The sequence below is a fragment of the Zootoca vivipara genome, chromosome 3 (assembly GCF_965207765.1).
Source record: "Zootoca vivipara chromosome 3, rZooViv2.hap1.1, whole genome shotgun sequence".
NCBI classification, from domain to species: domain Eukaryota; kingdom Metazoa; phylum Chordata; class Lepidosauria; order Squamata; family Lacertidae; genus Zootoca; species Zootoca vivipara.
Window position 1 is genome coordinate 113,577,552 of NC_142586.1, and position 71,668 is coordinate 113,649,219.

Genomic DNA, 71,668 nt, shown 5'->3' on the forward strand with positions numbered 1-71,668 from the left:
GAGTAAAAAACTCTGATTGGCATTAATGAGCAAAGAATTGGACCCGGTGGGAGATTCCAAAATTTGGAAGTCGGTCTCCTACATTGCTTTGTAACGACGCAGTAATCTGATCCCTAACAGGGGAACGAGAAGAAGCAACCAATTTGCCAGAAAGTAGATGTTTAAACCCCCCCTCCCAGGAGACTGGATCTCAGTTCCTGGAGTGATCTGTAAATGGATTTAGAATTTTTATTGGAAACATGATGGGACTATGTTATTTAGTTGGATTAACAGTATAACCAGAACTGGACTTAAAATGGCTCTCACTATGGAAATTGACTCCTGCTACATCCAGTCTTCTTATCTTTTGCTTTCCCACGGGATTTGAGAGGCAAAGACGATGGCAGTCCCTGCATTAAGACAAGACTTTTATTATCAAAAGATCTATTTGGAACTCTTGAATATTAAAGATGGGCTGGCTAAGAATAATATGCAATGGAAACAAATCAATAAAAGACTTGATGAACTAAGCAACAACACGAATAATGATGAGGGAAGAGAAGAATACAACTTTAAGGACTTAGAGGAAGAATCACAAACGCTAGACAATATGGATAATTCAGAAGAATTTCAAAACTGCAAAGAAGAGGAAAAAGAAGGATGGCAAAATGCTCGACAAGTGGGAGATGTGGGGCAACTTCAGGACTGGAAAAAATAACTCCTCAATGGTGAACCAGGGGGGGGGGGTTCCTGCACACCCAGTGAGAGAGGGAGGGCAGGGAAACTGCTGGGGGAAAAAGATGGAAGGAGGGTGTTGGGAAACAGCAAGAAAAGTGGGGAAACAACAGGTTGGTTTTAAAAGGTATGGTTGGAAGTTTGCGGAAAGGGTAGGAGTGGGATGAAAAGTTATAATTAGGTGTTTTAAGGCTGGATTGACTGGAAGTCCGACACTGGTATGACTTAAGGAACTTGCTGAAATATCTGGGTAAACTGAGTCCAGGGGAAGGGGGGGGACAAATGATTTTTAAGATAGTATTTCATTTCTGGTAAAAATTTAAGTTGGGGAAATATTAATTAGAATGTATATATATTAAAAATTAGGTTTTTTAGAAAAAAATGAAAGGTGGTAATTTGAGAGGAAATGTTAATTGATTTTAAAATAATTGGTATTTTGTGAAAACTGCTCTATAAGGATTGAAATAAGAAACCAATGAGGGGGGAACCGGGGGAGTCCAAATGAATTAAGAATGATATAAGATTATTAGATATTTTTATTCTTTTTGTAGCTGTTTCTTTTTGTATTTTTGTATTTTTTTCTTGTTTTTTTCTCTTTTTTTCTTTTTTCTTCTTTTTTGTGCTTATTTTTCTTTCTTGTATTTTATGTGTAAAATGAATAAAGATGATTAAAAAAAAACCATTTAGTAACACACAGCACTGCAAAAACCTCCCGCTGGGCAAAATCTCTGGCTTAGGTTAGTATGCACTTTGGGATAATGGGCAGGTCGGTTTCCTGGCAGTCCTCAGTGTCAGGAGCCCAGCACACAAGTCATAATAAACTTGACAATTTATTGCAATACAAACATAAAAGTCTCAGATGTCTAACCGAATATCCGTGCCTTATGAATCAGTTGACCCTTCTGAAGAATGCTTCCTGGTTCTGCAGAATATCCTGAACCTATGACCCTTAAATTTCTGGGTTTGCTTCCTGTCTAATACCTTTGCCATACATCTCATAGGTCTGCAAATGGCACTTGCACATCAGCCCTCAGATTTAATATTCTCAAAGTAATGGATGTGATAGCAGGAAGCCTAGGTCCAGTGGTCCTCATTAAGTCTTGGCACAATGAAAAGAAGTAAAATACAGTAGCTAGTACATTCAGAGTCCAGCCAGCTCGAAACATGATTTTTATTGTTTTAAATGTCTTTTAAAAATTAAATTGCCTGTAATTTCCCCTGTTTCTGGATGCTATAGTCCATGACTAAAACTAATGAACTGAATGGAACTGAACAGTGCATGCAAATTAGTACATTGAGCACTTTGTGCCTCTTTGTCTTAAAACAAGTTGTTTTTCTTTCTTTTCTTTTCTTTAAATACGTATAAGGCCACATTTACGAAAATGCAGCAGTTTATTTGTTTTTTTAATAATTTTTATTAGGTTTTTAAACAAATTTTAACACATTCAAAAAACCCTCAAATTACATTTTACATACTCAATATACACGCCCCACGCCCCCGCGTGACTTCCCCCAACTTCCCTTTCTGGTTTGGAATGTATTCTTTTTGTTCTGCATATAGTTTTATATCCCTTCTGTAATAAAATAAACTTATTTCTTAATCAGTACTTAGTCTCTTAGTCCTTATTTATATTTACTATTTGTATTTGTCCATTGTAAGTGTATTACTCAAATCTTACAAATGAGTTCATTTCAATATATTGTTTCTGTTCCCAATCATTTTTGAAGTCATTTTTGTCTTTGTCTTTAAGTCTTTCAGTTAGCTTCGTCATTTCCACGTATTCCATTAACTTTTCTTGGCATTGTTCTTTCGTTGGTATTTCATCGCTTTTCCATCTTTGAGCTAATAACATCCTCGCCACTATTGTCACATATATAAATAAATTCTTCTTGTCTTTTGGTATATCTTGTCCTGTAATACCCAATTAAAAGGCTTCTGGATTTGTAACAAAGGTTATCTTAAACATTTTTTTCATTTCATTATAAATCATGTCCCAATAATTTTTTTTAATATTAAAATTTAACTTTATTGGAATTTAAATTAAAATACATTCACAAACACACTAAAAAACCAAACATATAGAAATAATAACATACAAAAAACCAATAATATAGAAATGATAATATACAATATCATATATAAATAATAACAATAATATAACATATAAAAAATACCATGTAGCTTCGACTACAAATAATAATAATCGTAATGTAAATGATAATAATCATAATAATCATAAAAATACAAAATAAAGAAAATACAAACAATCAACCAAAACAAACAAACATTTATTCAATTATTAAGTCATGTCCAAAATCACAAGATCAGCATATGCTTCAGCTATATTCCTAGTTCCTTATTTACCATACACCTTTATTTTAATCTTTCCCCTATATCTCCTCCTCCCATATTAGACTTCCACTTATCTCCATCGCAGATTCTTTAATTACTATTCTCTAATACTGCTACCCCTCAATTCTATATAATTATTATTTGTTGTTGTTGTTTAGTCGTTTAGTCGTGTCCGACTCTTCGTGACCCCATGGGAATATATAAATATATCCTATAATCCTCAAATAATATCTAGATTCAAATAACATCAAAACTCAGAAAAAAGAAAAAAATTCACCATCATTCAACTATATCCATTTAAATTGACTCAAATTGGCTCAATATGAGGTATTAGAAATAAACCCAAGATTTTACCGTGGGACACTGTCCCTTCATGTACTCTCCAAACATTTCCCAATTCTGATGAATTTTTTATTAGTATACCCTCTAATTGAATTGGTCAGGTTATCCAAATCTAAATAGCTAACTAGCATCTCCTGCCATTCCAAAATATTGGGTATTTCTTTCTTTTTCCAATAGGATGTCCCAATAATTTTAATTAATTTGCAATACCACCACATGTGATAAAAAGTACCCCCCTTTTCTTTGCATTTCAAACACTTGTTAGAGCTCATTTTGTACATTTTTGCCATTTTCACCGGTGTAATATACCATCTATACATTTGTTTGTTTTATCTATGGTGACATTTTATTTATTTATTGGTGCTTATATGCCACTGTTCACACACAGAAGCACACGAATCCTCCCTACTTCTGCTCATAGCTGCCAAGTTATCCCTTTTTAAAAGGGATTTTCCCTTATGCTGAATAGGCTTCCTCGCGAGAAAAGGGAAAACTTGGCAGCTATGCTTCTGCTTTTCATTTTAAAAAACAGTGGGAAATACAGTGGTACCTCTGGTTACAAATGATTCAGGTTACAAACGCTTCAGGTTACAAACTCCGCTAACTCAGAAATAGTACCTCAGGTTAAGAACTTTGCTTCAGGGTGAGAACAGAAATCATGCTCCGGCGGCACAGCAGCAGCAGGAGGCCCCATTAGCTAAAGTGGTGCTTCAGGTTAAGAACAGTTTCAGGTTATGAACGGACCTCCAGAACAAATTAAGTTCTTAACTAGAGGTACCACTGTAACATAATGTTAAATCAAAGGGTTCATTTGTTTGCTTGACTTAACAGGACTTTTTAAATCTCTTAATCATTCATACTCTCTAAGAAGTTGACACTGAATGGAAAATATTCCTTGAACTATTAATAAAAACAAATGTTTAAAGCAAGTTAACCTCAAGATAAGAAAGATTTTCTCTCTTTGTGCCTTTCTCTCTTCTTCTGTTCTTACCAGTCATGAAGCTGGTGATCATTTGTTTACCAAGTGCTTAACTTTTTTTTACTATTATTACAACCTAGCTTCCTGCTGAGTCAAGCAATGGACTTTCTGGATCCTCATGACCTCCCTGACATGAAGGCAAAGCAAAGCAAAATCCACTACAAGATGGCACATAAGCATACATGGTTATTTGGTTTAGCCCAACCCGTATTTGGTTCACTTCCTGAACACAAAATAGAAGCTAAAGCTTCTTGGGGAAACACACTGTTCTGGTCATGCCCTGCTGGTGGATTCCCATATGCATCTGTCTGGCCACCAACAGAAAAAGCTTCTGGGTGAGATGAGCTTCTGGTCTGATCTAGGAAAATCTCCTTCTGTTCTTACCAGTCATGTAAACAGTGCTGCCAGAAAACATGAGAACTACCAGGAAACCATCAAGACCCATTAACCCAAAGTGCATATGAACTTAAGCCAGAACAGTTCCAACAGTTCTGCATATACTAAATCAGGCACCCCCAAACTTCGGCCCTCCAGATGTTTTGGACAACAATTCCCATCTTCCCCGACCACTGGTCCTGTTAGCTGGGGATCATGGGGGTTGAAAGCCAAAACATCTGGAGGGCCGCATCTTGGGGATGCCTGTACTAAATGTTACAATGTTCCTTAAAAAAAACAAACACCTTTTCAGGGGACAGGTAAGTAGCCGTGTTGGTCTGAGTCGAAGCAAAAATTAAAAAAATTCCTGCAGTAGCACCTTAAAGACCAACTAAGTTTTTATTTTGGTATGAGCTTTCGTGTGCATGCACACTTCCTCAGATACTCTTGAAACAGAAGCGTCAGACCCTTATGTATATACAGAGGGTGGGGGTGGGTGGGGGAGAATGGGTGATGGGCTGATGGGAGTGGTAAACCTGTAGATGGCTGTTAACGACTGCTGATGGCTGCAATTGGTCCTGCGGGGAAAAAGCAAGGGCTGAGGCGCTAAAGAAAGCTTGATCATGCATAATGAGAAAAGAATCCAATGTCTTTATTCATCCCAGGTGGCTCCATGGTTTTAAGCTTGGTAATGAGTCCCAATTCAGCAACTTCTCTTTCCAGTCTGTTCCTGAAATTTTTCTGTAATAAAACAGCTGCTTTGACAATATAGACATTATAGAATGTCCTGGGAGATTGAAGTGTTCTCCTACTGGTTTCTCTGTCTTGTGGTTCCTGATGTCAGATTTATGTCCATTTATCCTTTGGCGTAGGGTTTGGCCTGTTTGTCCAATATAGAGAGCTGAAGGGTACTGTTGGCATTTGATGGCATACACAATGTTGGATGATGAGCAATTAAATAGTCCTGAGATGGTATGTTGGATGTTGTTGGGGCCAGTAATGATGTTGTCCCGGTGTATGTGGCAGCAAAGTTGGCATCTGGGTTTATTGCAGGCTCTGGTACCAGTGTCCATGTTAAGTCTGGTGGTTGTATTATTGTGGGTGAGGAGTTGTTTAAGATTGGGTGGCTGTCTGTAGGCAATGAAAGGTCTTCCTCCCAGAGCTTGAGAAAGGGAGCTGTCATTGTCCAGGAGAGGCTGTAGATCTCTGATGATGCGTTGTACTGTTTTAACTTGGGAGCTGTATGTGATGACTAGTGGTGTTCTGTTATTTTCTTTTTTGGGTCTGTCTTGCAGCAGGTTCTCTCTAGGTATCAGTCTGGCTCTGTTGATCTGTTGTTTAACTTCATCAGGTGGATATTTTAGTTCTAAAAAGGTTTGCTGTAGATCTCTTAGGTGAGATTCTCTGTCTGTAGAGCTGGAACAGATGCGGTTGTAACATAGGGCCTGGCTGTATACGATGGATTGTTTGGTATGTTTGGTATGGTAGCTAGAAGCATGTAGATATGTTTGTCGGTCAGTTGGTTTTCTGTATAAGGTGGTGTCTATACGTCCATCCTGTATTTTTATAGTAGTGTCCAAAAAATGTATTTCTTGCATGGATTGGTTCATTGTTAGGTTGATGGTGGGGTGAAAGTCATTGAATGTCTGGTGGAAGGTTTCCAGGGTCTGTTGTCCATGTGTCCAGATAATAAAAAATATCGTCAATGTATCATAGGTACAAGAGAGGTTTGAGTGGGTAGGAGTCTAGGAAACATTGTTCTAAATCTGCCATGAAGATGTTGGCATACTGTGGGGTCATGCGGGTGCCCATGGCTGTGCCGCTGATCTGGAGGAACAGGTCATCACCAAATTTGAAGTGGTTGTGGGTAAGGACAAAGTGGCAGAGTTTGGTAGGAAAGTCCGCTGTGGTTTTATCTGAAATGGTGTTCCTTATGGCTTGTAAACCATCATTGTGTGGGATGTTGGTGTATAGAGATTCCACATCCATAGTGACTAGTATAGTATTGTTAGGAAGATTGTTCAAAGATTGTATTTTCCTCAGAAAATCTGTGGTGTCACGTACGTAGCTGGGAGCACTGATAGCATATGGTTTCAGAACAGAGTCCATATAGCCGGAAACACCCACTGTAATGGTACCAATACCTGAGATGATGGGGCGTCCTGGATTTCCTGGTTTGTGTATTTTAGGTAGAAGATAGAAAGTTCCTGGTCAAGGTTCCGCTGGTGTGTTTGTGAGGATCTGTTCTTGGATGTGTAGGGGTAGCTCCTTGACAATCTTGTTCAGTTCTTTTTTGTATGCTTGTGTGGGGTCTGAGTCCAATTTCATGTAAAAGGCGGTATTGGAAAGTTGTCTGTGGGCCTCTTGGATGTAATCAGTTTTGTTCATGATGACGACAGCTCCACCCTTGTCCGCCTCTTTAATTATAATGTCTGGGTTGTTCCTGAGATTTTCTATGGCTCTCCTTTCAGCATGGCTTAGATTTTGTTGTAAGTGATGGTGTTTTCTGGTCACATCCGTTTGGATTCTGTGGCGGAAGCAGTCGATGTACAGATCTAGTGTGGTATTGCGTCCATCAGGAGGGGTCCACGTGGAGTCCCTTTTTGTGTAACATCTTTTTGGTGGTAGTTGGTGGTCAATGTTCTGTTCATTAATGCGTTTGGAGGGTGGTGGTTGTTCCCCAGTAAGTTGAGAGGTTTTGTGTTGTGGGGATGGAGCCACCTGGGATGAATAAAGACATAGGATTCTCATCTCATTATGCATGATCAAGCTTTCTTTCCCATCAGCCCATCACTCATTCCCCACCCACCCACCCCCACCCCATAAGGGTTTGGTGGATTCTGTTTCAGTGTATCTGACGAAGTGTGCACGCACACGAAAGCTCATACCAAAATAAAAACTTAGTTGGTCTTTAAGGTGCTACTGAAGGAATTTTTAAAAAATATTTGTGAGTGTCTATGTAATGTGTGAGGTGGCCACGCCTGAGCATGTACAGCCTATTGATCACCATTGAAAACATTGCCATCAGTGCATGATCCAGCCATGATCTAATTGAGTCCAATGTAAGAGTGAACACCTCCTAAAGAAATGCAGTCCTGCCCACCATGTATGTTGCAACTGTTAGCATAAATCCTATACATGGCACAGATACTGCATGTGGCTGAATGTTTACTTTATATGATTGCTGTAACTTTCCCACACAGGAGCTCAAGCTGTAACCTGATCTCCTGTCATGTGATGTTCTTTGTTCTGTTTCTACTTTCATTTTCTTCTGAACTGGAGAGTGATGGCTGAACACACTCTCTCTGAATAAACGTAGATTAGCACCTACGATTGTTTGCTGTCTTCTTTACCGAAGCCAGTGGCAGTAGTAAGAATATTGATGATTTACACCCCAATATTATAACAGTGGTAGCAGAGTTCTGGCAGGGCTCTGGTTCCGATCTTCGGACCTCTGAAAAGCGTGAAAACAGGCACGTAAACAGGCCTCAATCTGCAGCAGCTGATCCTGAGGAATTTTGCCTGCTTGGGATTCTGCGTTCTTTATCAATGGAGCAGTGAGTAACCGGGACTGATTTATAGCGGCAATAAAACCTCTAAAGCGGCAGCTTAATTGCAGATGCCTGCCGAAAGCCTAATTTGCAGCTTCTTTGTACTTTGAAGTCAGAAGCTAGCAGCACACTTACAGTAGCAAGATGGCTAAAGCCGGGGATTCAGATCAATCACCCAAGAGTTTGTGTCCTCTGTTAAATGATTCAAATTACGCAACGTGGAGTGTTAAAATGGAATGTGTTCTTATCCGGCAAGGACTTATTGAGTTGATTCAGAACGCACCGCCCGTTTTGCCAGGCCAAAGGTGGTTGAATCGCAACGCACAGGCAAGGGCAACAATAGTTCTGCATTTGGACCCATCACAGCTGGTTCATATTCGGAATATTGATAATGCTTATGATGTTTGGACTCATCTTCGGGACGAGCACCTTAGGTTGCGCGCCGGATCAACAATGTTATTCTTTCAGAGATTAATTAATTTGCGTCTGAAGGAGGGAGGCGACCTGAGAGCCCATTTGCATCAGATGCGTCAACTACGCCAGGAGCTAGTTGACAGAAACGTCAATTTGGATGACGACATTTATTGCTTTACAGTGCTAAATAGCCTTCCCAAGTCCTATAATGCTATTGCAGCCCAGCTGGGGGCTCAAGACCCTCAGCAAATGACTGCAGCAGGAATTTATGCTTCATTGCTTAATGAGGAGGACAGGACCCGCGCACAGACGGAGGCCAACGGGGAGCGCTACTCACCCTCACCTGGTGCATCTGCAGAGACTGCACAAGCCCTTAAAACTGTGGTCAGATGCCAGTTATGCAATATTCCTGGGCACACAGCCAAGACATGCAGACGACCCCAGAAGGACTCAGGAAGTCAACAACAGGCTTCTGGGCCTAAGGGGCGAGGCAGCGGCGGTAGCGGCAGCAGCAGCAGCAGTGGCAGCAGCAAGGGCCCTACAGCACGCAAAATGCTTGTAATGCTCACTCAGCTTGATGACCAAGACGACGACGGGTCTTATCTGATCATAGATTCGGGATCTTCGCACCATCTGGTGAACAACAAGAGAATGTTCCAGACTTTTGAAAAGCTGGACTCCATCGTGTCACAGGCAGATGGCAATTCCTTGAAATCCATTGGAAAGGGAACTATTTTTCTGAAATCTCTAAATTTGAGTATCAGTAATGTGTATCTTGTTCCAGAGCTGAAGCAAAACCTTTTCAGTGTTTCTCAAATTGATGAGAAGGGGTTTGAGCTGTGTTTTCACAGGGGCACCTGTGTGATTTCTAAAGATGGAGAAGTTCTTTTGACGGGACACAGAGACAAAGATAACCTTTTCAGATTATCTTATGATAAAAGTGATGCATGTTTTAATGTTGTTGATGATTGTTTAACAGGTCCAGAGGAGCCTAAGGTGGCAAAGAAGCAACCAAGCAAGAAAGGTCTAACACGTTGTTTCCAGATCGTTTCTGCTCATGTTTTTGGTCCTATGCCGAAGTACCTTGGCAAGGCCAAATATTATCTTCTGATAACTGACCACTTCTCTAAATATACGTGGTTTTATCCTCTGCAAAAGCCTCAGCAGGCTATTGTGAAATTTTCTGAATTTCATGCTAAGGTTGAACTGAAGCATGGTTGTAAAATTGAATGTTTGTTAACCAATGACATTCCTCTTTTTACTTCACAGGAGTTTCAAGTTTTTTTTGATGACAAAGGCATTCACCACAAGTTTGCCAAGACCCAGGCAGCTTGGGACAAAAGCTTATGTGTTAAGGTTAACACTGAGTTAGAAGCAGGCATGCAAGCGCAACTGCTGAGTTCAGGATTGTCTGAACAACTGTGGGCTGAAAGCATCTCATTTTTCCTTTACCAGTGGCTCAGACAGGTTCCTAAAGGACAGAAGCGTTCTCCTTATGAGATTCTGTTCCAACATAAGCCTGATGTGAGCAACACTAAGGTTTTTGGAACCAAAATGTGGGTGGCTTCGCTTGAGGGCAAGCCAGTCCAAGGCATTCTATTGGGTTTTGAGGAAGGTCAATACAGAGTTATGTTGTCTTCTTCCAATGAGGTGATTCTTACTCAAGAGGTAGAACACACTCCTACGCCACAAGAAACACATGTTCTTGATGAATTTCCCATAGGTGCCAATGATTTTGATGCTTCCTACACTGACACAAGTGGTAGTGAAGATGATTCCTTTGCTGATGGCTCCACCCCGAGTAGCTCTGACACAGGGGAGACAGTCATACACAAAGGAACTCATGCTGTTTTTAACAGACCTTCATCGGATGATGAAAAAGTGCTAGAAGCACTTGACCCACTGTTTACCATTGGTAAGAGTTCTCCCAAAAGTCCTGAAGGGGAGAATCTCAGTAAACAGGATTTGCACCTCTCACGCAGGTCTGAGAGGATTAGAAGAGGACCCAAGAGGTATTCTCAGGAGTTTGCCAACACAGCAATTGCAAATTTAGCTGTGCTTAGAACTCCAAAACAGGCAGCAGTCACACAGGCTAAGCCACAACAACAGGTTGTCAAACGCGACACTGTTTCTGTCAACAGAGCAACTGCTCTGGTCCCCTGGAAGCCAAAGCTGGTTAATCCAGTCTCAGAGAGTTCCACAGCAGGAAAGTCCTACTTTGTTTATGACAACTGTCTGTTCACTTCTCTTAATGATGCTCTCACATTTGCATCTTTTTCCATTTCAGGATTCAGGGGAGATGTTAGCATAAATCCTATACATGGCACAGATACTGCATGTGGCTGAATGTTTACTTTATATGATTGCTGTAACTTTCCCACACAGGAGCTCAAGCTGTAACCTGATCTCCTGTCATGTGATGTTCTTTGTTCTGTTTCTACTTTCATTTTCTTCTGAACTGGAGAGTGATGGCTGAACACACACTCTCTGAATAAACGTAGATTAGCACCTACAATTGTTTGCTGTCTTCTTTACCGAAGCCAGTGGCAGTAGTAAGAATATTGGTGATTTACACCCCAATATTCTAACAGCAACCTCCTATTTATGCTACAATTACCTTCATTCTTCAAAGCTTCATCATAACCAGCTGGCAAAGCTGGGTTTTGGTCCTGAGGACCACTCAAGTCTTCCAAGGGTTCTCCCTCTTGCTCTTCCCCCTGATCCACATCGGCTTCACAAGCCTGGGCTCTGCCAAGGAAGACCATGGCAAAGAAAAGACAGGTGACACCTGGCTTGAGAGCAGTGCATCTGAAAAGGATCTAGGAGTCTTGGTAGACCACAAACTTGACATGAGTCAGCAGTGTGATGCAGCAGCTAAAAAAGCCAATGCAATTCTGGGCTGCATCAATAGGAGTACAGCATCTAGATCTAGGGAAGTAATAGTACCACTGTATTCTGCTCTGGTCAGACCTCACCTGGAGTACTGTGTCCGGTTCTGGGCACCACAGTTCAAGAAGGATACAGACAAGCTGGAACGTGTCCAGAGGAGGGCAACCAAAATGGTCAAAGGCCTGGAAATGATGCCTTATGAGGAACAGCTTAGGGAGCTGGGTATGTTTAGCCTGGAGAAGGGAAAGTTAAGGGGTGATATGATAGCCATGTTCAAATATATGAAAGGATGTCATATGGGGGAGGGAGAAAGATTGTTTTCTGCTGCTCCAGAGAAGTGGACACGGAGCAATGGATTCAAACTACAAGAATAAAGATTCCACCTAAACATTAGGAAGAACTTCCTGACAGCAAGAGCTGTTCGGCAGTGGAATTTGCTACCAAGGAGTGTGGTGGAGTCTCCATCTTTGGAGGTCTTTAAGCAGAGGCTTGACAGGCATATGTTATGAATGCTTTGATGGTGTTTCCTGCTTGGCAGGGGGTTGGACTGGATGGCCCTTGTGGTCTCTTCCAACTCTATGATTCTATGATTCTAGGTGAACTTCATGGTTCTTCTAAGACTTGCTTTGTGCTGCTGCAAAGAGTCACAAGGATGAACTAGCAATGGTGATGCCTTCACAGAGTTCATGCCTATATATGCAGGTGGGAAGCCAAGATGACTGCCCTAATGGGACAGGTTTCATTGTCTTTGAAGTAGCTCTCTAGATAAGGGTGTGAGATAAGGGTAAATATGGCATTTGGGATTACTTCATCCTTAGCAACACAGTTCTCTTTGATGTTGCACCCAACCTGTTGGCCAATCTGTTCATTGTTGAATCTTCCTATTTGCACTATTGCTATTGCGAAAATCCCCTTTGCTCTCCATATTTTTGTTCATCTCTCCATCAGTCAGCTGACACATCCTTGCGATAATCTGCAAAGCAATATTTATTGTGATTGTTCTGGGCTCTGGGAAAGAGAGTAGGGGGAAAGACTGGCATTGGGTGCTTCAACAGGAGCTGCCACACGTGTGGAATCAAGGCCACTGAGCAACATTCATAAAGAGAAGAAGAAATGCACTGCTTATAGTATCAGTCTGATCTACACAGCTTGGGTATTGTAGCTGGTTGTGGACAACACGCTGAAAAGGAAGCTGGCTAGAGTAGGATGGCGAACAGAAGAAGAAGAGTTTGGATTTAATACCCCGCTTTATCACTACCTGAAGGAGTCTCAAAGCGGCTAACATTCTCCTTTCCCTTCCTCCCCCACAACAAACACTCTGCGAGGTGAGTGGGGCTGAGAGACTTCAGAGAAGTGTGACTAGCTCAAGGTCACCCAGCAGCTGCATGTGGAGGAGCGGAGATGCGAGCCCGGTTCCCCAGATTACAAGTCTACCGCTCTTAACCACTACACCACACTGGCTCTCGAGAAGGTGCTTTTTATAACATTGTGACAAGGTGATCTCCCTTTATGGAGTTTACAACACATTTAACTGAAACGCTTCTTTGACATGCCTAGATCCAGCCAAGGAGAAATGTTAAAAGCCTACTTTTAAGTACAAAGGGGGGGGGTAAGATCGTGAAAACTTGCATTAGCAGCAGTTCAGGGGAGAATTTTTAGTTGTCTTAGCTCATTAGAAGCTAAACAGGTGCCAGCAATTGCCGGCTAAAACAGTCTAATCTTAGGCTGCAGTAACAGAAGCATAGTATCCAAATCATGAATGATTTATATAGATTCACTTTATTCTACACAAATTGTACACTTTTTTCCCTACATAACCTGGGTACTGTTTCTGGTTCTGGACAACACATTGGAAAGCAGGAGACTGTCTGGAGGATTATGGCCAGTTTGGTGAGGGGAACTCCTAAGAATAAATATTTGAAAGATTGGATTCTGTTTAACCTGGAAAAGGTACGATAACAGAGAAACAAGACAAATCTCTTCAGATACCCAAGTAACATCTAATATACTGTGATCAGGGTGTGTCTGCAATGTGATGGTGAGGAAACAGGACAAGGGATGGGGAGCCAGGTGTGTTTTTTAGGAAGGAGGTTAAGGTAAATAAATGCTGCAATTCTGATGAAAGGGCCAATATGTTTGGAGGCAATGATAAATCGGCCATTGGCTTCCGGTTGACCACGCCATCTTGCTCAGACGGGGGTCCGCACAGCGGAGCGGACCTCGGCGCTTCAGAGGTGGAGGGAATCGTTCCAGCGAAGCGAAACCTCCTTAAAAGCCCCAAATCGAGCTTTTTGGGGACAGATTTTGCCTGGCGGCGCCAAAAGCGGGCTCTCTCCTCCCCGGATCGGCTTTGTTTAAGCCCCCGAGAGCGAGGAGGTGAACCGCGGCGGACAGGCTGACATTGCTGCTCTGAGAGTGCGAAGCTGCGAGTCTGGGAAGTGGAGGTGGCCAATTCTTCAAAGAACATTCAGCAAATGAATAGACTGTGAGTAATTTGGATTCTTTGGAATGTAAATTAAGGCAACAATTTGGACCTGGGAGAGAGGGGAAAAGAGGAAGCCACCCCCCCCCTACGGTAACATAAGAGACAGTAAACAGAAACCCGAAGCCGTAAACAGAAGATTTCAACTTAAAAGGATTCCTCAAAGGCATCAAAGAGAATCTCCCCTAAATGCAGGGTAAAAGGGGAGAGAGACTGTGGTTGTGATTGCCCTGCAGAAAGAAGTTAAGACTAAGAAAGACCTTTCTGTTCCTCGGGAGCCGGCAGCCCAGACAATCCAGTGAGTTGATCAGGATTTATAGTTAAATTCTATTTCTATCTTTATCTCTGGACTTTTTGGAAATTCTTTTTTGGTTTATATACTTTTGAAATGTGAGTTCGAACTTTATTTTTAAGAATGCCGCCAGCTTGTTAAAATGGAGTCGAGAAAATAGACTGCGATTATATTCCACCCCATGTGACAAGTTTTGACCTTGACAGGACTGAACTATGTCAACAAAAAGGTACCCGCCTGAGTTTCAGCGGACTGTTTTGACCTTAATGTGGGAAGCAAGAATAGAACTATGTCAAGAGGAGACACAACGGCAAGTGTTACAGCAACAATTCCAGATGATGATGGCAGAATATGATTTCTTAGAAGATGAAGCTTTTGAAACTGAAGAAGACGAATGTGAGAATGACAATGATGAGGACTGTGATGACTTAACACAAAATGAAGCCCATCACGAAAAAAATGATGATTTTACTCTACAAAAAGTTGGATGGAGTGCCTCCCCTTCGAGGGGGGCACGATTGGACTTACTGGAACTCCAGAATGACCACAGGGAAGAAGGAAAAATTAAGCAGAGAAGAGAAGAAGCTCAGGGGTCTGATATGGAGGCCTGGATGGCAAAAGACTGTAAACAGGGGGTGGGGTGAAGGGAAAGTGAAGTTGTGATTGTAAGGATGGGTTAATAGGACTATAACTGGACTGCTGACTATGGAACTTGCTGGATTGGTGGGGTGGAGCCAGTACTCGGGGGGGTGTAAGGTTAGTTTGGGAATAATTATAGGTTTAAAAAGTGAATTGATTCTGGAAAAAGGTGAAAATATGGAGGCCTATAGAGGGGTAAAAATTAGGCACGGGAAGAAAAAATGGGAGTTTGATTTCTCAGTGATTGGACAATAGGCGAAAATGATAATAGTTTAAAAGTGGTACAAGATATAAAGGTGTATGTTATAAAATATGAACTATGAAACTGTTGAAGATGATAAATAAGGGAGGAAAACCGGGGAAGGGGGGAGGGTGGGGAAGCCCACAAAATATGGTTTAACAATTATGAATTTTACAATTATGATGAATTTTTTTTTGTCTTTTTTCCTTTTTGTCTTTTTTTTTCTTCTCTTTTTTTTTTCTCTTTTTGTATTTTCTTTTTTTTTGGTATGACAATAGATGGTTGGATGGATGAACTCCTGCGTACTGCCCTGGTTCACTGGAGCTCCCTGGTGGCAGGGGGGGGCTTCGGGGGCAGGGGAGGGGGAGGAGGACAGAAACCCAATCATAAAATGGACCACTTCTGACTGTTCACCTGCGTGGGATACTTCTGTGGCAGGGGAGGACCCATGGAGGGGGGTGGGAAGAAGGTGGAAAAGGTGTATATGTATGTACCATCTTTTGTAATTTGTAAAATCAATAAAAATTATGTTTAGAATGATAAATCGGCCATTAAGTATAAAGTAATCTCAAACATTATATTGCACTCTTATCAAGGGTGGAAATTCAAATTCAGTGGAACACAACCCATTACAAATCCTGTACAGTACTGTCAGGGATGAAGTGACTACTCTTGAGTAACGACCTTCCACATGCTTGTCTTTCAGACGTTTTTATTGGTGCACATTATTTACAGTGTAACGGATTGCTCATTTCATGTCTACCCGCTCGAGTCAGATTCCTGCACTAAACTTTTCCGCGTTTTCGACCAGCATAAAAGCCTCGGAACTGAGAAGCGCCTCCCTTTCCCTTTCCTCCTCAATTCCAGCGTCGGGGGGGGGGTCTTCTGTCTGACCTATTCCGCTCCACTTTTTCCACCTCCCTCTCTTCCTGCCTATGGAGCAGGGGCTCTTGGGTGTTGCCAGAGCCCTGGCACTCCCTCTCCGTTTCCTGACTCCCTTCGCCAGACCCCTCGCTCTCCTGACTGCTGGGAGACGGGCTGCTTCTGATGAGGGAGGAGGGTTCTCTATAAGCCCTTCCCCTTACAAGTACATATGAATATATTTGTTGTTGTTTAGTCATTTAGTCGTGTCCGACTCTTCGTGACCCGATGGACCATAGCACGCCAGGCACTCCTGTCTTGCACTGCCTCCCGCAGTTTGGTCAAATATATTATTGAATATATTATGAATAAGAAAAAATAGTGCTGTGGCAACCCAGCCAGATAGGCAGCATACAAATAATAAAGTTGTAACTAAAGTTGTTGTTGTTGTTGTTGTTGTTGTTGTTGTTGTTGTTGTACCCTGCCCATTTAGCTGGGTTGCCTTGCTGAGCAATATGTTTGGCACCAGTTTGACTGCTGTGAGATTCTTCGCAGCCCCTTAACAATCCTATATACAGGAATAAATTCTTTCCTTGAAGGCATTACTGCTGTTAATTATTTTTATTGCCTTGATGAGCAATATGTTTGGTACCTGTCTGGCTGCAGGAGTTGCTGGAAGGAGGAGTACAAGGTGCCATTAAACCATCTTATTAGGGACTTCACTTGGATTTGTGTTGAGTTTACTCCTTAGCCTTTTCTTCTCCCAAAGTTATCCTACAAGGCAGTGGAGATTTAGGATCAGAGTTTTGCTTCTCCTACATGGGCTGCCTTCCCAGGTTGATGAGCTCCATTTGCCCCCTCTCTTCCCTCTACAGTACGTGCAGAAACCACCTTCTTGACCGTTGGACCCACTCTTGGTCTCAACCACTCAATCTTCCAGAGCCTGTCTTCACATGCAAGGGAAATCCCTATCTCACTGAGGGTTTGAGACCCATCAGATACACCAACACCTGCTCTGGCCACCCATTCGAAGCCATATCCCGGGGTGGCACATATTGACAGCTTCAAGGATCCACAGGTGAGAGAGCTGAGCGTGGTTGAGGGGGACCAAAGCTGGAGATACTACCATAGAAGGAGCAAGATGTGTCTCCCACCAGAGATACCATCCCACCCCTAACACCCCATAGTTACCCAGTTCATTACGGCTGACAACTAGATGTGATAGAGTGAAGAGTGAAATACCGATATTTACTTAGCAATAAATCCCATGTACCTAAATAGATGCACTTCTGAGGGGACAGTGTTAGAATCATAGAATTGTAGAGTTGGAAGGGACCCTGAGGATCATCTAGTCCAGGCATCCCCAAACTGCGGCCCTCCAGATGTTTTGGCCTACAACTCCCATGATCCCTGGCTAAGTGGACCAGTGGTCAGGGATGATGGGAATTGTAGTCCAAAACACCTGGAGGGCCGAAGTTTAGGGATGCCTGATCTAGTCCAACACCCTGCAATGCAGGAATATGGCAGCTGTCCCAGAAGGGGATAGAACCTCCAACCTTGGTGTTATCAGCACCAAGCTCTGAGATACCCAGTGAATTGGATCCAAACACAATTTAAATTGAAAAGGAAGCATTTAGCCTTTATCAATCTTGACTGAGAGGTGGTTTCATAGAAGTGTAGAGTTGGAAGGGACCCCAAAGGTCATCTAGTCAAAGCCCCTTCAATGTGAAAGCATCCATGACTGATGGCCATCCAACCTCTGTGTGAAAACCTCCAAGGAAGGAGAGGCCACCGTAAAACGGCTCTTACTATCAGAAATAATGTTTCATCAGAATCTCCTTTTGAAGGCATTGGCCTGAGTCCTACCCTGTATGAAGGTGAAGGTCCTGTGTGAGCGCCTGGAGGCAGTTGGAGGATGGATGGTGGCTAACAGATTGAGGTTGAATACTGACAAGACAGAATTACTGTTTGTGGGGGACAGGAGGTGTGCAGGTGTGGAGGACTCCCTGGTCCTGAATGGGGTAACTGTGCCCCTGAAGGACCAGGTGCACAGCCTAGGAGTCATTTTGGACTCACAGCTGTCCATGGAGGCGCAGGTCAATTCTGTGTCCAGGGCAGCTGTCTATCAGCTCCATCTGGTACGCAGGCTGAGACCCTACCTGCCTGCAGACTGTCTCGCCAGAGTGGTGCATGCTCTAGTTATCTCCCACTTGGACTACTGCAATGCGCTCTACGTGGGGCTACCTTTGAAGGTGACCTGGAAACTACAAGTAATCCAGAATGCGGCAGCTAGACTGGTGACTGGGAGCGGCCACCGAGACCACATAACACTGGTCTTGAAAGATCTACATTGGCTCCCAGTATGTTTCTGAGCACAATTCAAAGTGTTGGTCCTTTAAACGGCCTCGGTCCAGTATATCTGAAGGAGCGTCTCCACCCACATCGTTCTGCCCAGACACTGAGGTCCAGTGCCGAGGGCCTTCTGGCGGTTCCCTCGTTGCGAGAAGCCAAGTTGCAGGGAACCAGGCAGAGGGCCTTCTTGGTAGTGGTGCCCGCCCTGTGGAATGCCCTCCCATCAGATGTCAAAGAGAAAAACAGCTACCAGATTTTTAGAAGACATCTGAAGGCAGCCCTGTTTAGGGAGGCTTTTAATCTTTAATTGATTATTTTATTCTTCTGTTGGAAGCTGCAAACTCAATTTTAATTGAAAAGAAATGATTCAGCATTAATTCATCTTGAATGGTTTCTTCCTCTGTTCTGATCATACGCTGCTGGCCTTTCTTGCATCTCTCTCAAGTATGTTTTCTACTGAAAACGCACACAGCAGGACAGAGTTGCAAAGCATCGTCCAACAAACTTCTCATTTTGACCACACCTGTGACGGCATCTCCCCTCCCCCCACCCCCAGCATTGCATACAATGGGATTTTTTGGGCGGGGAACATCTTCTGCAGGGTTCGATATGATTTAAGTGATATTTGTCATGTTCCATTACACCATTGTTATTTATTGTTTGCAATATATTATTTCCTTGCATAGGGAAGTTTCTAATGTTTGATGGCTTACCGTGTTTCAATTTGTTGGAAGCCGCTCAGAGTGGCTGGGGCAACCCAGTCAGATTGACAGTATATAAATAATAAATTATATTATTATTATTATTTATTTATTAGCTTTTTGTGATTCCTGTGAATGAAAAGTGGCATAGAAATATAATAAATTGAATCAAGAAATTAAGAAAATTGTGACTCTTTCAGATAATTGGGGGCAATGGGGGAGTTTCTAGTAGTAGTTACAGCAACAAAGGTAGTTTAGTGCTAGTGATAACTATACGTGATCGATTGCTTTGAGGAGGAATGAAATACCAGATAGTCACTGAAATGGAAGCAAACTCAATTTTAATCAAAAAAGAGAGGTTTAGCACCAATCCATCTTGATTGGGAGGTGGATCCTTCCTCTGTTCTGATCGTACGCTGTTGGGTCTTCCTTGCATCTCTCTTGAGCAGGCTCTCTACTGGTACGCCACACAGCAATGCATATTTGCAAAGCATTTTCCAAGAGACTTCTCATGGGAATGGCACCCGGCACGGCAATTTCCCCCCATAGCATTGCATACCATGGCATTTCTTGGGCGGGGAACATCTTCTGCAGGAAAAGAAAGAAAAGGCAAGAGACCTTAACATGCTTATCAGGTATCTCTCCTTTCTTTGGCTTAGCTTAGTCTTAGCTGACTTTAACATAGCGGACACTGCTTTTCTGTAAAGTTTTGCAAACTAGAGCATAATATATGTTCCCGCTTTCTTTCTTTTGTTAGCTTTGGTTTTCAATTTTATTGATGTTGCTTTTGGGGTTGGTTTTACTGTAATCTGCTCTTTGAGTTATGCGGTAAGAAAAGTGTCTAACCAAAATAAAATTAATGATGATGATGATATAACAACAAACTTTCTCTTCTCTGCACAGGTGCTGCTGGTTACACTGGTGTAAACATCTACACAGGTTTTGTTAAGGCTACTCTGAAGAATGGTTAGGGATCTTGTTTCTTTCTGAACAAGATCTCAGCCTCAAAGAGCAGTGGGTGAGTTGGTCAAATTCAGTTACTCTCAAGTCCTCATTTTCCACACACACCCAAAAAACCCCCAAAGTTCCATTCACCACATTTCTATACTAGTTTGCACATTTTATTTTTTTAAAGTCCTCATGAAAATTCATCAGCTTTCTCCTAATAAACACATATTTGCAAGCAAAGACAGACATTTTTCCAAAGCAGTTGTACATAATATGGTACCTTTTGCATGCCATTTTCATTAATATGTGCCTATTTAGACATGCTTTACCCCAGTATTTTCTGTTATTCTCCCCCTCCCCCCTAGATTAATGTTTCATTTGGACCAAAAAAAGAAGATATTTGACGATAATCTTTGCATTTTTCTTTATAAATAAACCCTAATAAGAAATATTTAAACAACAACAAAAAATGAGTAATGTGTGAATTTTGAAGGATGGCTGAGTTTTCATTTGTGTATTTTTCAGGAAAGTGTGAATTAGGGAGCTTAACCTTTAACTGCTAACTGAATGGAATTTCTCCATCATTCTTAGTCACTACCTGGAATCAGACCTCTTCTCTCACTAGCAGCCAGTGCAGGATGTGTTCCTGTCCAATTGGGCCCCATTGCACCAGGGCTGCAGTATTCTGTGCCAGCCTCAACTTCTGGACCACTTTCAAGGTCAGATCCACACAAAGCTCATTATATGAGAGACTGTCAGGGATTACTGGGCATAGGCACTCGTTGCCCATCTAAAATGAAGGAGCACCTCCAAGCAGCACACAGAATAACTGTCTTCCAAATTCTCAAATCCAAGAAATAACTTTAAGGATACAGCTTCTGTTTATTGACACCCCCCCATTCCAACTGCCTCCAGACACTGGCCCAGCACCCGCACAGCCTCTCCTGATTCAGATAAAATGGAGGGACAGAGCTGGGTATCCCGATCTCTGGATAACATCTCCCAGTGGTATCACATAGAGGCAAGGGAGGCAAGATGGAACATTGAGAGATGCCCCCAGTGTCAATGCTATATATCTAAATAGTAGCATCCCAATGCTATTCCTTCTCGGTGGCCCTGAAGAGAGGAGTGGAGACACTGCAACACTGTCTCCCTAACCCTCCATTCACAGAGCTGCTCCTGGTCTATGCTGCTGAAAGCCACTGAGAAGTTAAGGAGAGTCAAAAAAGTAGACCAGGGTTTCCCAACCTTGAGTCTCCAACTGTTTTGGGGCTACAACTCCCATCACCTTAGCTAGCAGGACCAGTGGCTTGGGAAGGTGGGAACTGTAGTCCAAAAAACCTGGGGACCCAAGTTTGCAAAACTCTGATGTAGAACCACACCACTCCTGATAAAAATCATCAGTCAGGCTGACCAATGTGTTTTTGAGGTTGAATCCTGACAAGGCAGAAGTACTGTTCTTGGGGGACAGCGGGCGGGCTGGTTTGGAGGACTCCCTGGTAACTATGCCCCTGAAGGACCAGGTGCGCAACTTGGGAGTCATTTTGGACTCACACAGCTGTCCATGGAGGTGCAGGTCAGTTCTGTATCCAGGGCAGCTGTCTACCAGCTCCATCTGGTACGCAGGCTGAGACCCTCCCTGCCCACAGACTGTCTCGCCAGAGTGGTGCATGCTCTAGTTATCTCCCGCTTGGACTACTGCAATGAGCTCTACGTGGGGCTACCTTTGAAGGTGACCTAGAAACATAGCTGCCAAGTCTCCCGTTTTCCCCGGGAAATCACCATTTTTCCAGCTGTTCCTAGCTGAAAAAACGGATTTTTTTGTATTTTCCCGGTTTATTCTGGCACGGCGGCTATTTTGGAACTGGGCGGAGCATGCTCAGAAGCGACTTTTAATGCTGCTTTGCCCAGTTCCAAAATGGCTGCAGTGTGACTTTTGGCGCGGCGGCCATTTTGGAACTGGGCAAAGCAGCATCAAAAGTCACTTCTGAGCATGCTCCGCCCAGTTCCAAAATGGCGGCAGCGCTACTTCCGGTCTGCTATTTCCGCCGGTCTGCTATTTCCAACTTGGCAGGTATGCCTAGAAACGACAACTAATCCAGAATGCGGCAGCTAGACTGGTGACTGGGAGTGGTCGCCGAGACCATATAACACCGGTCCTGAAAGACCTACATTGGCTTACGTTTCCGAGCACAATTCAAAATGTTGGTGCTGACTTTTAAAACCCTAAACGGCTTTGGCCCAGTATACCTGAAGGAGCGTCTCCACCCCCATCATTCTGCCAGGACGCTGAGGTCCAGCACCGAGGGCCTTCTGGCAGTTCCCTCATTGCGGGAAGTGAGGCTACAGGGAACCAGGCAGATGGCCTGCTTGGTAGTGGCGCCCACCCTGTGGAACGCCCTCCCACCAGATGTCAAAGAGATAAACAACTACCTGACATTTAGAGGAAATCTGAAGGCAGCCCTGTTTAGGGTAGTTTTTAATGTGTGACATTTTAAAGTATTTTTAATCTTTGTTGGAAGCCGCCCAGAGTGGCTAGGGAAACCCAGCCCGATGGGCAGGGTACAAATAATAAATTATTATATTATTGTCATGCCCAAACCTGAAGCCATATTGAAATGGGTCTATATGAAAGATGGAGAACTGCATGCAGCAGCCAGTGGCTGAGATGCAGAACTGGACCACTTTTGCTAATCTTCTCTGTATCGTTCCAATTTTAGTATATGTGCTGCCGAATAGGGAACTGGACCACTTTTGACAGATAGGTGGCACTGGCCAACTGTCCATCGCCAAGCATTGGTGATTCAAATTAAAGGGAAGGATTGAATGTACACTCCAATGTGCTCTGGAGTCTTTGATTCCTTAGCTTGAATTCAAGCCATGGTTACAGGTAAAGGTAAAGGACCCCTGGACAGTTAAGTCCAGTCAAAGACAACTATGAGGTGTGACTCTCATGTCACATTTCAGGCTGAGAGAGCCAGCGTTTCTCCACAGACGGTTTTCCGGATCATGTGGCCAGCATGACTAAACCGCTTCTGGTACAACGGGACACCATGTCGAGTGCCAGAGCACACAGAAACGACAGTTAACCTTCCTGCCACAGCGGTACCTATTTATCTACTTGTGCTGATATGCTTTCGAATTGCTAGCTGGGACAGAGCAACGGGAGCTCACCCCGTCACACGGATTCAAACCACTGACCTTCCGATTGGCAAGCCCAAGAGGGTCAGTGGTTTAGACCACAGCGCCACCTGCATCTCTGGCTCATGGCTGCAAAGATTCCTGTTGAAAGCGGGCCAGAAAGCAAGCCCCCACCCCCTTTGCAGGGGTCTTCTTTACTTGGCGGCTCTGACTGGAAGCTCTCAAATGGAACTAATCCAGGCATGTCCAAAGTTAGTTTCGGGGGCCTTATCTGGCCTGCCGGTCAATTCAATCTGGCCCCTGTGACAGTTTATTTCCTGGGGTAAAAAGCTCAACAACATCGATCCTAAAAAGAAGCTCAACAACTTTGGTTGGCCTTCACACATGTTCACTTCATCAAATCTGGCCCTCTTTGAAAAAAGTTTAGGCACCCCTGATAATCCCAACGGGGTTTGCATTTGGTGCAAATATTAAAGGGTGCCAAAATCTTCACTTGTAGAGGTAAGATCAGGACCAGACTCCTAATTGTTCCTTTGGCACTGCAGCTTTACTTGCCCCACACCTAATGTGGAGTCAGGTGTGGGGCAGGTGGCCGTGATTGGATGAAAACAGACTTTTGGGCCAAATTAGAATCCCTGATGGGCGTAATTTGACCCATTGGCCAAAGACTCCCAACACCCATTTTAGATAACACATGTCACCCTGTAACCTCTGTAGCTCTTTCAAAGGCTTTAGGGCTCATGTCTGACATTCAGAATGTGGTTGCAAGGCACATCCTGGGTGTTTGGTGAGTGACTGAGAAGTTAGAAAGTGGCAGCATCTTTCCTTCAGAACCAATAGTGATGCTGATATGTCTAAACAAAAGTGGTGGCCAAATTGATCTTGTGTGTATACTGTGTCTTCTTGTGTGCAAGACAACTGACTCTTGCCTGGGTGAAGAGACCGGATTCTGGAAACAGCTAACGTAAGAATCTGTGGGACCTTGCATGATGCCCTTCAACTCTAGACCTAGTGACAGAAGCCAGCAGATGCAGGAGATTGAGGGCATGAGAAAAGAAACAAATTGGAAATGTGAAGGAACCACAATGATATGGACATGCTATTGCAAGAGGAGGGGAGGAGGAGAAAGAAAGAGAAAGGGAGGGAGAAGTTTTTGCTTAATTCTACTCACCCGCTGGCATTGGGGCATCATCTTCTGCTAAAACACCAGGATTTGGCTTAGCAGTTGCCTGGAAAACCAAGAAGGCCAAAGCCAAGAGCACAAGGGCGGTCTTCATGGTGCACAATTGGCTGGGATCTCAGGATCGCAGGAGACAAGAGCAAGGCTGGAGAATGGTTGAAGGACGAGGTTGCAGAAACCCTTTATTTATACAGATTTTTGTGGCAGTGGGCCAGCAAATTTACGATCAGTAAACTTCTCAGTTGTGGAATAAATAGCTGCAGGGCAAACATCCTGCCACATCGATCAAAACTCCACCTAGATAGTAAATAATGTGGGAGTATTTGCTGACTATTGGGGAATTGTTGTCATGGTGATTCTTTGCAAGACAGTGGAGGACCAAGAATAAATGCATCACCCCAAACATCTTAATCTGGAGGCTTCATGCAGTTGTCAAATAGTATATGCAATAAGATAGGAGTTGGGGGCATTTATTTAAATGGTTATGAACTGCACTGGGGTGGGGTAGGGAATTAAAAGCCCACAATCATGCAACAATATCAGTGAAGTACCAAAGGGTAAAAGTGCCCTATCAGAAGAAACCAGTGAGCAAAGTGGAACATTAGGAATCAGAAAGTCCAGAAGGTAGTTTGGGCCCAAGAACCTTGAACATAGACTTCAAAGAATTGGAAGGGGCTCCCTCGGCCCGAAATGCAAGATGAGCATCGCACCCCATAGTTGCCTTTGACTGGACAGCATAGACCTGAATAAAGACATTGCCCAAGCAGGTGCATTCTGTGGCCCCTTGAGAGTGATGGAAGTACTGAAACAGGACACTAGGTGTTTGGCCGAAACTGTCCAAAACTTCACTGGCTATCAGACACAAACAGGGCCAGCAGGGCAGTAGGACAAGGATAAATTCCTCATTCCACTCAGCCTTCACTGATGGAATGAGACTCCGTTGTGACTGGGAAATGCCCAACTCCCTCGTTGAGAACCACCCAGCATTGAACTCCGTCATGGGGCAAGCCAAGTATCCAGGCTCATGCTTGGTGACTAGAGTGGGACATTCCAGCCAGGCAGATGTTTCAACCTGAGCTTAGGGTGTGCCAGAGCTAATCCTTCCCAGCAGGGTCCCCTCATGACTATGCTGATTCTGCCCTATGCCATTTTCGCCAAAAGGAGTTACTGTGACACTGCAGCTCAACTCCCACCATACTGTTAATACTGGGGTGTGGGACATGCTCCAACTCCTCGAAAGATTCCATCAACGGTGTCTCCGAAAATTTTTACACATCACTTGGGAAGACAGGCAGACTAATATTAGAAATACTGGAAGAAGCAAAGATCACCAGTGTGTTGAAGCAATGATTCTTCAACATCTACTTCATTGGACTGGTTATGTTGTGCCGGATGCCTGATGATCGTCTTCCAAAGCAACTACTCTATTCCGAACTTAAAAATGGAAAGCATAATGCTGGTGGTCAGCAAAAGAGGTTTAAAGACTGTCTCAAGGCAAATCTTTAAAAAATGTAGTATAAACACTGACAACTGGGAAACCCTGGCCTGCGAGCGCTCCAGTTGGAGAACAGCTTTACCAAAGGTGTCATGGGCTTTGAAGAAACCCGATCTCAGGACGCAAGGGAGAAACGTGGTAAGAGGAAGGCATGCTTGGCAAATCCACACCGTGAACAACTCCTGCCTGGAAACCAATGTCCCCACCGTGGAAGGACGTGTGGATCCAGAATTGGCCTCCACAGTCACTTATGGACCGATTGTTAAAATTGGGTTTATGGAAGACAATCTTACTCGGCTATGAGTGATTGCCGAAGAAAGAAGAAGAAGAAGAAGAAGAAGAAGAAGAAGAAGAAGAAGAAGAAGAAGAAGAAGAAGAAGAAGAAGAAGAAGAAGAAGAGGGACATGCCCAAGTGATTCACTTGGATGGCAGTTGGGGGATCATCTTCCTCTGTTCCAGGGGGCTTAAGGTGTATTTTTATGAAGGGAACTCTATATAACCCTGCCCTCAAGGCAGTTATGTAACCCCTGAGCCAAGGAGATAAGTAACTTTACAAACCTTCAGATGGAGAAGTTTTTTTAATGTTTAATGGTTTGTAGCTCCAGAAAGTGCTGCCAGGAGAAAGGTTTGTCCTGACTGTATCTTGCAAGATCCTTCAAGAGCCTAAGAAGGATAGGGGACATGACCTCCACACCACTTTCCAGACACTGTGTCTTGGGGGGGGGGAATCATGCGCAGTCATGCACAGAACAACACTTATTATATTGGCAGTTTTATTTCCCACTGCTTCCCTAACAATCCCTAGCTCAGAATTTGCATTTTTCACATCTGCCACTGACTGGGTCAACATCTTCCTTGAGCTATCTACCATGACCCCAAGGTCTCGTTCCTGGTCAGGCACCACCAATTGACCACCCTGTGGGCATCTGTTTGAAACTAATATCCTTTTACCACTTTGCATTTGTTCACATTGCATTTGCTCACTTTGCCATTTTGTCACCCATTCATTTAGTTTGGAGAGGTCCTTTCGGAGCTCTTTGCAATCCCCTTTTGTTCTGACTGCTGGCAGGTGGGGCAAATGTCCCCATGTCCCAATCCATTTCCAGGCCTATCGCCGCAAGTATAAAAACAAGAGCCGGAGGCAGGTTTGCAAAGACCTGTGGAGCATCATATTGTGGGACATTGGATACTGCTTTATCCAGAGTCAGACCACTGATTCACCTAGCTCAGGTTTGCCTGCACTGAATGGCAGCATCTTTCCACCATTTCAGACAGGCATCCTCTTCCAGTAATACCTAGAGATGAACTTTCTGCATGCCAAGCAGATGTTCCGTCCTTGAGGAAGGGCCTTCCCCTGGCAGGCTTTTCTTGCAGCAGCAGGCAGCCGCAGTGCAGGAGGTCATCCTGGAAATAATGTCCTTAGCATCCACTCATCCTGTAAATGTCATAAAAGAGGTTATTTGAACTTCGTTCTTTCCATTTCAACTAGCGAATATTGGGGCAATTCAAACATTTTATAAATGAGTGGTAAATAGTCTTTGCAGCTGGGGAGCGGGCGTGCTGTTCTGGGTCAACATAGGAGTGACCAAGCGTTTCTCCTCTTGCTCCTCCAGAGGGCAGGACTCAAACCAGTAGATTCAAATTACAGTGGTACCTCGGTTTATGAACACAATTGGTTCCGGAAGTCTGTTCATAAACTGAAGCGTTCATAAACTGAAGCGAACTTTCCCATTGAAAGTAATGGAAAGTGGATTGATCCGTTCCAGACGGTCCGCGGAGTAACCGTTCATAAACTGAAGCGAACTTTTCCATTGAAAGTAATGGAAAGTGGAATAATCCGTTCCAGACGGGTCCGCGAAGTACTTAAACTGAAGCGTTCATAAACTGAAACATGGGTGTAATTGGTTCCGGAAGTCTGTTCATAAACTGAAGCGTTCATAAACTGAAGCGAACTTTTCCATTAAAAGTAATGGAAAGTGAATTAATCCGTTCCAGATGGGTCCGCGGCGTTCATAAACCGAAAATTCATAAACCGAGGTGTTCATAAACCGAGGTTCCACTGTACAAGAAAGGATATTCTGACACAACATCAGGAAGAACTCTCTGACAGTAAGGTCTGTCAATGCTATGGTCTTCCTCAGCAGGTGGTGGACTGAGGAGGAAGGGGGTGCGGATCACCCCGGGTGTCATCACTGAGGGGGGTGACAAAATGAAGATGATGAAGAAGAAGAGTTTGGATTTGATATCCCGCTTTATCACTACCTGAAGGAGTCTAAAAGTGGCTAACATTCTCCTTTCCCTTCCTCCCCCACAACAAACACTCTGTGAGGTGAGTGAGGCTGAGAGACTTCAAAGAAGTGTGACTAACCCAGGGACAAAATGACAAAAATATGAGTTTTTTAAAAAATAATAATAATCAGGCTCACGAAACTTTTTAGTTCAGTCAACAAATATAATGAAACACGGCTGGCACTGGGGGCCACACTGTGGGGGTGGGCACTTACCGTGGAGCCTGCAGCTTGTCCGACCCACGCATCTCTCCTGGGAGTGACGAGGTAGTTTGGCAACCTGCAGGCTCCACGCTGCATAAAACAGCAGCGTGGGGCTTGCGTCTGCCCTCTGCCTCTCCCTTGGCCACCCTACAGCTGAGGGGGAGGTGGCAGAGAGGCTCCACACAGTGCACCCTGCCCCCATGGGTGGCTCGCCCCCCCCCACCGGCTGCAGGATGCGTGCGCCATACCCGGCACCCGAGCGGCTAGCTCTGCCACTGAGTGGACTCTCCTTCCTTGGAGGTTTTCAAGCAGAGGTTTGGATGGCCATCTGTCATGGATGCTTTAGCTGAGATTCCTGCACTGCAGCGGGGTGGACTAGAGGACCTTCAGGGACCCGTCTGACTCTACAATTCTGCGATTCTATAAGGATAAAACCCAGGAAGTGGGGGTGGAAGTGAAGGAAGGTGGAGCTCTTTTGTGACTGAAAGATCCAGCTTCTACTCGCATGAAGGAATTTTACCAGGGCTCTCCAATTCCCCTTTGGGGAGGGGTTGCTGAAGTCATCTTGTTCCTGCCTGATCTGTACTTTTTGCTCCTTCTGCTAATGGTGCTCTGCTCAAAAGATGCTGGGCATTCGAGCCCTTCTGCCTCTGTGCCCTACACCCAAGTTTCTATTCCTGGCGAACAAGCTTTGCCCTTCTGCTTGTACAATGGGGCTTCGCACCCCCTCCTTCTCTCAAACACCTCCACGCCCCCCCCCCCAAAAAATGGCTCGTGGCTATGGGAGAACTCCCAGAATGGCACACAGGGGTAGGAGAGGGGGGAACCGTTCCACCTGGCAAGCTCAAATGCTTAGGATTGCCTTGATGTGATGTTGAATTCCTCTCTGTATCCTCCGATGGTCATGCTCACCTTCCTAAAATGATTGCCTAATCTAAGATAGGAACCTGTGCACTACAAACTCTGAATGAAATGCAAACAGTGGGGCTAAAATGTCACAAATTGCACACACACGTGTTAGCATTTCTCTGCTGAGCCAAAGCACACAAGATAGGAGCAGCTTTATTGCTGATAATATTGTTTTATTATCACTGTGCTAGTTTAACATCTGTTAACACTTGGCCTGATAGATGCAACTCATATTTACATTCCGGAGTTTCCGTCCCAGTTTGTGTGTCTGCATGTGTGTGATATACATATAAATCTTTTTCTCTGTAGAAACATACGTAGAACTTTGAACAAAAATAAAATTCTGAACATACCCTAAAACATTTATTAATTTATTTCATGAAAATTATACACTGCTCTGTTGTTGTTGTTGTTGTTGTTGTTGTTGTAGTAGTAGTAGTAGTAGTAAAAAAAGAATTCAAAGTGGCTTAGGGAAAAGATAAAACAATAAAATCATCAATAAGGAATTAGGTAGGTAGCTGTGTTGGTCTGACACAGCCGAAATAAATAAAGAAATAAGAAAATTGTCCAGTAGCACCTTAGAGACCAGCTATGATTGTTCTGGGTATAAGCTTCTGTGTGCATGCACACTTCTTCAGATACACTGAAACAGAATCTGAAGAAGTGTTTCTGAAGAAGTATGCTTGCACACGAAAGCTTATACCCAGAACAAACTTAGTTAGTCTCTAAAGAAATCAGCCCCGAATGCTCACTGGAAGGACAGATCCTGAAGCTGAGGCCACCTCATGAGAAGAGAAGACTCCCTGGAAAAGACACTGATGTTGGGAAAGATGGAGGGCACAAGGAGAAGGGGACGACAGAGGACGAGATGGTTGGACAGTGTTCTTGAAGCTACCAACATGAGTCTGACCAAACTGCGGGAGGCAGTGCAAGACAGGAGTGCCTGGCGTGCTATGGTCCATGGGGTCACGAAGAGTCGGACACGGCTAAACGACTAAACAACAAGGTGCTACTGGACAAATTATTTTTTTATTTATTATCAATAAGGAAGAATAACAACAAAAATGTAAGGCTTTCAAAAAGTTAAAATGACAGTAGATGAAAAACAGACGAAAACCAGCATCAAAACCAGCATCCAGTTGGAGAGCCACCCGAGAAAGATGCAGTCCTGGATCTATTCCAGTTATAGCTCTTCTCAACTCCAAAGTTTACCCTTATCAACAGACTGCCAGCCGACACACCACATCCCTACAGTTATGATTACCCTATGATTACTGCAATGTGCTATACGTAGGGCTTCCTCTGAAGACGGTTCGGAAACTTCAGCTAGTGCAGAACTCAGTGGTCAGGTTGATCACCGGAGCAAGACGGTTTGAGCATATTACACTGATCCTGGTCCGACTGCACTGGCTACTGATTAGTTTCTAGCAGGGGTGGACCTAGGGGGCGTAGGGGGTGGGCCGCCCCGGGTTCCACTATGGGGGGTGACAGTTGGCGCCCCACCCAGTGACTCCCAAGGCAAGCCCCTCCAGTGGGCTATCTACCTGGAGCCTGGACGCTCCCTTTAGCCTCCGTTTAGAAGTCGCAGGGGGCGCGATCCCCCTCTACTTAGCATGCATGTGCAGCGGGATGCTGCACATGTGTACAACATAGAGGGGATCACACACCCCGTGACTTCAAAATGGAGCCTAAACGGAGCGTCCAGGCTCCAGACAGATAGCCCACTGGTGCGGCGGGTGTGCTGCGTCAGTGGGCTATCTACCTGGAGCCTGGACGCTCCGTTTAGGCTACGTTTAGAAGTCGTGGGGGAGGGTGTGATCCCCCTCCACATAGCACGCATGTGTCGTTACGTAGCGGCGACGCCCCCCCCCCCCCGGTGCATGGCAATTTGCTGCCCCCAGGTGTCGCAGCAGCTTGCTACGCCGCTGGTTTCTGGGCCCAATTCAAAGTGCTGATTTTGACCTATAAAACCTTAAATGGCTCAAGACTGCAATACCTCGAGGACTGCCTCTTCCCATATGAACCTACCCAGAGCCTGAGCCTTCATGTGCCGCCTCCTCGAGGGGGTCCAGAGGGTGGCAACAAGCGAACAGGCCTTCTCTGCAGTGACTCCCTGTCTGTGGAACGCTCTGCCCAGGGGAGTTCACCTGCCACCTTCATTATACACCTTTAGGCACCAGGCAAAAACATTCTTTTTTAACCAGGCCTTTAGTTGATTTACATCCTATGCCCTTTTAAAAAATTGGGGGGGGGGGCTATTGGGTTGTTGTTTTTATTTTTATTATGTATTTTGTGGTTTTATGTCTTGATTTTATTCTGTGAACCGCTCTGAGACCCCAAGGTATAGGGCAGTATATAAATTCTAATAATAATAATAATAATAATAATAATAATAATAATAATAATAATAATGCCATCTATGCTTTGTCTTAGCTGCCCATCTTGCTAATAGTGGAAGAAGCCACATGGCCTCTACATCCAGAAACCCCTCCAAATCAAGGCAACAAGTAAGGCAACTTTAATTTGCGTTATGCATTTCCTTGTGCTCTTACAGAACGAGGAAGTGGAAACTCTGGATTTGCAGGCTAGTTCCCATTAAAACCCGCCTTTCTGGGACTCTTTATTCTGCACCTCTGCAAGCATCACATAGTGTGCACTACCAGGTGGCGCACTTGTAAGGCCTAATTTGTTGCCGTTTGCTTTCTGAGTTACGGGCTGAAATTCTATACCCCCTGAGTTCAGTTGCAACCATTTCTTAGAGCATATAAAGAGACTTGCTCGATAAGATCAAAGGCACATCTATTCCAGCACTATGCCCTCACAGTGGCAAAAAAAAACTTCTGCAGCGCAAAACACGGGAGAGAAAATAGGGACGTCCCATTCCATAAGGACAATTTTACTGTTTATACCCCACACATCTTACTGGGTTGCCCCAGCCACTCTGGGCAGCTTCCAACATATACAAAAACATAATAAAACATTAAACATTAAAAAAAAGCCTTCAGACAGCTTGAGAGTCGGATAACTCCATACCCTCAGGGGCGTCGCAAGGGGTGTGGGGGTGTGTGGTCCACCCTGAGTGTCATGCCCATGGGGGGTTACAAAATCCCTCTGGGCGGATCGGCGTGGTGGCACTTACACCCCCACACCCCATAGTTGTCATAGAAATCCGCCCGCTGATCACGCAAATACGCCCAGCGTATGGCGCTAGCCGCCAGGGAAGCACCACCTGGCAGCCAGCATTCACACACCCCGGTGGGCAGTGCTCGCATCCCTGGCAGCCAGCGCCGCATGGCAGGCATATTTGCGTGATTGCGGGCAGCGCTGGCACCCCGGGACAATTGGGCACCGTCGCTGGCACCCCCGGAAGGATCAGGCACCACCAATGGCACCTCTGCGAGGATCAGGAGCCGCCGCTGGCACCTCCGGGAGGATCGGTGCACCCCCATGGGCAGATCGCCCCACCCCCAGGTGCATGTCATGTTTGCTGCTCCGGGTGCCCAAGCCGTTTCCTATGCCACTAAGATTTCTCCAATGAAAATAGGGACATCCTAAGGAAAAGTGGGACATTCCGGGACGGCTTCTCTAAATCAGGGATGGCCCTGGACAATAGGGACACTTGGAGGGTCCAGAGGGTCCGGCATAGCCAGGCCCTCTCTGTTTCTCTGGGACTCTCTTGCACATGCTGTTGTGCTCTCTTGCACATGTGCTCTCTTGCACATGCTGCCGGCTTCTTGTGCACAAAAGGAAAGAAGAATCGGGCTGCTGAAAGCAGAGCACGTTGTGTAAAGTTTAGCCAAGTGCAGAACACAAACACTATCTTTATTGAAGAAAATTGATGGTTAATAGATGTGACCCCTTCCATCGAGGACTGAAATATATAGTGGTACCTTGGTTGTCAAACGGCTTAGTTGTCGAACAAATGGGCTCCCGACACACCACAAACCCGGATGTGAGTGTTCCAGTTTGCAAACGTTTTTTGGAAGCTGAACGTCCAATGCGGTTTCTGCTGTTTCCGATTGAGTGCAGGAAGCTCTGACAGCCAATGAAAAGCTACGCCTAGGTTTTAAAACCATTCCGGGTGTTGAAGGGACTCCCAGAATGGATTATGTATGACAACCAAGGTACCACTGTAATGGGTACACTCATCTTGAACCCTGATTAATGGGAGCAGGGTGTGTTCGCTAAAATACAAAGGGCAACAGAGATTAAAGAGGCAGATGTGGTATTTTACTTGAAGGACTTTTGGGATGCTTTCATATCCCAATGTTCTTGTAGGTCAAGAACATACGATGCCTGCAGAATCAGACCAAAGGCATAACTAGTCCACAAACCTGTTTTCACAGTGACCAACTAGATGATTTGGCAAACTGAAGGTAGGATATCAGTATTTGGCCAGTATTTGGGGGTATTCTGGGCATGACTAGTACTTCTTGATAACATTATCCACTATAACAAATTCATGAGTCTGCTACAGAGCTGCTCTGAGCAATTGAATCTAATGGCCACTTTGGAAAACTATGGAAACTAATAGAATCATAGAATCATAGAGTTGGAAGAGACCACAAGGGCCATCCAGTCCAACCCCCTGCCAAACAGGAAACACCATCAAAGCATTCTTGACATATGCCTGTCAAGCCTGTGCTTAAAGACCTCCAAAGAAGGAGACTCCACCACACTCCTTGGCAGCAAATTCCACTGTCGAACAGCTCTTACTGTCAGGAAGTTCTTCCTAATGTTCAGGTGGAATCTTCTTTCTTGGAGTTTGAATCCATTGCTCCGTGTCCGCTTCTCTGGAGCAGCAGAAAACAACCTTTCTCCCTCCTCTATATGACATCCTTTTATATATTTGAACATGGCTATCATATGACCCCTTAACCTGCTCTTCTCCAGGCTAAACATACCCAGCTCCCTAAGCTGTTCCTCATAAGGCATCGTAGTTTAAGAAGGCAGGGTAGGAAATGAAGTGACAAAATTCACACGCTTCAGAGTATAATTTAGGATGTAAGATGCCAGACCCTCCAAATGTCCCTATTTTCCAGGGACAGTCCAGGACTTATAGAAGCCATCCCCATTTCTGATTTGTTGCTGGAGTTTCCACTTTTCCTTAGGATGTCCCTATTTTCATTGGAGAAATGTTGGAGGGTACTGAGTTATGCAACTTCTGAGCCAAGGAGATAAGTAAGCAACTATGGAACCTTCAGAAGACATCTGACTGTGTAGGGAAGTTTTTTAAATGTTTAATACTTATTGTGTTTTTATATATGTTGGAAGCTTCCCAGAGCAGCTAGGACAACCCAGTCAGATGGGCAGGGAGGGTATAAATCATAAAAATTATTTTTATTATGGGAAAGGACATCCCTATTTTCATCGGAGAAATGTTGGAGGGTATGAGATGCCCCATACTCCATTCAGTGTTTACAACTCCATCGCAGATCTGCAGAATTGGCAATGTTCTAGGGGGGCCACAACATATGTGTCTCTGGTTGGTTGTAAGTCGCCTTGGGTTGCCCTGGGCAAGATAAAGGGATTAACCAAATTTATTATTTAGTGAAGAAGAAGAATACTTGTTCCGCAGCTATTTTAAAAATCTATATTTTAGTGTGGTGCCACCTATGCTTTGAACCTCAGCACATTTTGACACCTTCACTGAACACTTTTCAGCTCCTACTTAAAATGTTTTGCCTCCCTCCCTGCCAGGAATCATTCAAGGGTGATATTCCTATAATCATAGAATCGTAGAGTTGGAAGGAACCCCCAGGGTCATCTAATCCAACCCCCTGCAGTACAGGAATCAGCTTCTTTGCTTTCCACAGCTTCCAGTCCTGCAAGGAGAGCATTTCATTGTGATGTGGGAAATGGGAAACCAAGGGATTAAGCAGGCACATCACACATATGCATGCCTGTTACTCTCTCGGAAACCCTTGGCATTCAGTGGCAAAGCATCGGGAGGCTATATTAGACTTATAAAGTGCCAAATGATGCCAAGCTGCATTGGCAGGGAAGCTTTCTCATAAGTTCAAATTAATGCAAGGAAAGAAACACATTTTCACTCCAGTGGTGGCAATTTTATTGTGTGCACCTGGGGGGAAAGGAGCACAGTAGCCGCATATACAGGGATCTGGACTGGAAACATGAAGAAAAACAATTTGAGGAGGCTGTGTGTTCTGTTAATAGGTTGTTTATTGAAAGATGGGGGACAAATTAACCAATGGTTGGCTGAAAGGACTGGAATCAATTAACCCATGATTTATTCAAAGCGAGTTGCTCGTTCTTCCTCGTGCTTGCAGAAACCTCTGCAGGGGGTTTCTCAGGATTCCACCTTCTCTTGCATCAGCGCACACAGCACTTCAGAACATCAGAAAACGGGCAGTCGTTCCATGGTTCCTTGAACGCCAAGCCATTGTGACACTGGAAGTCACGTGGCAGGCAATAGCCATCGTTGTCGGAGCACAGAACCACTTGGAACCGTGAAGAATCCTTTGGTTCTGGTTTCAGCCCAGGGCCTGCATATAAAAAGAAAGAAAGGAGGGCATTCTTCAAAATAGCTGAAGAGCTCTCAAAGAGCAAAGCACTTCCTGGAGGGCAGATTTCAGTAGAAAATTAATGTGCATTTTTGTACACATCGTTGAGCTGGGAACCACCTTGCAAAATTCACAAAATTTCAAACAATAGCTGGAGTGCAAACTGAATAGAATCTCTCCCTCATTCTTACTACTATGTAAATGGCTGCAGGGCTGCAACATTAAGCACACAAACCCCCAGAGAGAAATAGGAAGCTGCAGATGCATGAATAGCTTACTTCAGGCATAGGCAAACTTGGCCCTCCAGATGTTTTGGGTCTACAATTCCCATCATCCCTGACCACTGGTCCTGTTAGCTAGGGATGATGGGAGTTGTAGTCCCAAAACATCTGGAGGGCCGAGTTTGCCTATGCCAGTCTTTCTTCTTACAGAGGATAACATTGAGGGTAACTTAAGCAGAAACTGTTTTCAGCAATTCCCCACCTTCCAAAAAAGGAATGGGGCGGATGAGTTTTCAGCCGTGTGCTAGAGTAGGGGCATACAACTTGCAGTCCAAGGGCCTCAGAAACTGGCAGGGGAGGAGTGAGACAAACAAAGGGTTGAGGAGAGAAAGAGAGAATGGGTGGGAGAGAGAGAAAAGGGGGTCACAGAGAGAGGGAATGCCTCACCTACTTTTGAGTCTAGTCTCAGCCACTGCCACAAAGCAACTCCTGACAGATTGCCCCTAAAGGAATCTGGGGGGGAAACTTCCCACCCCAGCCGTTGAAGGAAAAATCAGGGAAAAGGTCCTAAAACACACAGTCCTGTCCAGCTCAGTAAGTAATGAACCTGAATGCATTCCCTCATCCCAATATGATCTGGGCAATGAACCAGTTTGCCTGGGTCCTTGCTGCGAGGTTGGAAAGTCCATGGCAGCTAGAGCTTGGAAGTCTAAATAATTCTCTTTTTGCAACCCCATTGCTGAGATAACCTAGGGTTGCACATCCAACTGGGATTCTAGGATTCTTTCTCACCTCTCAGTAACTACAGGGGGGGGGGTTAATTATTAATTAAATTTGTCCATCACTTCATCTTGCCTGGGACAACCCAAGGCAACTTGCAACCAAACTAACACACAATAAACCCCACATAGATACATTTAAAAAGTTGTTCTTCAGCCCAACTTACCGTCGTCTTTATAAGCACGAGACTCAAGAAGCTCCTTGGCTTCCCCTTCAACCTTGGAGGGTGGTTTGGGATTGGCCTGAACCTGGAAGACCAAGAAGGCAACAAGAAAGAGAACATAAAGCATCTTCATGGTAGAAGATTGGCTGCACCCTCGATACTAATGGAAGGAAAAGGCTCAATAAATAGAAGGATGAAGAATCTCTGGAAGCGTTGCTGGTATTTATACAGTTTATACCAGGAAACAGGGAGAATAGTGTTCTGAGATTGCTGCCAACATCAAATATCCTTTGTCAGGTATTGGTTGAAACCACCTCAAATTATTTCATTTTACAGTTAATCCGACAATTGCTGGGATTAGCATTCTGCGTCTTTCAAACTCTGATTCTCTGTTCTCACCTTAGCTATGCAATTCAGCATCAGTTGACTCACCAATACCTAAACTGTGGACATCGTTCAGAAGGCACCTCAAATGTTTTTTGTTGAAACTGGGGGAACTGGCGAGAGCAAGGTGGGGCTTTTGTAATTAGTGGAGCTGGGGTGTTAGAATGAATGTATTGTTTCCTACTATAAGCCTTGCAACATATAATCATTGCATTGGTCTGACAGCTAAAGATGCAGGGATCAAGCTTCAACCAATCCCCCCCCCCTGAGAAACTGCAAAATACTGGGGGACATGTTTTCAGGGCCAGCTCTCCTATTGGACAGCACAGGGCAGCTGCCTCTGTTGGCAGGGGAGAGACAGCAGCAGTCTAAGTTAGCCCCTTCTTCTTCTTCTTCTTCTTCTTCTTCTTCTTCTTCTTCTTCTTCTTCTTCTTCTTCTCCTCCTCCTCCTCCTCCTCCTCCTCCTCCTCCTCCTCCTCCTCCTCCTTCTCCTTCTCCTTTTTTTGGCGATCACTCGTAGCTGAGTAAGATTGTCTTCCACAAACACGGTTTTAACAGTGAGTCCGTAAGTGACTATGGAGGCCAATTCTGGATCCACACGTCCTTCCACAGTGGGGACATTGGTTTCTGGATGGGAGTCGACCCCGGTGTGGATTTGGATGGGAGTCGACCCCGGTGTGGATTTGCCAAGCATGCCTTCCTCTTAGCACATTTCTCCCTTGCGTCCTGAGTTCAAGCGTCTTCAAAGCCCATGACACCTTTCGTAAAGGCTGTTCTCCAACTGGAGTGCTTGCAGGCCAGTGTTTCCCAGTTGTCAATGTTCAATTCATGACTAGGGGCTTCCAAATTTAACGATCCTGCCCCTGTTACCATTTGCCGATCGCCATGGAACTTTTGGGGTTTGGGTTGGGCTTTTGAAAGATGCCTTTACGTGGATTTTTTTTAATGTGTGTAGATCAGTGCACGCTGACCAACGCACAGTCTTCGCAGTGGGACTCTGTTCTGATGGCATAAAGTAGTCACGACAAACTGGTAGGTTCCTATCTGCTGCAGCCTTCATCCACCTTCACAGCCATTGTAACATACTGCTTGTTATCATCCACCTGTTCTGCTGTTGAGGACTTCTTGGGTCATTCTTTGTCGTGGTGAGTGGGCTTGCATGTTCCTATGACTCTTGTGAGTGAAGCCGTCGGGAATCTCATACTCCCAGCCTCATGCTTAGTGTGGTCCCAGCACCAGCATTAAGTAAGATTCAAGTGATAGTCCTGTAAGATTCTGCATGCAGTATGGAGAGGACACCAGCCTGTCCATTGCAGCAGGTAGGAACATGGCCTCAGCTGCCCCTGAGGGCTATGTTCTGTCTTCACATAAACTAATAACAGCTGGTCAATGAACGAACCAGAAGGCTTGACAGATCAATGTTAGGTAGATTTATAAAATCCTGTCAATGCATTGCCAGAACCTAGCTTACCCAGGGATGGGTGAATCTGCCCATTTTGCTCTTTCTCTTCTTCTTTTCCCCCAACACTTGAATGCAGTTCTTCACAAATCAGTCTGTGAAATGGCAAGTCCTCCTGAAAATTCATCAGCACCTTGCTACAAATTTATCCCAGTGCACATGTATTTCTATGCAATTTTGCCCAAAACACACATTTTGGGCAAGCCATTTCAGCTAGATAATGCAGTTTCGTATATTAATAATACAGTGGTCCCTCGACTTACGAATTTAATCCATTCCAAATGCACATTCGTAGGTCGAAAGGTTCGAAAGATGGAGGGCACAAGGAGAAGGGGATGACAGAGGATGAGATGGTTGGACAGTGTTCTCGAAGCTACCAGCATGAGTCTGACCAAACTGCGGGAGGCAGTGGAAGACAGGAGGGCCTGGCGTGCTCTGGTCCATGGGGTCATGAAGAGTTGGACATGGCTAAATGACTAAACAACAAACAACAAGTGTGTGAGAGGGGTTGTGTCAGCGATACTTGTATGAGTTCTCTTCCTATTTACTTGTTGTATTTCCTTGGTGGTGCAAGAGGTTGGGTGTGGCTTAGGGTGTGGCTGGTTGTCTCTGGTTGGCTGTAGTGGGAGTTGTTTTTGTGTGAGAGCGGGGTGCGAGTGTGTATTTTTGAATCAGGTTAGCCAGATTGATTCGTATGCTGTAGGGGGATTCTTGACATTGTTTTGTTGGGCTGTGATGTGATAAAGGGGAACCAAACTGGGGTGAGGACGTCTTCTTCTATTTGTCCTTGTGTCAGTTTCAGTTTATTGGTTAGTTTTTCTAATAAGGCTTTTTGTTTCCCAAACTATTTGATGCCATTGGTTGCATGTGAAACTTCTTAAACCAACTCAAGATCATGCGGAAGTGAAGTCATAATTTATCAGAGAATCTCCCCCCCCCCAATCATCCATCATTCTCAGAAAGTCAGCACTATCTCTGGAGTGTTCAGGCAGAAGTTCTTTACTTTCAGTGCAAACTCAGTTGGTTAGAGCCTAGTGTTGATAATGCCAAGGTTGCAGGTTTGATCCCTGTAATGGAGAGCTGCTTATCATTGCGGGGATTGGACTAGATGACCCTCAGGGTCCCTTCCAACTCTATGACTATATATATATATATATATATATATATATATATATATATATATATATATATATATCCCTCCCTACCCAAAGACAAGGCCATTTCATCTAAAGCTTCCATGTCCGGGAGTAGTTTCCTCCCTACGTTTAACACACAAAAACAGAAGATCAGAAGATGAACTATCGACTTAATGTCCTGACTCTTAAAAGGGAAAGTGGGGGAGGAAATACAGAGGAAACTATCTCTGACCATTAGCCATGCTGGCTGGAAACACTCAGCCAATGAACTAGAGCAGGGGTGGCCAACTCCCAAGAGACTGTGATCTACTCACAGTTATAAAATGGCAGTGATCTACCCCCTTTTTGGGGATTTAGGTCAAAGTTGTTGAGTTTTTTTTAGGAAGGAGGAAGGCCCATTTTTGAGGGGTTCGGGTCAAAGTTATTGAGTTTTTTCAGGGAGGAGGTAAAATGTTGAGCTTTTTTTAGGAGAGCCACAGTTGTTCAGCTTCTTTGGGGGGAGCCAATGATCTACCAGTGATCTACAGCAGATGTCCAGTGATCTACCGGTAGATCACGATCTACCTGTTGGACATGCCTGAACTAGAGTACTCCTTTCCCACTGCCCTGGGATTAAACTCCAGTAGACATATTGGCACTGATCCCTGAGTAAACATGCAAAGGGTTGTGTCATTAGAAGCCAAGCTTCGTGGAGAGCCTGCCCTAACTTAGTCATTCATTGTTGTTGTTGTTGTTGTTGTTGTTGTTGTTGTTAAATAAGCAAGGATTTCAGATTCCCCAATTTTTCAAGTAGGCAAACAGAAAACATAAAGAGAGACCACCTGAGCAGGGTTTGTGTGCAGTTAATAGGTTGTTTATTGAAAGAAGGAGGGAGAATTAACCAAAGATTTGGTGAAAGGAGTGGAATCGATTAAACAGCATCTTCTGCAAAAGGAGTGGAGTGGCTCATTCTTCCTGGTGGTTGTAGAAAGGTCTGCCACTGGGTTTCTCAGGACTCTGCCATCTGCCATCAGCATCAGCGCACACAGCACTTCAGAACTGCAGAAAATGGGCAGTTGTTAAAGGCTTCTTTGAATACGAAGCCATTGTGACATGCGAAGCCCCGGGGCAGGCAGTATCCATCTATGCCGGAGCACAGGACCACCTTAAGTCTTGCCGAATCGTCTGGCTGGGGCAACAGCCCAGGGTCTGCATATGAAAGAGAAAAGCAGCATTTGTGAAAACACTTGAGGGGTTGATAGACATAGGAAAGAGCAAAGACCTCAGGAACTTAAGTTTATGCAAGGGGAGATTCCGGCTGGGCAGAGCATCATGAAGGTGAAAGTAGTTCAGTTCCATTAGGGCAAATTGGGCACTCCCTACTCCCAAACCTCAGATTGCTTCCAGCCAGCCTCCACCTGCCTGCCTCCCCCCCCCTTTTTTTACAATTTTCTTTTGGTTTTCAAAAGTTAATTGCATACTTGGTTTCCCCCAATATTTTTTTTAACAAATGTGAACTTCCTCTCCAACCTTCCATGGTTTCCTGGTTTCCCCTTATCCTGCTGCATATTATACCTAACACCCTTCTTCATCCTTACTTGATATCTACATTGCTTTACTGCTGATTGTAGTTCAAATCCTACTTGTGTATTCATCCGCTATTACATTTCTTCATATACCACAAAGGGCTTCCACTCCTCTCTAATCACAGGCTCCTCCTGGTCTCTGATTCTTGTTGTCAAACTTGCCAACTCCACATACCCTGTCAGTTTATTCAACCAATCTTCCTTTGTGGGTTTCCACTTTTGTGAACTTTTTGTGCCTGCCTTCTTATGTCAAACTAGCTGTTGGTTTCCTCCTCCTGTAGCCCCTGTAGAACTCAACAGAGGGAACGAGGGGGACAAGACCAGAATTTGTTGGCTTGGCTTTGGCTCCAACCACTGTTGGCCTCCTTGCCTTCTGCCCTCCCAGTTCTAGTCAGTGCCAACCACCATGGGAGCAGTTCAATCAATATTCTACTGGCTTTGTTTAAAAAAAAAATTGGGGGGGGGGTTGCTTCCTTTTATTGTTTTATATCCTTGCTGGTGTTTACACTGTACGACTTATACTTTTTACATCTATTTTATATCTATTTGTATTTTTTATATTTTGTCTTTGGTCATTATGAAAAAGGTGAGTAAGACATCCCATTAAATAAATTATGCCCATATTGAATGCTGTTTTGCTATAAACATGACACACTTTCCCCTAATGGATGCATCTTTCTAAACATTATTTGTCTAGGAGAGCCACCTTGAAAAATTCATAGAAGGCTGAATTTCAAATGATGGATGTGTTTCAATTTGCATATAAAGAAAATAGTAAGTACATGCAGGATCAGGCCAGTGGCCCGTCTAGTCCAGCATCCTGTTCTCACAGTGCTCACATGTCCCTCTCAGGAACTGGGGCAGGAGTGATGGCACTAAGATTAGGGAAAGGGTTTGGGGGAGAGGGAGAGGGAGAGGGAGAGGGAGAGGGAGGACATGGAAAATGGGATGCCCTGCAAATGTGGATTCCAGTCTCAGCCACTGCCACAAAGAAGCTCCTGACAGATTTGCTTATGAGGGATTCTTTGGGGGGGGGGGAGGACAGCCCATCCCATCCTCTGAAGAAAGGTCAAGAAGGAAGTCCTAAAACACAAAGTCCCACCAAACTCAGTAAGAAGTAAATGCATCATGATGAGCTGGACAATGAACCAGATTGCCCAAGTCCTTCCTATGAGGCTGGGAAGTCCATGGTAACTACAGCTTGTAAGTCAAAAGAATTCTCTTTCTGCAATACTATGGCTGAGCTGACCTAGATATGTACTTCCAACCGTGATTCTAGGATTCCTCCACAAGCTGCAATATGAAAGAATGACAATTCAGCCCAACTTACCCTCTTTCAACTTGGTTTCAGGGTCAAGAGGCTCCTTGGCTTCATCCTCGGATGGTGGTTTGGGATTGGCCTGGACCTGGAAGACCAAGAAGGCAACAGCAACGAGAACGTAGAGCATCTTCATGGCTGAAGATTGGCTGCAGTTGTGATGCTAATGGAAGGAAAAGGCTCGATGAAGAGAAGGGTGGAGAATCTATGGAAGCTTTGCTGGTATTTATACGGTTTATACCAGGAAAGGGGCAGAATGGTGTTAGGTTTCTGAGACTGTTGCCAAAATCAACTCTTGTCACTCAAGAATCGAAATCGTTTGAAATACTTTCACTTTGCATTTTATGAAATGTTTGTTGATTCCCCAAACTATGATTCTCTTTGTTGTCATCTCAGCTATGAGATCCTGTATCTATTGACTTAAAAATGCCCAAGCTATTAAAACCTTACAGAATGCGGCCAGATTCAATCAATCACTCTCTTTATTGTTGTCAATGACAGATATTCAGAAAGAAACATGTACAAATATTCTTCTACTTCCATGCCCTGCTTCTCTTTGTGGTCATCACAGTAATGCAATTCTGCATCAATTGACTCACCAACACCCCAGCTGTTGACCTCTTCCTAGAGGTGCCTCAGATGGTTTTATTGAAACTGAGGGTTCAGGCCAAAGCAGGGCAGGAGGTTAATAAATAGTGGAATCGGGATATTAGAATTACCACATTGATTTCCCCCATAGCCATACAGTCATCGGGAACAAAAATAACCATTTGGTTGTTCTGACTGTTCAAGATATAAAGCCCAAGCTTCAACCAATTCTTTCTCTGAGAAACTGCAAAATACATTGAACCCAGTCCTGTGAAGGATGCAATCCCATCATTATAGTGTCCATTTCATCAGGGAGGAAAATGACTTCCGCTGCCCATCTCTGTTGAAAACTGCATGTTTCTGAATACCAATTGCTAGAAACCAGAGGCTGGAAAAGTGCAGTTATGCTCAAGTCACTTTTGGTTTTGCATAAGCAACTGGTTGGTCAGTGTGAGAATAGGATGCTGGACTAGAAGCATCATGGTTAATAGCCATTGATATCCTTGTCCTTGATTTTGTGTAATCCTGTTTTAAAGCTGGTGTCAAATGTATTGCTCTGCTTTCATAGAATCATAGAATCATAGAGTTGGAAGAGACCACAAGGGCCATCCAGTCCAACCCCCTGCCGAGCAGGAAACACATTCTTGACATATGCCTGTCAAACCTCTGCTTAAAGACCTCCAAAGAAGGAGACTCCACCACACTCCTTGGTAGCAAATTCCACTGTGAATAGCTCTTACTGTCAGGAAGTTCTTCCTAATGTTTAGGTGGAATCTTCTTTCTTGTAGTTTGAATCCATTGCTCCGTGTCCGCTTCTCTGGAGCTGCAGAAAACAACCTTTCTCCCTCCTCTATATGACATCCTTTTATATATTTGAACATGGCTATCATATCACCCCTTAACCTTCTCTTCTCCAGGCTAAACATACCCAGCTCCCTAAGCCATTCCTCATAAGGCATCGTTTCCAGACCATTTTGGTTGCCCTCCTCTGGACACGTTCCAGCTTGTCAGTATCCTTCTTGAACTGTGGTGCCCAGACCTGGACACAGTACTCCAGGTGAGGTCTGACCAGAGCAGAATACAATGGTACTATTACTTCCCTTGATCTAGATGCTATACTCCTATTGATGCAGCCCAGAATTGCATTGGCTTTTTAAGCTGCTGCATCACATTGTTGACTCATGTCAAGTTTGTTGTCTACCAAGACTCCTAGATCCTTTTCACATGTACTGCTCTCAAGCCAGGTGTCACCCCTCCTGTATTTGTGCCTTTCATTTTTTTTTTTTGCCCAAGTGTAATACTTTACATTTCTCCTTGTTAAAATTCATCTTGTTTGCTTTGGCCCAGTTGTCTAATCTGTTAAGGTCATTTTGAAGTGTGATCCTGTCCTCTGGGGTATTAGCCACCCTTCCTAATTTGGTGTCTTCTGCAAACTTGCTCAGGATGCCCTCAAGCATCTTTTGGACATCAACAGCAAGGCCAAGAGTCTTGTCATCTGGGCAGCCCAAGACCTCCAGATACATCACCCAGGCTTGCACCCCAGGGTGCTGATCATGTAGCAGTTTGACATTGCTCATAGACTCATAGAATCTTGTCCAACCCCCTGCAATGTAGGAGTCTCAGCGAAAGCATCCATGGCAGGTGGCCATCCAACCTCTACTTAAAAACCTCCAAGGAAGGAGAGTCCACAACCTCCCAAGGAAGACCATTCCACTGTAGAACAGCTCTTACTGTCAGGAAGTTTAGCTGGCCTCTCCTTTCTTGTAACTTGAAGTCATTGGTTCGAGTCCTACCAGAGGCACAATCCAAAGATGCCAACAATAACCATTTTTGATTGCCACCACTGCCTCTCATGGAAGCAAATCCAGTCTTTTTACTATGTATTGTGCAAAGAAATATTTTCTTTTGTCTGTCTGGAATCCTCCAAGCTTAATCAGATGTCCATGAGTTCTAGAGTTATGAGAGTAATAATAATAATAATAATAATAATAATAATTTATTTGTACCCCACCCATCTGGTTGGGTCTCCCCAGCCACTCTGGCATTAAAATGTCATACATTAAAAACTACCCTAAACAGGGCTGCCTTCAGATGTCTTCTAAATGTCAGGTAGTTGTTTATATCTTTGACATCTGATGGGAGGGCGTTCCACAGGGCGGGCACCACTACCAAGAAGGCCCTCTGCTTGGTTCCCTGTAGCTTTCCTTCTCGCGGTGAGGGAACCGCCAGAAGGCCCTCGGGGCTGGACCTCAGTGTCCGGTCAGAATGATGGGGGTGGAGATGCTCCTTCAGGTATACTGGGCTGAGGCCGTTTAGGGCTTTAAAGGTCAACACCAACACTTTGAATTGTGCTCAGAACTGTACTGGGAGCCAATGTAGGTCTTTCAGGCCCGGTGTTATATGGTGTCGGCGGCCGCCCCCAGTCACCAGTCTAGCTGCCACATTCTGGATTAGTTGTAGTTTCCAGGTCACCTTCAAAGGTAGCCCCACATTGCATTAGGAGAAAAACCTTTCTCCATCCACTTTCTCATGACTATGCATAATTATATGCACCTCTGTCCTCTCTCTTTGTTCTTACCTTTGGTATTTTTGGCACACATTTGCATAGCATAGCCATATAATTAACATGCACACCCATGTACATAATAGGTTGGTATCAGACATAGTCGTGAGAAGAGCAAGCCCACTGTAATCAATGAGACTTCCTTAAATCCCATTGATCCCTAACGCTGCTCTCACCACACTGTTTTAAAGGTGTAGCCATTTCCCCCCAGGACAATTCCGCTGAGAGTGAAGGCACATTTCTCATTGCTCCACTAATAAAGTAGTGGGAGCTACTTTATTTAGAACATGCGTAGGCAACCTAAGGCCCGTGGGCCGGATGTGGCTCAATCGCCTTCTCAATCCAGCCCGTGGATGGTCCAAGAATCAGCATGTTTTTACATGAGTAGAATGTGTCCTTTTATTTAAAATGCATCTCGGGGTTATTTGTGGGGCAAAGGAATTTGTTCATTTAAAAAAAAAAAAATTTCCCCAAAATATAGTCCGGCCCCCCACAAGGTCTGAGAGACAGTGAACCGGCCCCCTGCTGAAAAAGTTTGCTGGCCCCTGATTTAGAAGGTCGGGGAAAAGCAAATACGAAAACATGGGAGACAACGATGGATGGATGGATGGATGTGTCATTTTCAGTTTATCTCACTCCCTTACTCATTTTTCTCCTTTCAGTTGTAAGTTCAGTTCTCTACATTTTCACATCAGATTGCAATTTTAAAAAAATGAAAATCCGGCAACTTTTTAGTATGATTTAACCCAATCCTGCATTGCAGGGGGTTGGACTAAATGACTCTAGGGGTACCTTCTAAGTTTACGATTCTATGATTCGTGTGGGGGGGGCAAAGGAATGCTTTTACAAAACAGGGGACAAAAACCCTTCCCCTCCTGAGGTTATGGAGGGAGCTGCTGCCAGTCAGAGTAGATTGGGGGGGAGCCAAAAGCATTTCAACTGTAAGCCAAAAGCATTTCAAGAGCTTCTGAGTGGGCAACGTGCCCTTCAAGAACGACGACAGAGAATTACTCAATCCTGTTAAAAATTTCTTGGTGTTTAGCCAGAAGGAAAAGAATTGAATACGGTAAATAGTAAGATCTCCGCACACCTTTCCAGAAGTTCCAGAAACTCTTGGGCTCTTTACATCCGTCAGAAATTGTGGGCACAGCTTAAGCTCGAGTATGAAGACCCTTCACTTCATCTTTGTAGTCCTCTTCTTGGTTCTCCATAGCCAAGCCGGGCTAGATCTGTGGTCTACAGGCAAACTGAAGGACAGCAAGGATCCTGAGACAGAGCGTGCTGCCTATCAGGCAGATGGTAAGCTGAGGGGTTCTTTCGGAACACCTATGCTTTGAACTCCCCTTCCATTAAATTATATGTGCAACAGGCAACTTTTTCGTTGTTCTGTTGGCACCTGTTGAAAATATTCCATTTCCAACAGGACTTCTAAGGGGATGGATGGATGATAGATAGATGATAGGTAGATAGATAGATGATAGATAGATAGATAGATAGATAGATAGATAGATAGATAGATAGATGATAGATAGATTTTAAAAAATCCTTCAGTAGCACCTTAAAGACCAACTAAGTTTTTATTTTGGTATGAGCTTTCGTGTGCATGCACACTTCATCAGATACCTGTAACTACCTACCTGTAACTAGATAGATAGATAGACAGACAGACAGACATTAGATTTTTATTCATTTCATATATGTTTTGTGGATTTGGGGAGGTAGCTGTGTTGGTCTAACACAGTCGAAATAAATAAAAAATTAAAAAATTGTCCAGAGAACAACTAAGTTTTTTTCTGGGTATAAGCTTTCGTATGCATGCACACTTCGTCAGATACACTGAAACAGAAATCATCAGACCCTTATATATAGTGGGAGGGTGGGGTGGGGGTTTTCTCAGAAGGGTGGTGGGAGATGGGTGATTGACTCAATGGGTATGGTAAACCTGTTGACGACTGCTGACGACTACATATGTTTTGTTGTATGACTGCATATGTTTTGCTGCATATATGTTTCATTGTAGTCGTTGGATGGGATTCAACTCGTGAGTCCCACCAAAGCACTTCCTCTCCTCTTCTCTCCTAAGTGTCCCTTGCATGTTCCCAACGCTATCATTGTTGCCTTTTCCCCCTTTCCTTTTTTTTTTAAATGCAGAGAACGGGCTGGCAGTTGCACCACCACTAGATGAGAAAATCTCTTGCCTCTGGCCTTGGGGATACTGCTTACTGCGGGAACTCCAGTGTTCCTCAGGATTTGTCATGAAGGAGAGATTCAACAACTGCCCAAATACCCGTACCCTGAAGTGCTGTGTTCTGTGAAAAACTGGGATGAAGTTGCAAAATACGCCGAGATAATTACATTAATTACATTAATCACTTTGATGTTGTTGATTTGTTGTTCCTGTTTTTTTTTAATTAAAAAAATGTGTAATCTCTTTATGTTGTGCTAGATCTTTTGAACCAAGGTTGAATGGTCACCTGCCAGGGATTATTTATCTGTGATTCCTGCATTATTATTACTAGACTGAATGACCCCTGGCGTTCCTTCCAGCACTACAGTTTTGTGATTTCCATTAGGGCCTAAATGATGAATTTGGACAGGAACTCAACAGACTTGCTGAATGGAAACTAAGGTCTTTGCTAATGCCATTTGTAAGTTCAAGTCGATCACTTGTTACATGGTACAACACCCTTTTTTAAGTCAAACTTACAATCAAGCCACTGCAAAATAAGGAAGCTGGTTTAAATTCAGTTGCAAGTGACCAAGAATTCTCTTGTGGGCTGCAGGTATTGGGGGGGGGGTCCACATAGTTTTGATAGATGTTACTGAGATTGCAAAAGGACTAGAAATGCTTCCAAACTCATACCGTCCAACTTTTTCTGACCCAAAACCAGGATGCACATCTTCCGGGACGCATTCCTGGACAAGTCACATGACCCATGCTTCGCTCTCATCTCCCCAAAAGTGCCTTTGGGGGTTGAGAGTGCAGCATGAGAGCATGTGAGACCACGGCACCCAAAATGGCCAAGGGAAATTTCACATGAAAAAATGGGGTGTCCCTTTTTTCCTGGGGCACTTGGGAGGTATGCAAACTTTGAGTTAGAAAAAAAAGGCAAATGAAATGGTAGTTTGAGTATGTAGCCCAAGGAAAGAGGCACCATGGGTTCCAAGGCAGAAATTCGGGATAAGTTTCTACTATGCTGTCTTCACATGGTCATACAATCTGTTGAAGAGAGATTCCAACAGCTACAACTATATAATGGCCTGTTTGGCTACCTGTATAATAACAAAAATAATTTTATATGGAGAGCATCAACAAAAAAAATATATACTGGAGATGTATATACTTAAGACCTGCTACAATTTGGAAAAAATCATTCATATACAATGGAAACAAAGATATTGATGCTGAATACCTGTGTCATGAATTTCTAGCAATAGCTCAAAGACTTCCAAAGTCTATGCTGCCGCAAGGAGTACTTCTTTTCACAGTGCAAGAAAAACTCCTGGATAATGTGCCTAATGCTTCTGTTGCTCTAAGGAAACTTTCCCGCATGTCCAGTGTTGGTGGTAAAATGTATTTCTCAAAGCTCAAACATATAAAAACTTACATACATTCAACAATGTTGCCAGAAGAAATATCTATATATCTATATCTATCTATATATATAGTTGTCGTTTAGTCGTTTAGTTGTGTCCGACTCGTCATGACCCCTGTCTTCCACTGCCTCCCGCAGTTTAGTCAAACTCATGTTCGTAGCTTCGAGAACACTGTCCAACCATCTCGTCCTCTGTCGTTCCCTTCTCCTAGTGCCCTCAATCTTTCCCAACATCAGGGTCTTTTCCAAGGATTCTTCTCTTCTCATGAGGTGGCCAAAGTACTGGAGCCTCAGCTTCACAATCTGTCCTTCCAGTGAGCACTCAGGGCTGATTCCCTTCAGAATGGATAGGTTTGATCTTCTTGCAGTCCATGGGACTCTCAAGAGTCTCCTCCAGCACCATAATTCAAAAGCATCAATTCTTCGGCAATCAACCTATTTTATAGTCCAGCTAGTGTGTGTATGTCATGCCCAAGCATCATTTTTTAAAAAATATTTATTTGGTTTTTCAAATTAACATTTTGCAGTCATATGTCCAACATACAACATAAAAACAAGATTCCAAGGAATCCCTTGGACTTCCCTCCTCCCCATAGCTCCCAAGTTTTCCCTTTTCTCGCGAGGAAGCCTATTCAACATAAGGGAAAATCCCTTTTAAAAAGGGATAACTTGGCAGCTATGGGACTCCTCCCCTTTGTGGGTCCTGTTGTTAGTCATTTGCTCCTGCATCTTTTATGATAATCCAAAATCTTTTACCTCTCCATCATGTCCAAAATTCACCATTAAACTAAAAGTGATATTCTAATCCTGCTAATGATTTTAACTGTTTACAATGGTTTTTAAGATAAGTTATCAATTTCCCCCATTCCTTATTAAAATTTTGGTCTTCCTGATTTCTGATTCTTCCGGTCATTTCAGCCATTTCGGCATAATCCATCAATTTGATCTGCCATTCTTCTCTGGTAGGGACTTTATCTTCTTTCCATCTTTGGGCCAATAACATCTGTGCAGTCGTGGTCGAATACATCAATAGTCTTATCTGCTCCCTTGGGATTTCGGCACCTAGAATTCCTAAAAGGAAGGCTTCGGGTTTTTTTCTGTTTTTTTGTTTTTTTAAAATGAAAATGTTGTTTTAAACATTTTTGTTCAACTCATTATATATGCCCAAGCATGATTACTTGACTGGAAATGATTGGTAACAAAATTTCATAGAATCATAGAGTTGGAAGAGACCACAAGGGCCATCCAGTCCAACCCCCTGCCAAACAGGAAACACCATCAAAGCATTCTTGACATATGCCTGTCAAGCCTCTGCTTAAAGACCTCCAAAGAAGGAGACTCCACCACACTCCTTGGTAGTAAATTCCACTGCCGAACAGCTCTTACTGTCAGGAAGTTCTTCCTAATGTTTAGGTGGAATCTTCTTTCTTGTAGTTTGAATCCATTGCTCCGTGTCCGCTTCTCTGGAGCAGCAGAAAACAACCTTTCACCCTCCTCTATCATAGCTGCCAAGTTATCCCTTTTTTAAAGGGATTTTCCCTTATGCTTCCCCTTCATGGATCAATGCCTTGTCGTGGCGAAGGGGCTTGAATAACTCAGAGAAGCTATGAGCTATGCCATGCAGGGCCACCCAAGATGGACAGGTCATAGTGGAGAGTTTTGACTAAACGTGATCCACCTGGAGAAGGAACTGGCAAGCCACTCCAGTATCCCTGCCAAGAAAACTCCATGGACAAAGACAACAGGCATATAAAAGTTATGACGCTGGAAGATGAGCCCCTCAGGTCGGAAGGCGTCCAACATGCTACTGAGGAAGAGCGGAGGACAAGTACAAGTAGATTCAGAGCTGATGAAGCGGCTGGGCCAAAGCCGAAAGGACGCTCAGTTGCGGATATGCCTGGAAGCGAAAGGAAAGTCCGATGCTGTAAAGAAAAATATTGCATAGGAACCTGGAATGTAAGAACCATGAATAGAGGTAAGCTGGATGTGGTCAAAAATGAGATGACAAGAATAAATATCGACATCCTGGGCATCAGTGAACTAAAATGGAAGGGAATGGGTGAATTCAGTTCGGGTGACTATCATATCTACTACTGTGGGCAAGAATCCTGTAGAAGAAATGGAGTGGCCCTCATAGTCAACAAAAGAGTGGCAAAAGCTGTAATGGGATGCAATCTCAAAAATGACAGAATGATCTCGATACGAATCCAAGGCAGACCTTTTAACATCACAGTAATCCAAGTTTATGCACCAACTACCGGTGCTGAAGAAAGTGAAATTGACCAATTCTATGAAGACCTACAACACCTTCTAGAAATGACACCAAAGAAGGATGTTCTTCTCATTACAGGGGATTGGAATGCTAAAGTAGGGAATCAAGAGATAAAAGGAACAACTGGCAAGTTTGGCCTTGGAGTTCAAAATGAAGCAGGGCAAAGGCTAATAGAGTTCTGTCAAGAGAACAAGCTGGTCATCACAAACACTCTCTTCCAACAACACAAGAGACGACTCTACACATGGATATCACCAAATGGGCAGCATCAAAATCAGATTGATTATATTCTCTGCAGCCAAAGATGGAGAAGCTCTATACAGTCAGCAAAAACAAGACCTGGAGCTGACTGTAACTCAGATCATCAGCTTCTTATAGCAAAATTCCAGCTTAAACTGAAGAAAGTAGGAAAAACCACTGGGCCAGTAAGATACAATCTGAATCAAATCCCTTATGAATACACAGTGGAAGTGAGGAACAGGTTTAAGGATTTAGATTTGGTGGACAGAGTGCCTGAAGAACTATGGATGGAGGCTCGTAACATTATACAGGAGGCATCAACGAAAACCATCCCAAGGAAAAGGAAATGCAAGAAGGCAAAATGGCTGTCCAACGAGGCCTTACAAATAGCGGAGGAGAGGAGGCAAGCAAAATGCAAGGGAGATAGGGAAAGATACAGGAAACTGAATGCAGATTTCCAAAAAACAGCAAGGAGAGACAAGAGGGTCTTCTTAAATGAGCAATGCAAAGAAATAGAGGAAAACAATAGAATGGGGAAAACCAGAGATCTGTTCAAGAAAATTGGAGATATGAAAGGAACATTTCGTACAAAGATTACCATAATCAAGGACAAAAGTGGTAAGGACCTAACAGAAGCAGAAGACATCAAGAAGAGGTGGCAAGAATACACAGAGGAATTATACCAGAAAGATATGGAGGTCTCGTACACCCCAGGTAGTGTGGTTGCTGACCTTGAGCCAGACATCTTGGAGAGTGAAGTCAAATGGGCCTTAGAAAGCACTGCTAATAACAAGGCTAGTGGAAGTGATGATATTCCAGCTGAACTATTTAAAATTTTAAAAGATGATGCTGTTAAGGTGCTACACCCAATATGCCAGCAAGTTTGGAAAACTCAGCAATGGCCAGAGGATTGGAGAAGATCAGACTACATCCCAATTCCAAAGAAGGGCAGTGCCAAAGAATGCTCCAACTACCGCACAATTGCGCTCATTTCACACGCTAGCAAGGTTATGCTTAAAATTCTACAAGGCAGGCTTAGACAGTATGTGGACCGAGAACTCCCAGAAGTGCAAGCTGGATTTCGAAAGGGCAGAGGAACCAGAGACCAAATAGCAAACATGCGCTGGATTATGGAGAAAGCTAGAGAGTTCCAGAAAAACGTCTACTTCTGCTTCATTGACTATGCAAAAGCCTTTGACTGTGTTGACCACAGCAAACTATGGCAAGTTCTTAAAGAAATGGGAGTGCCTGATCACCTCATCTGTCTCCTGAGAAATCTCTATGTGGGACAAGAAGCTACAGTTAGAACGGGATATGGAATAACTGATTGGTTCAAAATTGGGAAAGGAGTACGATAAGGTTGTGTATTGTCTCCCTGCTTATTTAACTTATATGCAGAATTCATCATGCGAAAGGCTGGACTAGATGAATCCCAAGCAGGAATTAAGATTGCCGGAAGAAATATCAACAACCTCAGATATGCAGATGACACAACCTTGATGGCAGAAAGTGAGGAGGAATTAAAGAACCTTTTAATGAGGGTGAAAGAGGAGAGCGCAAAATATGGTCTGAAGCTCAACATCAAAAGGTCCGTATAGTTAAAGCTATGGTTTTCCCAGTAGTGATGTATGGAAGTGAGAGCTGGACCATAAAGAAGGCTGATCGCCGAAGAATTGATGCTTTTGAATTATGATGCTGGAGGAGACTCTTGAGAGTCCCATGGACTGCAAGAAGATCAAACCTATCCATTCTTAAGGAAATCAGCCCTGAGTGCTCCCTGGAAGGACAGATCGTGAAGCTGAGGCTCCAATACTTTGGCCACCTCATGAGAAGAGAAGAATCATTGGAAAAGACCCTGATGTTGGGAAAAATTGAGGGCACTAGGAGAAGGGGACGACAGAGGACAAGATGGTTGGACAGTGTTCTCGAAGCTACGAACATGAGTTTGACCAAACTACGGGAGGCAGTGCAAGACAGGAGTGCCTGGCGTGCTATGGTCCATGGGGTCACGAAGTGTCGGACACGACTAAACGACTAAAACAACCCTTATGCTTAATAGGCTTCCTCGCGAGAAAAGGGAAAACTTGGCAGCTATGTCCTCTATATGACATCCTTTGATATATTTGAACATGGCTATGATATCACCCCTTAACCTTCTCTTCTCCAGGCTAAACATACCCAGCTCCCTAAGCCGTTCCTCATAAGGCATCGTTTCCAGGCCTTTGACCATTTTGGTTGCCCTCTTCTGGACACGTTCCAGCTTGTCAGTATCCTTCTTGAACTGTGGTGCCCAGAACTGGACACAGTACTCTAGGTGAGTTCTGACCAGAGCAGAATACAGTGGTACTATTACTTCCCTTGATCTAGATCAGGGTCTCAAAACTAAGGCCCGGGGGCCGGATGTGGCCCAATTGCCTTCTAAATCCGGCCCACGGACGGTCCAGGAATCAGCATGTTTTTACATGAGTAGAATGTTTCCTTTTATTTAAAATGCATCTCTGGGTTATTTGTGGGGCCTGCTGGTGTTTTTATATGAGTAGAATGTGTCCTTTTATTTAAAATGCATCTCTGGGTTATTTGTGGGGTATAGGAATTCATTCATTATTATTTTTTTCAAAATATAGTTCGGCCCTTTTCACATGTACTGCTCTCAAGCCAGGTGTCACCCATCCTGTATTTGTGCCTTTCAATTTTTTTGCCCAAGTGTAGTACTTTACATAATCCATTGCTAAAATTCATCTTGTTTGCTTTGGCCCAGTTGTCTAATCTGTTAAGGTCATTTTGAAGAGTGATCCTGTCCTCTGGGGTATTAGCCACCCCTCCTAATTTGGTGTCATCTGCAAACTTGCTCAGGATGCCCTCAAGCCCATCATCCAAGTCATTGATAAAGATGTTGAATAAGACTGGGCCCAAGACAGAACCCTGTGGCACCCCACTAGTCACTAGTCTCCAGGATGAAGAGGAGCCATTGATGAGCACCCTTTGGGTTCAGTCAGTCAGCCAGTTACAAGTCCACTGAATGGTAGCATTGTCTAGCCCGCATTTTACCAGCTTCTTTACAAGAATATCACGGGGCACCTTGTCAAAGGCCTTGCTGAAATCAAGATAGGCTACATCCACAGTGTTCCTTTCAAGCTGCAAAAATTTGCAAAAAAAAAAAAAAGACAAGCTGCAAAATTTGCAAAGGACTATTATAACTGTTACTATTACTATTACCCCATACTTTTTTTCTGGGGGGACGCATGGGTATGCATACCCCTAAACATTTTGTGAATCTAAGTTTGGCCTCATTGAGGGGCAGTATTTCAATATGAATAGGAAAATGTGAGTACCCCTAAACATTTCTTTTAGGAAAAAAAGCACTGCTATTACTTGATGCAGTTCATGACAACACATCAGATCCGTACACTTAATGTGATCAAAATATGAAAATCAGAAATGGGAGCAGCCTTGGTGGACTTTCTGTCAAAGGCAAATTCCCCAGCTGTGCTTCTCCTGTCTATTTCTTCTTGTATTCCCCCCTCCCTTTAAGGTTCATTTGCAAGCATGTATTCAACAAGAAGAATCATATGAAGCTTATTTTGCTCATCTGATAACCCCTGAGCATTTGCTGAAATCACATATCACCAAATGTTTGCACAGTTCAGCAGTTAAAATAAGACTCTCTGCAAACACACCCTGCTGCTGCTGCCCAGAAAGCCCTGTGTAAACAGAAAGCATTAAGTTCTATTCTGAAGTGGCCACATAAAAGCAATTTCCTGAAACATTTACCGAACTGTGGTCTCTTTCAAAATCCCCTACGTTCATTTCCTCTTCCTCCAAAAAGAGCTGTAGAACTTTGGCTTGGCTGTGGCCTTTTGCCTGCAGTGTTGCTGGAAGAGGCGGTGGCAGGGCCGGCGCGTCCATTTAGGCAAACTAGGCAGTTGCCTAGGGCGCCAAAATGGAAGGGGCACTGGCTAGCGAGGCGTCCATGGCCTCCTCTGGGTCACTAATGGGAAGCCGGCCGTGCCCGCAGCCCACACCAGCCCCGCTTCCGTTGCCACTGCCGCACCGCCCGGCAGCCCCTCCTGCCCCACCATAGCCTCCCTTCGTTGTCCTGGAGGCGGACTCTCGCTGAGGCACCATGCCCTCGCTGCCCGACCCCCCGAGCACGCTCCCTCCACAGGCCATGTGGCGCCGGAGGCTCTGCTAGCGCGTCGCTCCCAGTGCTGGCCTCCATGGGTGCCCCTCCCCCTCCTGCCACCACCGCCCAGTCTTCAGCCCCGCGACAGCCATGGGTGCCTCCAGAGCCGCCTTCGTCGCCAGCCTTGTTGCGGTGAGTCGGGCAGGGCAGGGCGAGGGCGGAGGTGACGTGGAGCAGCCCCCGACCAGCGAGGGCCTCTGGGGGTGGAGAGGCACTCTGTACATGCTCAGAGGCCGCCTCCAGGCTGGGAACCAGGGCGGGCCCTTGCCTCATTATTGGGGCTGGAGGGGCGGAGATGTTTCCCTTTATTTATATGGGTGTACAGATCTCGAGATAAACTGGAACCAACTGATGATGGAACAGAAGAAGAAGCATTCTGAGCAGTGAGCTGCTGGCCCAGGCCTTGTAGTGGGGTGGGTAGGTGGGGACAATTGCCCTTACACAGAAAACTCTTGGGATTTGGATTAGAGAGAAATGGAGGTGTGTGCCCTCCAAGTCCCAGAGAGCCTTACTTTCTGGTGCCGTTTTTTACTCACAGGTAAGAGGAGTATGTGTGACTGCCAGCAGGGAGGGAAAGACAAGCTGCATAATAAATTGGGAACAATGAGATCCAGGGGATATTGGGAGCCAGTAGTGTAAATGAGACAGATCTCTGGGCTCCAGAAAGCAGAAAGGAGCTGACACTAGATCCTAGGGACAGGGAACCGTGTCTAAACGGAGTTCATAACTCAATTATGTTGTGTATACATATCATTCTGCTATGCTTTAGTACAAGTTGCAAATCAAGAAGCCAGAAACACACGAAGCTTGAATAAAGGAACTTAAATCAGCTAAAGGACACAATTAAATCTCTTTTTTAAAAATCATCAACAGATAAGATCCTTCATGGGAAGTCAAGGACGTTATAATGATTTATTTATTTTACTAGGCCCAGAAAAATGATATTTGGGCACTGCCAAGCCAATATGCTATTTGTGTTTACAAATCGTGTGACTTAAGGCATGTCTGGATGGCAGTAACAGCTGGGCTTTGATCATTTCTTACTATGTTCTGTCTTATCTCCAGGCAGCAGCAAAATCCTTAAAAAGCACATGTGTCATTTCTTGAGCCAAGTTCTGTAGATGAAAGGGTGGCAGTTTGAAACTTTGCATTATGCCTTTGGATTCCTTCCTCTTCCTACCTATTGTCTTTCAACTTCACCTTGACCAAAGAAATGGAACCTGATATTATTTAGCCACGTTTAGAGACCAGTCTCTTCCTGTGCATTGTAGTCAGTGGTTATACAGTGTCATTGCAAAATAAGGCAGGCAAAATATGCTGCTGGTAAATGTGAAGCCTATTTGGTGATGTTTGGTAGCACCTATTAATTTGGTCCTCCTTCAGAAAAGTGGGGTTATGTGTATGTCCTGAGGCTTGTGCTGCAATATCTAAAGCATGGAATAGGATCACATTTACAATCTGATGGAATCGGATGGTAGTGCAAAGAAAGCAGGCAGTACCTTCAATAAAATTGGAGCAAGTAGAGTTATATTCTAGAGTGTAATATAACCATTTAGTGTTTAATAATTATGGTAGGCAACAATCTGCCTGTATGTAGTAAAATCTGGCATTTAGCATTTATTCTCAGGAGCTGTACATTATTTCGGATTTAGCATGCACTTGAACTTTAGCAGGGAAGGGTACACAGATCTTGATCTATCCAGCTTCATTTCTAGTTTATTACAACGGCCTGTTTTTAACCTTACTTATGTAATATGTGAGATGGAAAATGTTCCGCTATTACAGTTCTGGTTGAGTAGTTGCTGTGAATATAAATGGCTAGTTTAAGAAACTGTATATAAGCTTTTATTTGAATCAGGCTTGCTGATCAGAAGGTCGGCGGTTCGAATCTCTGTGATGGGGTGAGCTCCCGTTGCTCAGTCCCAGCTCCTGCCCACCTAGCAGCTCGGTCCCAGCTCCTGCCCACCTAGCAGTTCGAAAGCATGTCAAAGTGCAAGTAGATAAATAGGTACCGCTCCAGCGGGAAGGTAAGTGGCATTTCCGTGCACTGCTCTGGTTTGCCAGAAGCAGCTTAGTCATGCTGGCCACATGACCTGGAAGCTGTCTGTGGACAAACGCCAGCTCCCTCGGCCAGTAAAGCGAGATGAGCAACCGCAACTAGACCTAACGGTCAGGGGTCCCTTTACTTTTACTAAGTAATAAGTAATAGTTTGTTTCTGTTGTTGTTGTTATTATTATTATTGAATAGGATGACATTTCCCCCCCATTTTCATTGGAGAAACGTTAAAGGATATTCTCTTTTCTTAAGTTCAGGTAGTTAGCCGTGTTGGTCTGACGCAGACAAAATAAATAATTTTTTTTAAAAAATCTAGTAGCACCTTAGAGATCAACTAAGTTTGTTCTGGATATAAGCTTTCGTGTGCATGCATGAAATCTGTGTATCTGAATAAGTGTTTATGCACATGAAAGCTTATACCCAGAACAAACTTACTCTAAGGTGCTACTGGAATTTTTTTTAAATACATTTTTATTTATCTCTTATCTCAAAGGCTGTACACCTGCTTGCCTTGGGGCCTTTTAAAAGTCTTTTTGCCACTTGTTTTTCCCCCTATTAAAAAAAGAACTCAGAAGGAATGTGAAGCTCTCATTGCCAATCAGATTAGGCAGTCTGACCTCACCCAATTGTATTTCTCATCATGTTGAAACATATCCAGATTTGACTGGTGATATCACAGTGTTGTGATTTTGCGGAACACGGCCGATTTTAAGAACGTTGAGCTGCTGATTGTGGCTGCAGACAGCTGGAAACCTTTTTGGCCATCTTTTCAGTGTGTGTTGCCTTTCAATCAGGCCTTCTAAATTGAGATTTTTTTATCCCAGTCAGTGCAATGTTTCATATAATGAATTTGTACGTGTCATTTTTGAGGATGGAGGGGCTGAAGGACATGAAGGAGCTGTGAGGGGATGGAGGTTGGGTTGAGGACAAAAGGGAGGGGGTGAGTTGGCTGGCAGGTAGAAAGGGGCTGTCAAGCAATGCAAGCAGTCCAGATACACACACTGTTGCATGCCACCCCAATCTCTGAGTGGTGTGAGATTTAAAAGGTTCTAGGCGTTTACCCGGGGTTTGTGTTAAGGAATGAGGCCCAGCAGGGACTGTGAGTCTTCATGATATATGGTTTGTGTACACATATATACAGTGGTACCTCGCAAGACGAATGCACTGCAAGACGAATTTTTCGCAAGACGAATTTGTTTTGCGAAAAATTTGTCTTGTGAATCGCAGTTTCCCATAGGAATGCATTGAAATTTAATTAATGCGTTCCTATGGGGGGGGAAAGGAATTTCAATGCATTCCTATGGGAAACCGTGATTCGCAAGACAATTTTTTTGCAAAACGAATTGACTTGTGGAACTAATTAAATTCGTTTTGCGAGGCACCACTGTACAAGCTGAGCCTGGAATGGAGGGGTTCTCAGCAAACACCCCAGAAGGGTCTTGTTTCTTAATTATAACAGAAATCAAACACCATGTTCTGCCTCCCTGGCTTTCCAGCTTGCTGCCTTTCTTCTCAGTGACATCACTCATCCTAACCTCTAAACTTTGGCTTTATCTGCTGAGGGGAGGGAGGCACCCATCTAGCATCTAGCAAAATCCCTTAGATTCTTTGCTGGTGCTCTCTTCCTTCTCCAGCTGCACTGGGTCCAGAGTGTCACTATAAGCTTAGCACGATTAGAGAGAAAACAAAGGAAATGCAAAAGCAACTCACATGTCCAGGGAGGAGCACGCAATACGCCACAATATATAGGAGAGCAGGGCTTGATCCAGAGGATCACAAGGTTGAGAATGTTCCAGGGCCCCATCCCCAGTAGATGACCCACTGCCCACAAAGAACCACCCTTTCCACTATGCACAGAGTATCCCAGCAGATCAGGTGATGGATCCACTTCTCAGGTTGCATCTCCTATCTCTTCCAGAATAAGGGGACCCACTGAAGTTTCTGAGGCTGAGAGCTCCTGAATCCTGGAACCATCACTCCCTGGAGGCTATGGTTCAACTTTGTGAATCAGCAGGAACAAGGGCCTATGTTAGAGCATGACAGCTGACCCACACGACAAATACTTGTTGTCAGGGAATGGTCTGAAGCAGAAGAGTTGATAATGGATTCCCAGGCAGAGCAGCTTCTATCAGAAGAGGAGGGGGAGGGGGAAGATCCCCCCTTGCCTACAACTGTCTCGGAAGCTGAGACAGACACAGACACAGAGTAGCTTGGGCAAGAGTTACCTAGCTACGAGATAACGGCAAAGGAACCAGAAGGGAGGGGACAGAGAGCAGGGACGCCATCAGAGAGTGTGGGGGACCCTCCCCATGAATTAGGTGGTCCAACTTTGTTATAACAGAGAACAAAGGACACAGAGCGGAGGAGGAACTTCCAGTTGGCACCTGAGCTGCTGTGGAAGATGGAAGGGGGATGATTAGAGTAGCCAACTGCTCTCCTTGAGGAGGGATGTAGATTTTTGCTTGCAACCTGATGCCTGAATAAAAAGGACTATAAAATATAAACTGCTCATTAATTCTATCTGTGAAGTTACTGGAGGCGGGACAGGCTCTCTGTGCATGACACTTGTGAACTTCAACTGATGGAATAAGGGTCATTTTATATGCCTGTTGTCTTTGTCCATGGAGTTTTCTTGGCAGGGATACTGGAGTAGCTTGCCAGTTCCTTCTCCAGGTGGATCACGTTTAGTCAAAACTCTCCACTATGACCTGTCCATCTTGGGTGGCCCTGCATGGCATAGCTCATAGCTTCACTGAGTTATTCAAGCCCCTTCACCACGACAAGGCATTGATCCATGAAGGGGATCTTCTTGCAGTCCCATGGACTGCAAGAAGATCAAACCTCTCCATTCTGAAGGAAATCAGCCCTGAATGCTCACTGGAAGGACAGATCGTGAAGCTGAGGCTCCAATACTTTGGCCACCTCATGAGAAGAGAAGACTCCCTGGAAAAGACCCTGATGTTGGGAAAGATTGAGGGCACTAGGAGAAGGGGACAACAGAGGACAAGATGGTTGGACAGTGTTCTCGAAGCTACGAACATGAGTTTGACCAAACTGCGGGAGGCAGTGCAAGACAGGAGTGCCTGGCGTGCTATGGTCCATGGGGTCACGAAGAGTCGGACACGACTAAACAACAACAAGGGTCATTATTTATCTTCCAGGCAGTCTCTGGTTTTAGAACTGGGTAGCAATTCAAGCTTTTGCACAATAAAGAGGAAGTCATCCCGCAGCAGGGTAATGGCCCCATTCCTGGTGTCAGCTGTCCACATGGGGCCTCCGTTAACACATCTTGGTGGGAATTCATTAGATGCAGGCATGCATCCTTCTTTTCCTTCAACCCTTGACATGTGGTGTGCAATTGACCCTATCAAACAGTTATGTTCAACCAGAAGCCATTTTTATCCAGTTCTTTCTACTGCCACCCAGTACACTTTTCTGTGTACATTATGCAAACACCATAACCCCTTTCGGATTATAGCTCTGCCTTCTGAGAGTTAAAAAGAGGTGGTGCCTCATGAGTTTTCCTGAAAGGAACCTCATGGGAAAAGATTTTGCACTACATTTCTACATCTTACATTCACATGCAGAGGTAGAAAGCCAACTGATATGGGATCAGACCACAGGTCAGTCCAGCTCAATACACTGACTAGAGCAGTGTTTCCCAACCTTGTGCCTCCAGCTGTTTTCGGACTACAATTCCCATCATTCCTGACCACTGGTCTTGCTAGCTAGGGATGATGGGAGTTGTAGTCCCAAAACATCTGGAGGCACAAGGTTGGGAAACACTGGACTAGAGGATTTCAGACAAGGATTATTCCCAGCCCTACCTCAAGATGCCGGGGGTTGAACCAAGGCATGCAGAGCTATAGCCCTCCCTCCCCACTTTCCTGGGAGTAGACCCCAGTAGAGATAATGGGTCTTCCTTCTGAGTAAACATGCAAAACGTTGTGTCAGTTTAAGCCAGCCTTCATGGAAAACATACCCCAAACAAAGCATAATATAAAATTAATTAATTACAATAATACACAAGGATTCCAGATTCCCCAATCTTGCACATATGCAAAAAGAGAAAAACATAAAGAAAAACAACTTGAGTGGTGGGTGGATGTAAAAATTTATTGAAGGGAGAGGGACAAACTATCCAATGGTTTTCTGAAAGGAGTGGAATCAACTAACCAATGATTTTTTGAAAGAAGGAGACTGCCTCATTTTTCCTGGTGGTTGTAAAAACTTCTGCCAAGGAGTTTCTTGGAACTTCACCATCTCTTGCATCAGCGCACACAGCACTTCAGAGCATGGCGAGATGGACAGTTGTTCCATGGCTCCTTGAACACCAAGCCATTGCTGCACCGGTAGCCCCGTGGCAGGCAATACCCTCTGTTCCCATTGCATAAGACAACTGCAAGTCGTGGAGAAGCCTTCATTCCAGAGTCTGCATATAAAAGAGGAGGGAAACATTCTTCAAAATATTTGAAGGGCTGTGGGACTCAGAAAAGAGCAACCCCCCCCCCATGGGCTTAAGTTCAAGGCAGATTTCAGCTGAACAGTAGGAGGAGCATCTTGATGATGAGAGCAGTTCTGTGATGGCTGGTCCATTGGGGTGAATGGGGCACTCCCCTACCAGCCTGAGTCTTCCTCCAGGCAGCCCCCACCTACCTGCCCTCTCACTCACAACTACCTTTCAGCCTCACCCTCCTGCAATCCCTGCAGAGCTCTACAGAGATACAGGAGGAGGGGGAGATATTCCTCCTGAAAAATTGTCAGTATTTTACTCCTAGTTACTCTTTTTGGTACTTGTCTGCAACTTTCCTCTGCTCTCAGGCATCTGATAGCACAAGATGAGCTGTTTTAATGCTTCTCCACCTTTATTTATTTATTGCTAATTGCATGTTACCTTTTACGGGTTGCCTGTTTTCATTATTACAGTGGTCCCTCGGTTCTCAAATGTAATCCATTCCCAAAGACCATTCGACTTCTGAGACGCTCGAAAACCAAGGTACCACTCTATATGGCTTCACTGTTGTTGGTTCTTTGGTTATAGACTCTGTATGATGCATATATTTTATTTAAAAAAATTCCTTCAGTAGCACCTTAAAGACCAACTAAGTTTTTATTTTGGTATGAGCTTTTGTGTACATGCACACTTCGTCCGATACACTGAAACAGAATCCACCAGACCCTTATGTATATTCAGAGGGTGGGGTGGGGGTGATGGGAATGGGTGATGGGCTGATAGGAGTGGTAAACCTGTTGATGACTGTTAACGACTGTTCATGACTGCAATTGGTCTTGCGGGGGGGGGGAGCAAGGGCTGAGGTGCTGAGGTGCCATACAGAGCGTGCTCACGTACGGTTTATGTGTGTGGTACGGAAGCTGTACTTCTCAGGACAGAACAGGGCTGTGCAGAATTATTAAAACAGCAGAGAGCATTATTGGCTGCTCACTCTCCACCTTAGAACAAATCTATACCACCAGGTGCCATAGAAAAGCACTAGACATATCAAGAGATCCAAGGCACCCTGGTCACCATTTGTTTCAGCTCCTGCCATCGGGACGGAGATATAGGAACAGTTTCTTCTCTAGAGCGATTTTGGCCTTAAATGGAAAGCCTGGACTTTGAAGTCATCTTATTTTACTTGTTATTTGTATTCTATTTACTGTTTTTAATTAGGTTTTGTAAGTTTGGATTATGCGGAATGCTTTAATTGAGTGGATGTAGCAACCGAGTAATTTCGTTGTTCCCGCAAGGGGACAATGACAATAAAGATATCTTATCTTATCTTAAAGAAAGCTTGATCATGTATTATGAGATAAGACTCCTATGTCTTTGTTCATTCCAGGTGGCTCCATGGTTTTAAGCTTGCTAATGAGTTGCAATTCAGCAACTTTTCTTGCAGTCATTAACACTGTTGGCATTTGCAGTCATTAACAGTCGTTAACAGTCATCAACAGGTTTACCACTCCTATCAGCCCATCACCCATTCCCATCACCCCCACCCTCTGAATATACATAAGGGTCTGGTGGATTCTGTTTCAGTGTATCTGACGAAGTGTGCATGCACACGAAAGCTCATACCAAAATAAAAACTTAGTTGGTCTTTAAGGTGCTACTGAAGGAATTTTTTTATTTTGTTTCGACTCAGACCAACACGGCTACCTACCTGTAACAAACAACACTATGATCATTCTCATAATCCTTCTATCTCAAAAAGGCACACTTGACCATAACACATTCCTCTGATGTCTAGTTGAAAACCTACAGGGTGGGCATTACCAATCCCAACAGGTCGTGCTAGAAATCCTCAAACTTGAGGTTCTGCAACTTCTTGGCTATTACGAAGTTGCATCTCACTCAGCCATTCATCTAGAATATGCTTGAATTGGTGACTTGGTGCAATGCAAAGGCAATCCTATCTAAGTGTATGTAGAGACAATTGTTCACCACTGAGCCAGCATATCTCTATCAGTAATGGTGATACTGACCAGAGCATGCATAACCATAATCAGGGCATTTTCCAACCAAACAAAAGCATTTTAAGAGATTCCAGTGGAAGAATGAATCCATGCACCGCAGTGAAATGCAGAACCTATCCACTATGGAAGGCATAGGACGGGCATCCCCAAACTGCGGCCCTCCAGATGTTTTGGCCTCCAACTCCCATGATCCCTAGCTAACAGGACCAGTGGTTGGGGAAGATGGGAGTTGTAGGCCAAAACATCTGGAGGGCCACAGTTTGGGGATGCCTGGCGTAGGAGGTCATCTTCCATGTACATAACAATTACCTTCATCCTGCAAACCTTGAGTATCACCAGCGGCATCTTTCAAGTCTTCTCCCTGTTCCTTCTCCATCTTGGTCAGATCTGCTTCATCTTCCTGGGCATTGCAGAGGAGGACCAATGCAAAGAAAAGACAGACAAACTTCATGGCTCTTAGAAAAATTTGTTGGTGCCACTGCAAGGAATCCCAAGGATGGACTAGCAATGGTGAGGCCTTGACAGAGTCCATGTCTATATATACAGGTTGGAAGCCAAGATGGCTGCCCTAATGGGTCAAATTTCATTGACTTTGAAGTTGCACTTAGGGTAAGGGTGCAAGATAAGGTCACATGGCACCTGAGATTACTTGATTCTTAATGACAAGATTCTCTTTGATGTTGCCCCCAATCTGCAGGCCTTTTCTTTGGAGTTGAAATAATTGTATTTGCCCTGTTGTCATTGCTAATAACCCTCTCGCTCCCCATATGCTTGCCTATTCATCTCTCCATCAGGAAGCTGATACATTCATCACTGCTTCAGTTGTAAAAAAAAAAAAAAAAGACATACACATTTAGCACAGGGAAGGCAAGGATTGGCAGTGGAAGAGGAGAAACTATAGTAAATTATATCCATTCTACAGTTTTGGACAACACATTGAGATGCTGCTCCAGAGAAGCGGGCACAGAGCAATGAATTCAAACTACAAGAAAGAAGATTCCACCTAAACATTATGAAGAACTTCCTGACAGTAAGAGCTGTTCGGCAGTGGAATTTGCTACCAAGGAGTGTGGTGGAGTCTCCTTCTTTGGAGGTCTTTAAGCAGAGGCTTGACAGGCATATGTCAAGAATGCTTAGATGGTGTTTCCTGCTTGGCAGGGGGGGTTGGACTGGATGGCCCTTATGGTCTCTTCCAACTCTATGATTCTATGTCTAGAGTGGGGCAGATTGGTGAGGGGATTTCCTAATAATACATAGTTGAATGAGTGGAATATCATAGGAGCAGTAAAGGTGAAACAGGGCCGGATTTACGTGTGATGAGGCCCTAAGCTACTGAAGGTAATGGTGCCCTTGATATGTCCGGCTGTCCTTTGTCAACAACAAATTGTCACTGTTGTTTTGTGTTGCATATATGCTATGTGGTAATTTATGGACCTAATAGGTATCCAAAACCGTTTGCACATAACAAAATATGTATTTCATCAAAGTAATTGTTGAACTGAAATACAATTAAGAAGAAGTATATTAATAGTGAAATACAATTAAGAAGAAGTATATTAATAGTGAGATCATTATTAAGCTCTAACTTAAAATGATTGGGGGCCCATGACTTACATCATAGGAGCCTACACAACACAAAACACTGTTGCTATATGTAGGATTTATTTTATTTGTTTTGTATCTTATATTTTAAAAATGTACAGCACATCCAGATATTTTTTCTTTAATTTTTTTGGGGGCCCCCAAGAGAGTGGAGCCCTAAGTTATAGCTTGTTTAGCTTATACATAAATCCGGCACTGAGGTGAAATTATCTAGTTGTCTTGCCTGATTTTAAGCTCAAAAGGATACAGCAGTTGCCTGCTAAAATTGACTCATCATAGGCTGCATTCAAATCATGAATGGTAATACAGTGGGTCCTATTTTGGGTGCCCCATTGATAAAAGGTAGTGCATTCAGAGGAAGATGGTCTGGTTGGCGAGGGCATCTCTTAAGAACACACATGTTTAAACTGCAAAAGTGTTAGACGTAGGAGAAACAAAGCAGCTCTTTTCGAGTATCTGAATGACAACCAATAGAATTGGAGCAGGATGAGTCAGCCACGTGATGGTGAGGAAACTGGTTGACAGATGGGAAGCCAGAGGGGAATTAGGAAGGAGGTTAAGGTAAATAGGTGCTGCAATACTGATGAAAGGACCAATAAATTTGGAGGCAACTTCAAAGATACCTCAGCCATGAAGAATGAAATGATCTCAAATGCCATATGTGATGTTATATTGCACCCTTATCGCGGGTGCAAATTCAAAGCCAGTTGAGCATAGTCTGGTGGCAGTCCTGTATATAAGAATAAATTCTTCCCTTAACGGCATTACTGTTGTTAATTATCTTTGTGGCCTTTTACAATGAGACCCACAAAGTTGACAGCTGTGAGGTTCCTCCATCACCTTTGCAGTGGTCTTCTTCTGTCGTCTGCAGGTTGACATTTATGCATTCTGTGCACACTTAGGGACACACATGCCCACGATTGAGGGAGCTGGGGTCACGCAACATCAGCATGCCATACATGCACACAGCGCCATGGGGCATGCTGACATCATGCACGCACACTGCCACAGTGTGCTGATGTGTCATGTCATGTGGGTGTCCCACAGCCCTGCGGCATGGCGCACAGCCACCACATAACTTTGAGGGTGCCCCGTCCCTTCACTGAAAATATGTGAGGGTCCTTGGCCCCCCAACCCCTCCCTACTTGGCGCACCTGTTTTAGAAGATTGAAAGCTGGCTTAGGGCTCATTCACAGCATCCTTTTCCCCTGGGAAAACCCTCAGTTTATGACTGAATCCAGAGACAGCGTTTGGGGACCAACATTGGAGGGGCTTGGTGCTATGTCGTGTGCCTGTGACGTCACTGAACTCCACTCCTTCCTTTCCGCTTTCCTGGGACTAAACTCCAGTAAATTTAATAGGACTTTAGTAAGTAAACTTTGAGTAAACATGCAAAGGGTTGCGTCATTCATGGGAACCTTCATGGGAAAACTGCCCCAACCTATGCATAATAGAAATATAACAAATATAACAAATATATACAAATATAACAAATATATATATAAATATAACAAATATAAGAAATATAAGAAATATAAGAAATATAAGAAATATTCTATGCATAATAGAAATATAACAAACCTCGGGTTACAAACGCTTTAGGTTACAGACTCTGCTAACCTGGAAGTAGTACCTCGGGTTAAGAACTTTGCCCAAGGGTGAGAACAGAAATTGCGCGGCAGTGGTACAGCGGCAGTGGGAAGCGCCATTAGTTAAAGTGGTACCTCAGGTTAAGAACAGTTTCAGGTTAAGAATGGACCTCTGGAACGAATTACGTTCGTAACCAGAGGTACCACTGTAACTAAGTAATGCACAAGGATTTCAGATTCCATGTTCTTGCATGTATGCAAAAAAAGAAACTTAATGAAAAACAATTTGAGCAGTGTTTGTGTGCAATTAATAGGGCATTTATTGAAGGGAAGGGGAGGTTAGTTAACCAATGAATTGCTGAAAGGAGTAGAAATAATAAACCGGTGATTTATTTGAAAGGAGTGGAGTGGCTCATTCTCCCTGCTGGCTGCAGAAATTTCTGCCAAGGGTTTTTCTCGGCACTTTGCCAAATCTTGTATCAGCGCACACAACACTTCAGAATGTGGGGATATGGGCAGTTATTTTCCTCATCCAGGAACACCATGCCCGTATCACACTGAAAATCCCGCGGCAGGCAGTATCCCTTGTTCATTGAAGCACAGAGGACCACCGTAATCCTTGAAGAGTCCTTTGGTTCTTTCTTCAGCCCAGGGTCTGAATATAAAAAAGAAGCATTCGTGAGAATATTGTCGGACGTAAAAATGAGCAGAGCACTCCTTTATGGGAGGTAGATTTCAGTTGGAGGAAAAACTTGATGGTGAGAGTAGATTGGTGATGGATGGTCCGTTGGGTTGAATGGGGCCTCCAGCCAGGCTCCACCTGCCTGCCTTCCTACATTTCAGCTTCCTCTTCCTGTACAACTCAACAAAGGGGAAGATGGGGATAAAAATCGGTTGGTTCTGCTTCTCATTGGCTTTGGCTATTGGCCTTCCAGCGCTGTAGCACCTCAACAGTGAAGCCAAATAACTAATGGGCTTTCCCTCACTGGATGGAGGTCTTCAAGCGATGGCTTGGCATCATTTGGTGGGGGGTGGTCTAGGTCTTGACTATCAAACACAGGGTTGGACTAGAGTGCCTGGCGGGTCCACTTCAACTCAGCCTCAGTGTAAGCCCCATTGACTTCAATAGGGCTCGCTTCCAAATAGATATGCATAGGATTGCGTTCTAAACAAACTGGTGAATAATCTGGCAATTTCGGTTTCCCTCAATATCTTACTTCTTCCATCGTAAATTCAGTTTCCCACATTTGCATACTAACTTCTTCTTTTTTAATCTACTTTAAAAATCGTCAGGTTTTTTTTTACTGTTAATTTCTCATTCTGCTGAATTGTATATCATGCAGGTTTTGTTAATTTTTATGGGTTCTGGGTTTCCATTACTACAGAGCTTCACTGTTCTTTATTCTTTTGTTTTAGACTCTGTATATGTTATATATATTTATATCCGCTTCATATGTTTCTGTATTTTTATAAGTTGCCTTTGTTCATTTTGAAAAAGGTACGGCTATTAATTAAATAATGTATGCACCTTTGCCTAGTATAAACATTGCTGTTAACAACACCAGGATGCATTTTTATGTTATTTTTAGGCACTTTTTCACCTAATAGATGCATGTTTGTACATGTTATTTGCCTGGAGAACCACCTTCTAAAAATTCAGAGAACTTCAAATGTTGGTTGTGTTTCAGTTTTGCATATTAAGAACATAAGAAAAGCCTGCTGGATCAGGCCAATGCCCCATCTAGCTCACCATCCTGCTCTCACAATGGTCACATGTCTCCCTCAGGAATTGGGGGGGGGGGTGTCAAAAAGAGTAAAAAAAGTGGTGGAAAACAGAGGGAGAGGAAATAAGAGGATGGCAGAGGGAAGAAGAGGTTGCCCTGCCTTGCTTTGACTATACAGCTCCTTACTGGCTCCCCCTGAGGGAATATTAATAAAGACTTCCCAGCCCAGAAGGAACATCAAGAAGGAACAGGTCCATGCTACAATCCTAGGTAGTCCTAAAATGCACAGTACCACCAAACTCAGTAGGTGTTGGGCCTGTATTCGTGCCATCATCCTAGTAAGAGCTGGGCAATGAAACAGTTTTCATGTGTCCTTCCTATGAAGCTGGAAAGCCCCAAGTAGCTGGAGCATACCTTCCATCAGGCCCCAGAGGAAAATTGGGATGCACTTCTTTCGGGGCCACAGGAGCCAAAACGGGACATCCCAGATCAGAAGCTGGGAAGGCTTCTGTAATTCTGGGATGTCCTGCTTAAAGCGGAAGAGTTTGAGGCGTCTGTAATTCTAGAGAATCCTTTTTCCACCACACCCTGAAGGAGCTGATCTAGGGTTGGACTTCCAACTGCGGTTCTAGGATTCTTGCACAGCCTGCAGTACCTAAGTGGAATGTTGTTGTTCAGCCCAACTTACCGTCTTCATAAGCACGAGACACAACAGCCTCCTTGACTTCCACTTCGTCCTCAGGTGGTGGTTTGGGATTGGCCTGGACCTGGAAAACCAAGAAGGCAACAGCGAAGAGAACGCAAAGCGTCTTCATGGCTGTCAATTGGCTGCACTTGCAATGCTAGCGGGAAGGCAAGGCTCAGTCAAGTAAGGAATCGAGAATCTTTGGAAGCGTTGCTGGTATTTATACCATTTATACCAGGAAACGACTGGTATAGTTTTAGGTTTCCGAGATTGCTGCCAACATTAGCTATCAGTTGCTTCCAGGGATGTGCTCTGCATCCTGACATCCTCCAGGTGGCGGGAAAGCAAAGCAGGTAGAGAGACATAGAAAGAACAGCCCGCTGGGTTAACTTCCCTTCCTGTAATTCAGTGGATTGAGACATCTTGACCAGAACACCAAAGGGAAGGCCTAGCAAATCTATAGGCCTGGCTGTTACTTCAGCACATTTGTGAATTATGGGGAAGAGGGTACATAAACTAAAATGGTAGGGGTGGTGGAGGAGGAGAGAAAAAGAGGAGTTAGAAGAAAAACCAGGAAAAAGAAACCAGGAAATACTATCTTGCGAAAATAGAATTAGGATCTAGTTTGTTGTTGTTGTTGTTGTTGTTGTTGTTGTTGTTGCTGCTGCTGCTGCTGTTGTTGTTGTTGTTGTTTAAAGGTCATGCTTGACTTTTCACCTTCGTCACAAGATTTTAAAAAAACTTGAGGGTTGGAGCTCAGGCCTGTGGGCCAAATGTGGGCTTCCAGGCTCCCTTTATCCCTGCCTACAAGGCATTTTAATATTTACAAAGCTACTAAGCAGGGCCTGGAGCAAGCTACCAGCAAAAGACAAAGTTCTCTGCTTTTCTTTTTCCAGAGAATTGAAGATGGGCCAGTCCTCATTCTACTCTGAATCAGGCAGGATGAGAGAGAAGCAACTGCATGCATTTATCTAAGCAATTAAAGCCTACTTTTAGGGGAAGTACTGTACCACAGCGGGAGCGTATTTGCTTGGCATTCAAAATGCCATATGAACATAAGTAGAGCCCTGCTGGATCAGGCCAATGACTTTTGCACAGCATCCTGTCATCAGAGTGGCCACCCGGATGGCTGTGAGAAACCTTCAAGCAGGACATGAACACAAGCCCTCTCCCTCTCCTCTAGTGGTATTCAGAAG

General features: G+C 44.1%; 1 protein-coding gene and 5 long non-coding RNA genes across 6 annotated transcripts; 1 reads left to right on the forward strand and 5 right to left on the reverse strand.

Moving 5' to 3' along the window:
• Nucleotides 1–19,509: 19,509 nt before the first annotated feature.
• Nucleotides 19,510–24,612, reverse strand: LOC148686445 (uncharacterized). The gene is made up of 2 exons (XR_015949224.1): nucleotides 24,446–24,612; nucleotides 19,510–19,773 (listed from the first exon to the last, which is right to left on the reverse strand). It is a non-coding gene; the product is annotated as an uncharacterized LOC148686445 (long non-coding RNA).
• A 10,903-nt stretch (nucleotides 24,613–35,515) lies between these two features.
• Nucleotides 35,516–37,189, reverse strand: LOC148686446 (uncharacterized). The gene is made up of 2 exons (XR_015949409.1): nucleotides 37,042–37,189; nucleotides 35,516–35,856 (listed from the first exon to the last, which is right to left on the reverse strand). It is a non-coding gene; the product is annotated as an uncharacterized LOC148686446 (long non-coding RNA).
• A 3,659-nt stretch (nucleotides 37,190–40,848) lies between these two features.
• LOC148686447 (uncharacterized) lies at nucleotides 40,849–43,102 on the reverse strand. The gene is made up of 2 exons (XR_015949410.1): nucleotides 42,913–43,102; nucleotides 40,849–41,205 (listed from the first exon to the last, which is right to left on the reverse strand). It is a non-coding gene; the product is annotated as an uncharacterized LOC148686447 (long non-coding RNA).
• Nucleotides 43,103–47,012: 3,910 nt separating this feature from the next.
• LOC148686448 (uncharacterized) lies at nucleotides 47,013–48,423 on the forward strand. Its single transcript, XR_015949411.1, has 2 exons — nucleotides 47,013–47,350; nucleotides 48,203–48,423. It is a non-coding gene; the product is annotated as an uncharacterized LOC148686448 (long non-coding RNA).
• A 14,070-nt stretch (nucleotides 48,424–62,493) lies between these two features.
• On the reverse strand, nucleotides 62,494–67,267 carry LOC148686449 (uncharacterized). The gene is made up of 2 exons (XR_015949225.1): nucleotides 65,182–67,267; nucleotides 62,494–62,830 (listed from the first exon to the last, which is right to left on the reverse strand). It is a non-coding gene; the product is annotated as an uncharacterized LOC148686449 (long non-coding RNA).
• A 1,275-nt stretch (nucleotides 67,268–68,542) lies between these two features.
• LOC148686450 (uncharacterized) lies at nucleotides 68,543–70,602 on the reverse strand. Its single transcript, XM_088665457.1, has 2 exons — nucleotides 70,476–70,602; nucleotides 68,543–68,718 (listed from the first exon to the last, which is right to left on the reverse strand). The coding sequence occupies exons 1-2, from the start codon at nucleotides 70,600–70,602 to the stop codon at nucleotides 68,543–68,545; spliced, it is 303 nt and encodes a 100-aa protein (XP_088521583.1).
• Nucleotides 70,603–71,668: the final 1,066 nt, after the last annotated feature.

Bases quoted from the DNA above. Each gene is read 5' to 3' on its own strand.
- LOC148686450 (XM_088665457.1), bottom strand. From the start codon at position 70,602: ATGAAGACGCTTTGCGTTCTCTTCGCTGTTGCCTTCTTGGTTTTCCAG. The intron at 68,719-70,475 runs GTAAGTTGGGCT...TTTTATATTCAG, and splicing joins GTCTCGTGCTTATGAAGACG to ACCCTGGGCTGAAGAAAGAA.